The sequence below is a fragment of the Emys orbicularis genome, chromosome 2, assembly GCF_028017835.1.
Source record: "Emys orbicularis isolate rEmyOrb1 chromosome 2, rEmyOrb1.hap1, whole genome shotgun sequence".
Taxonomy (NCBI): domain Eukaryota; kingdom Metazoa; phylum Chordata; order Testudines; family Emydidae; genus Emys; species Emys orbicularis.
This window is the reverse complement of record NC_088684.1, coordinates 249,037,562-249,109,650: the sequence shown is the minus strand read 5'-3', so window position 1 is coordinate 249,109,650 and position 72,089 is coordinate 249,037,562. Positions and strand designations below refer to the sequence as shown.

General features: G+C 40.9%; 1 protein-coding gene across 2 annotated transcripts; it reads left to right on the top strand.

Moving 5' to 3' along the window:
* The first annotated feature begins 57,680 nt into the window (after positions 1-57,680).
* TAC1 (tachykinin precursor 1) lies at positions 57,681-66,129 on the top strand. Of its 2 annotated transcripts, XM_065399768.1 has the most exons (5): positions 57,681-57,803; positions 59,272-59,368; positions 60,449-60,472; positions 62,124-62,177; positions 66,080-66,129. In XM_065399768.1, exons 1-5 carry the CDS (start codon positions 57,681-57,683, stop codon positions 66,127-66,129), a joined length of 348 nt encoding a protein of 115 aa, XP_065255840.1. The 2 variants fall into 2 exon arrangements, with proteins under 2 accessions (XP_065255840.1, XP_065255841.1); XM_065399769.1 differs by lacking the exon at positions 62,124-62,177.
* The last annotated feature ends 5,960 nt before the right edge of the window (positions 66,130-72,089 follow it).

Here is a 72,089-nt window from a genome sequence, read left to right as displayed (position 1 = left end):
TGTTTTCTCAATATGGAACTAAAAATCAAATCAATTAAATAAAGTATTGGACATTATAAGCAGCACCATCAGGAAAGAAATATTGAGATAGTAACACATACATGTTAGTGCCTAAAACAACTAATGAAATTATTATAGCCACGTATTGTGTAAAGGGAAGACAAAGTGGGAGATGTAGCTACAACAACCCTATGGACATACATGTTAATACTTAAAATAACTAATGAATTCTTGGCTATGAGAGACCAGTGGGGTGTCTGATAAGCAATGTTTCCAAAATATTGTCACCTAAATATTACTTTTCAAAGTGAAGAGATTAAATATGGAAAATGTTAATGTTACCCTACTTGTTTTAAGCCCCAATCCTGTAACATACTTCATTGAGACAAACCCCTATACCTGCACAGAGTCCCAATGACATTAATTGGGGGTGGCCTATTCACAGATTACTTCAGCATTATGGCCTTAGGGAGATACAAGACTATCCTTAATACTAGCACTTACAGCTCCGCAAATAATGAATTTTTTGGTCCAAGAAGTTTAAAAAAAAATCCAGTCAGACAAAAACAAAAACGTTAACATTTTTGGGTGAATTGGAAAATAAAAAAAATGTTAATTTCAGGTCAAACAAAAAATTTTGTTTCAACAAAATAAAAAATATTTCATTTTGATTTAAAGCATTTTAAAATGGCTTTGATTTTTTTTTTAAATAAAATGAAAGGAAATGGAAATGCAAAGTCACTTCAAATGAAAAACGTTGATGCTTGATTTTTTTCCACATTTGGGAGGAGGGGTTCTAAACACTCAATCTAGTAAAACTGCCATGAATTTGCAAAACATTTTGGTGTTGCTGAATCTGCCTTTTTGCCTAGAAAAGTTTTGGATCAAACATTTTGCCCAACTCTACTAGCACCTCTGTCTTCTCGCTAACAAACCCCACACCTTACACTGGGAACATATTGGTGTTTGACATCAACGAGCCACAAGTGAATGCTTTATGCTGCGTTTTGTTTTTTAATCACTATCTTTTAACTGCCAAGGCAACGCAGTGACAGTCTCACTTTCTTCGCAACACTTTGCACTTCCAAAGTGCCTTTCACTGAAGATCTCAGAACACTTTTCATTTTCCAGACTGAAATTAATCAAGTCTCACAACACCCCAACAGTTCTCTCATTACAAATTGATAAATTATAACTCAGCACTTTAAATGAGCCTATTTGTGAAAAAGGAAAAGCAGCTCAGCACGCTGGAGCAGAAGGTTATTTTAAACAAAACTTCACCTCATGAAGTATTTACTAGGGAGAAAACATGCCTTTTCAGCAGACCTATAAGTCTGTTCTCTATTATGTTCCCACACAGTAAGAGACTCTTTTTTGCAGCCTTTGTTCCCTCTTAGGCCTAAGAGAACAAAGTACTTCAGCATTGGAGATCCCCAGCAGATGTTTAACAAGTTCAATCAGACTATAAAAGGTGCTTGAGCCTGGAGCACAGTGTTAATTATGAGCAGAGATCATTCTGGCAGGCCCTACCATTACATAACTGCAAAAGGTTTCTAGCAAAGAATAAAATGATCTGTGTGCAGGAAGGAAAGGAGGCAGCAGACAAATGATTCTTCATCTGATAGGTTCAGATTTTATTAAAAATCAGGATGAGCAGCTTTCCTCTGGCAGATTGCTGCTACGTTTAAGTTTTCTGCTTTGATACTACACTTCTCTAGCACAATAACATTTTCCTACGTGTTCTCGCTGTAACTAAGTGAGGATGTCCCTACCAAGGCTGCAAGGGTGAGTTAGAAACATTGTACTACAGTGCTTGTGTGGTCGAAGTAATTTCTAAATTACCTTTCTCTTATATTTATTATATAGTTCTCATGTGTATTATTTTTCTGAGTTACACAATGGATTTCAAATAGCAAAGTAGGAAATGGTACATTATCAATGTCTGATGGGGCTGGGAATCTTTCTTTGTGGCGCGCCTGCCTGTGTAGTTGGAACGAAAGAAAGAAACAAAAATCCCTGTAATTGCCAATAGCAATAAATACATTAAATCACAGTGACCTCATGTCAGACTGGTTGTAATGACACAGAAACATGGCTTTCAGAAGCATGTGTTGCTGCTTACCCGGGAATGTGATTTACCACCCGATTCTGCAGTCCTCATGTGCCCAAAACTCCCATCAGTCATTTGAGGCACTTGTACATACCCAGAATTTGAGGCGGGCTTGTGCAGCCTGCGCAGGGGCCCACGCTGCTTCAGTTTCACTGTTATTTTTGGCCACACTAGCTAGATTAAAGCTAGTATGGGTATACCTACACACCTCTAATTGCAGTGTAGCTATACCTTTTAAAGCTCTGCAGTATAGGGCATGGTTTTCACCTGTAGACATTGTAAGCTGTCTAGCAACCCCCCACAAGCTTAGAGTTTACAATGCCTATTGGCAGCATCTGGCGAGTGGAAGAGAAATAGCAGACAGCATGAAGCTTATGTAGTTTGCAATATGGCAGTCTGCATTTACAAGCCTTGCAAACTCTGTAGTAGTAAGCACAGGATTTATAAATATCACACAGTTTCCAAGATTAATGGTAAAATAACAGAATATATACAGCAGAGAATTAGAGATTCCAAAAAGATAAATGTAATTCTATGCCACAGCTTTCACTGGAGACAGAAGCAGTGACCTTTTGGCCAGTAAGTCTTCTTCCCTTCTCATGTATTGCCCCTAGAAGAAAGAAAAACTACAGGAAACCCCTCCGCCCTCCCCCCGATGGAACAGAAAATATAGTCCCAATAGGTCAATACTAAAGCCTGATTCTTATATTTGGTGCCCAGAGACAACTGTGATTGATGTATTGCAAACAGAGATGCAGACAGACTTCATGAAATTTTTAGCAAGATCCCTTTAGAGTTATGATTGGACCAAAGAATTTTAAAAATGGAAAATCCTTAAACGTCTCTAATCTCAAACTCCCCACTTTCCCAGAATTATCCTCTGATTTAAGACTAAACTTTCTGGCCAAACGGAACTGTTTTTTAAAAGAATTTTAGAGTAGGTAATCATCAAACTTGTGCTTCCTGGCATCTCTCTCTTTTTACCCCTCTGTCACCCAGGCTCTTTGTATTCTGCTCTAATGTTCTGATCTTTCCCCAGTGTTCACTCTAGGCTAGCCTCATTTACCAGGCCACTCAATTACACTTCATTATTCTTCTGTCAAAGAATCTCTTGGGATCTTTGTTGGAAGCTGATGCACAACTAGGTGATCGTCTTATCTTTATGTAACTGGGGGACATGCTTGCTTTCAAGGTAAGGCATTATTAGGCATATTTTAATGCCACCACCTTGATTTAACAGCATCATTATTATATTATTGTGACGTTGTGCAGTCTATATGGTTTTATAAAAACTTGATAATAAGTCAATATAATGTAACTGGGATAGTTTTAGAGAAAATACGGTAATAAGTGAATGTAACGTAACTGGGATATGCTTCATGCAAAAGGTCTCTTGTAAGGTATCATTACAAAGCTTATAATCTACTGAGTATGATCATCTGATTTGTATAAATGTACCACTCTTGTATCTAAAACTAGAAATATAAAATGTAACTCTGAGGGCCTATTGTAATTATGTAAAGTGTGGGCCATTAATGATGGTTTGGAATCTTGATGACTCCCATTGTCTACAGATGGCTGTTTACCTGTGAGTCTCCCTGTATATGTGTGTGCTGGCAAGTGAGTAATGAAGTCTTGCAGTGACATGTGATCATGTCACCTGAACTGGAATCCATCTTTAACCTGGTGCTTTTCCAGTGAGGGGGGGTGGGGGGTGGAAACCCAGAGGGACAAAGGGTTCCCGCCTTATGCAAAAGATATATAAAGGGGTGGAAGAGAACAGAGAGGGAGAGGAGCCACCATGAAGAATCCCCTAGCTATGACCTGAGCTGCAACAAGAGCTGTACCAGGGGAAAGAATTGTGCCCAGGCCTGGAAGGTGTCCAGTCTGAGAAAAACTTACTGAAGCATCTCTGAGGGTGAGATTATCTGTATTCAGTTTGATTAGGCATAGATTTGCGCATTTTATTTTATTTTGCTTGTGACTTACTTTGTTCTGTCTGTTACTACTTTGAACCACTTAAATCCTACTGTCTGTATTTAATAAAATCACTTTTTATTTAGTAATTTACTCAGAGTATGTATTAATACCTGGGGGAGCAAACAACTGTGCATATCTCTCTATCCGTGTTATAGAGGGCCCACTGTGACAGGTTGGATCACAGAAACCCCCTTGGGAGCTGCCACCTGATGTGCAAAGACTACCCCTGCTTCTGTTTTCCCTGCCAGCTCAGGACTCCAGCACCCTGTCTTGCTGAACCAGATACTCCCGTCTGGCTCCAGACACAAACCCAGGGTCTGAATCACTTGTCCCAAAGCTGCAAGTTTACCTGAAAACAGCTTACAGTAGTGTGCTTGTCTTTAGCACTCAGATGCTCAACTCCCAATGGGGTCTAAACCCAGATAAATCCATTTTACCCTGCATAAAGTTTATGCAGGGCAAACTCATAAATTGCTCATAAACTCATAAACTCATAAACTAGACTCATCAAGTTGCCTCTTAATTTTCTCTTTAATTAGCAAAACAGATTGAGCTTCATTAGTCTTTCATTTTAAGAAATGAGTAGACAGCATGATGATTTCAAAAATCACTTTTGATTAAATTAAAAGCAATGCCTTTATTGTCTGTCTGCGAAAGGAAAGTATTCCTAGGAAGTTATACTGGCAGGTGTAACTTCATAATATAGATTGTAACATACAACAGAGTCTTTCAATAGTTATTTCTGCATTAAAATATCCCTGGAAATGATATAGTGATCCGCTGGAAATCCTTAAGGACATTAACTTTAGAGACAGTCCAAGTGCTGTATGTTATTTGCATAATTTTACAGCAATGAAAATAAAATAAAACCAAAACTCTAAGAAAATGGGGAAGGGATGATATTCATTGGTGTGTTTGGGTTTTTTGTCCTCCACTCCCTCCAGGAATGTAGCCTTCCTGCTATGAAAGTTCTGAGTCCATTAAAGATCATGTAGTCCACCACTCTGTGCTTGTGGGCTGGTCCAAAACAAGCACTCAGCATTGAGAGATTCATCTGATATGAGAAACTGGATCCACTCTTCCTACTCCACATGCACCTTCCACACTCTACTTAAGACAATACACCACCATTGTCCTAGTGCAGCACAGAATTCTGAAGTGTGGACATCCTTCCAATTAGCTTCGGGGAGGGGAAGGGAGAGACAGTGTTTTTTTGGTATATGTGGACAGTTTCTACCACAATGGGGTCCTGATCTCAATTGTATCTGTGGTTTCAACCATAATTCAAATACATAATAAGAATGACTGTTTAAATGTCTAAATGTTTCTCTCAGAAATAAGGACCACACACCAACAGCAAAATATTTACTGAAGAGAATTGCTGAAACTTGATGTTAGCTAATTGTCCACGGTGTTCTCAGGTTCCCTTTTTGTGGATGCATTTGAATAATTTCCTCAAACTTCCAAAAGCCCAGTCATTAAATTTTAGCTTTACTGTCATATTCAGCCAGGCATAATCTTCCTTATACCCATTTCCATCCTAGTGCTGAGCAGCACTATTATTCAGCACTTTTTCCTTCTCTTCTTTTTTCAATGGAAGCAGGAAAAAAAAGTAGGAGATAACAGCTGGCATCAAACACCACTTTTCCACAGCACAGGGCAGGTTTCTCTAAACTAATGATGTTTCCATCTCAAACCCACTAACACTGTTACCTTTATTATTTTCAATAGTAATAAAATACTAAAATATCCCATTGAAAATACACTGATGGACCATAATTACAACATCTAGTTTTATCTATAGAGCTAGAAGACCACTCATGTTTTTCAAAATGGGAGCAGGATAAACTCCTTATAAACTCCCAAGGCTATGGCTAGTATAGTTTGGAGTGTTTATTTTATGAAAATGGTAAATCACCAATCAAGTAAAAACAGAACACACCTTGAAAACCCAACAAAAATATTATACTATAAATAAGTTCCTCTCTGCAGGACATAAGCAACTAGACAACAAGGGAAAATGTTCCTAGCAAATATCTCTCTCTAGAAAAAGACATCACAAGAGAAACTGCCTCCAGGGACTGTCTTGCTAGGCAAAACCCCTACTAGCATAAATAAAATGATTCTAGAAGATACCACTATATCCCCACTAAGCAAAAACAACTCAAGAAGCCCCTCTCTGGCCATATCAAAACCCTGTATCTGGCTGAATGCCAAGGCAAGGCTCTTATAAACACAGATGAAGCCCAGATGGCCCACAGGTGAATGAAAGCTCTTATTATTCCACCCCAGTTATGTCCAACAAGGTATTTATAAATCTGGGGCCATCATCATGTTTATTTTAGGCTCATAAAATAAATAATCTGCTGTGGTGGGGGATGACACTGTTAGGAGGCTTATTCATTCACCCTCTCACTTCCCTGGTCCTTCTCACGTGAACAGAGAGCAACAATTTTCTCTTTAATTTTCTCCGAAGTCCAAAGGTGCAAACAATTCAATGTTTTTTGGGGTGAACTTCCAGCAAGCATGATTCCAGTTTCCTTCCTTAGTGTCCCCCTTCCCAGTTCTGACACCACAGAGCCTTGCCTGTGTCCCTGTTCCTGTTCCCATTCCCTGTTCCCATTCCCCCCCTTAGCAAAACATGATCCCAATTCCCCCACCCCCAGTCCCTGTTTCCCTCCCCCCCCCCCTTACTTCCTGATTGACTACAGACTATATAGTAAAACTTGAGTTCTGCTTAGCTATACCTTAACCAATCATTTTACTGAAATTTTACTAACCAATCCTAACATACTATAACATGGTTATTTAAACAATTATATCCCACCACCTTAATTGGTTTACACCCAACAAAATTAATTATACAGCAGACAGAAACAGTTACAGAACCAGACAGAAATTATACAGACAAACAATAGGGAAGTGGAGACTACAGTGATAGAACAATACAGAAATGAGGCTTTCACATCCCAGCTATTGATAAGTGAGTTCTTGCCAGACAGGATGCTATTAAACTAAGGGCTGGTCCACACTAACTCCCCACTTCGAACTAAGATACGCAACTTCAGCTACGTTATTCACGTAGCTGAAGTCGAACTATCTTAGTTCGAACTTACTGGGGGTCCACACGCGGCAGGCAGGCTCCCCCGTCAACTCCGCGTACTCCTCTCGCGGAGCAGGAGTACCAGGTGTCGACGGCGAGCACTTCCGGGATTGATCCGGGATCGATTTATCGCATCTAGACAAGACGTGATAAATCGATCCCAGAAGATCGATTGCTTACCGCCGGACCCGGAGGTAAGTATAGACGTACCCTCAGTTTCCTTTTACATCTTCTAGGCTCTTACCTTTCTCTGGAGGTGATAGGAATATCAGGACAGGATTGTATTCCTAACAGCCCAATAGCACCTTATTTCAATGTGACTAGTTTGGAATGTGAGGATGTGACCATACACTTCCCAGTTTATGGCTGTCCTCTGCTGCTTAGCCGAAGGCCTTAGCCTAAGAACCAGGCCTCAGACTGTTATAGTAAGAGAAGGCCCTTACACAGACAGACAGTGATTTTGATTCTTTCTTTTATACCTCTATAACTAGCTAAGTGATAAGAATACACATAAATTCTTAAAGTATAGGCCTTTGCAGACAGGCCTGGATATCTATATCCTAACAGACACACTCACAACCACATGGCTGTTTGTAATATTTGTTTGTTAGTAAGATGGCCACTCTGACCAAAGCTGCATAACAGTTAATCCTTGGTTCTCAGTAACTCATTTTCTGTAACTTTCATCACTCATGTTAAAATATTTTAGGTTTGGTCATTTTCTTACGGTGACTATTTATTTATTTTTTTGGACATTTGAACAAAACCTGTTCAAGTCGTTCAGAAAGCGTATACTTATTCTTGTTGTAATTTGTTTGTTGACAATGGGAGTAGATTGTTATGATCCTTTGGAAAGCCCATATTCAGCATGTGCAATATGTTTTGCGTAAGTTATTGCTCAACTCATAAAGTGCAAGAATGGAGTAGAGAGGAAGGAAATAAATAGGAGGCTAACTATAATCCTATTAAAAACCAGCTTTGAAGAAAATTCTTAAGATGCTTTCTAAAAATGGAGAGAGATTAACTGAAATGGCATCTCTGTTTAGTGCAGCTATCAGACTTTGACTCCCTCAGGGAACAGATGGGCAGGAACCCCTGGGAGAATAACATGAAGGGCAAAGGGGTCCAGGAGAGCTGGCTGTATTTTAAAGAATCCTATTGCAGTTGCAGGAACAAACCATCCCGATGTGTAGAAAGAATAGTAAATATGGCAGGCGACCAGCTTGGCTAAACAGTGAAATCCTTGCTGATCTTAAATGCAAAAAAGAAGCTTACGAGAAGTGGAAGATTGGACAAATGACCAGGAAGGAGTATAAAAATATTGCTCGGGCATGCAGGAGTGAAATCAGGAAGGCCAAATCACACTTGGAGTTGCAGCTAGCAAGAGATGTTAAGAGTAACAAGAAGGGTTTCTTCAGGTATGTTAGCAACAAGAAGAAAGTCAAGGAAAGTGTGGCCCCTTACTGAATGAGGGAGGCAACCTAGCAACTGAGGATTTGGAAAAAGCTAATGTATTCAATGTTTTTTTGCCTCTGTCTTCACAAACAAGGTCAGCTCCCAGACTGCTGCACTGTGCAGCACAATATGGGGAGAAGGTGACCAGCCCTCTGTGGAGAAAGAAGTGGTTCGGGACTATTTAGAAAAACTGGACGTGCACAAGTCCATGGGGCCGGATGCGCTGCATCCGAGGGTGCTAAAGGAGTTGGCGGATGAGATTGCAGAGCCATTAGCCATTATTTTTGAAAACTCATGGCGATCGGGGGAGGTCCCGGATGACTGGAAAAAGGCTAATGTAGTGCCCATCTTTAAAAAAGGGAAGAAGGAGGATCCGGGGAACTACAGGCCAGTCAGCCTCACCTCAGTCCCTGGAAAAATCATGGAGCAGGTCCTCAAGGAATCAATTATGAAACACTTAGAGGAGAGGAAAGTGATCAGGAACAGTCAGCATGGATTCACCAAGGGGAAGTTGTGCCTGACTAACCTAATTGCCTTCTATGATGAGATAACTGGCTCTGTGGATGAGGGGAAAGCAGTGGATGTGTTATTCCTTGACTTTAGCAAAGCTTTTGATACGGTCTCCCACAGTATTCTCCGCCAAGTTAAAGAAGTATGGGCTGGATGAATGGACTGTAAGGTGGATAGAAAGCTGGCTAGATCGTCGGGCTCAACGGGTAGTGATCAATGGCTCCATGTCTAGTTGGCAGCCGGTTTCAAGCGGAGTGCCCCAAGGGTCGGTCCTGGGGCCAGTTTTGTTTAATATCTTTATTAATGATCTGGAGGATGGAGTGGACTGCACTCTCAGCGAGTTTGCCAATGACATTAAACTAGGAGGCGTGGTAGATACACTAGAGGGTAGGGATCGGATACAGAGGGACCTAGACAAATTAGAGGACTGGGCCAAAAGAAACCTGATGAGGTTCAACAAGGACAAGTGCAGAGTCCTGCACTTAGGACGGAAGAATCCCATGCACAGCTACAGACTAGGGACCGAATGGCTAGGTAGCAGTTCTGCAGAAAAGGACCTAGGGGGTCACAGTGGACAAGAAGCTGGATATGAGTCAACAGTGTGCTCTTGTTGCCAAGAAGGCTAACGGCATTTTGGGCTGTATAAGTAGGGGCATTGCCAGCAGATCGAGGGACGTGATCGTTCCCCTTTATTCGACATTGGTGAGGCCTCATCTGGAGTACTGTGTCCAGTTTTGGGCCCCACACTACAAGAAGGATGTGGAAAAATTGGAAAGAGTCCAGCGGAGGGCAACAAAAATGATTAGGGGTCTGGAGCGCATGACTTATGAGGAGAGGCTGAGGGAACTGGGATTGTTTAGTCTCCAGAAGAGAAGAATGAGGGGGGATTTGATAGCAGCCTACAACTACCTGAAGGGGGGTTCCAAAGAGGATGGAACTCGGCTGTTCTCAATGGTGGCAGATGACAGAACAAGGAACAATGGTCTCAGGTTGCAGTGGGGGAGGTCTAGGTTGGATATTAGGAAACACTATTTCACTAGGAGGGTGGTGAAGCACTGGAATGCGTTACCTAGGGAGGTGGTGGAGTCTCCTTCCTTGGAGGTTTTTAACGCCCGGCTTGACAAAGCCCTGGCTGGGATGATTTAGTTGGGAATTGGTCCTGCTTTGAGCAGGGGGTTGGACTAGATGACCTCCTGAGGTCCCCTATGATTCTATGATTACATAGAGTACCCGGTATATCAGCCACAGTGGAGGCATATTGCTCCCCAAGAGCTCAGTCTTTTGAAAGACAACTGCTTCAAATTACTTAAACAATTCTGTTTTGAAGTTGCTGGTATAGTCTGAACAGAAATAGTTTTTAGTGTGTTTCATCATCTAACCCTTTTAAAGCACTCTACTGTACATGACAAAGGCCATGCTGTTTAAGAGCATTTCTGTTGTGTTCTTTTTAGTGTTTTGATGAAGGAATCCGAAGCCAGTATATGAGACACACGATTCTTTATTGAAGTAAACACCCAATCTAACTAGGAGAGAGAGCTCCTAAAAACAAAACTAAAACCTCTCTGGATAAATGCATCCACTGATCAGAGTTGCTAAGGAGAGAGCGCGAGAGAGAGCTAAGTGACAGGCTAGCTCTTAAAGAGAAATGATCCTCACAATTTCCATCACTTTCAAAGCAGCATTATGATACCCAACAAAATATGTCCAGAAAACCAGAAAATGGTTTTTGAAGGACATACTCAGAGTTACTTAAATCCATTTGCCATAGTGAGTTTCTTTCTACTCTGTCCTCTGGACCTGGGCTGTTATGCCAGTATTCCCAATTCAGTTTATTCTTTAAGAGAAGCAGCTGAATTTAATTTATATGTTCAGACTAATTTCAGAGGCCTGATTCTGCTCTCCTACAGGTGAAGTACATGGGTGACTCCACTCAAGTCAGTGGAGTTACACCAGTGTAAAATTGGTAAATTAGAATGGAACTTGTTCCCTTATTTTATAAAGGTTGGTAAAATCAACTCTTGTAATATCAACAGCCACTAGCACTGGTATAGTTAATGAGGTATCATTGACTTAAAGTCTAGTCACTTTCCCAAGATCACACAACATCTCAGGGAACAGAGACAACGTCTCCTGAGTTCTACTATAGAAACCTTCATTCATTTCCCCAGTATTTTCTCCATTTATCTTTCATGGTGGTTTTGAAAGACTGAAAATAACACCCTTTCTTGGAACCCAAACAATATATTCCCTAGTGATCTCTGTGGATTCTGGGACAGATGTTTTCCCACATTAATTGAAAACCACCTCTGCAATGATTTGCTCCTAGGTGCTATTTCCAGGGCTACCACAATATCTATTACGCTGGCAATTTACAGCTGCCAGTGATAAGAAAAATATTCTGTCTAAAGAGGAAAAGAAACACATTTTTGCCTCATTTCAGTAATATAACTCTTATAATAATAAGTAAGCAAAACCCTCAGCTACAGCATTGAAGTGAGAAAAGAATACACTCGTCTGACCTCACATTTACTGAAACAGCTTTCCATAAAATAATAATAATAAAAAGCTTTTAAAAAGCACTCTAAAAAAGTCGCAGCAATCCTATAAATGAATAGATTTTCTTTCCCTGTGGAAAGGTGTAGAATGAAGGCTCTATAAGGCCAATATTTACTGGGTGCATACTATTTCTGGGATAGTGTGCATCTCGCAGAATGTGGCAATTATCTGAAGAAAGCAAGAAGGTTATGCATATCCTGTAAAGGGAGCATGGACGCTGTTGTGTGAAATGGAGAGTGCACAGTGAAGACCTTAATCATATTCTCTTCTTATAAACAGTGAGAGAAAGCCAAGAAATCAGGTTCATAAGCATTAATCCTGTGGCCTTAGGATCTTATCCTGAAAGACTTCTATTAATTTGAATGAGCTTTGGATCAGGCACTGTCATTGAGACAGGGTACTGAGACCGTACCTGAGCACCGACAGACAAAGAGTTAATTCCCAGCTGCAATCTCCTAGGATGCTACCACACTAGATACAATTAACTGAACCAGCAGGATTTCATTCATGTAAATAGCAATGGTTCAGTGTATCCACACTAGCCAGCATGTTTTGGGCACAAACTGGCCCATGTCCATAGTCAGCACTTACATCAAGAATGGAAGTTGCACTGCCTTCTGGATACCTATTCCACAACTCGCAGAAGCAGTGGCTTGTGGTAGATTTGGAAAAGTCTTCTGGGAGCCCAAGAGAATTGTGGGAGAAGCAGTTACAATTCCCGTAACTTATTTGGGAAACTGCTATTTCCACAAAATGTTCTCAAAAAGGAGGCTAGGCTGAACAGCTATAGTTTGCTATTTGCTCAGAGAGTCAAATTCCTGCTGGAGGTCCTGAAAATGAATTACCAAGCATCTCAAGACACCCAGTGGTGATATAGTGTGTTCTGGTAATCTATCCAGAGAGCAAGAGACTGAGTCCAGCAATCCATGGAATTCATGTTGCAAATCAAGGAGAGATGCTACATCTTCCAAAATCCTGGCCCAACCATCTCCTGGAAGCCCTTGGGTCCTTGTGTGTATGTCTAGACAAAAAACTGTGTGTATGTCTGAGAAGAAAAAGGTTGAAGTTAGATATGGGTTAGCTACAACATATTAGCTGACCTCAACCACTTTCCCTACTCTGGACATACCCAGAGCCACCACAGAATGAGCCCCTGCCATAATTCAGAGCACACTCCACAACCTGACCCTTATACGGAGACTCTGGTTCCTGAGAGATCTCCAACCTACTGCTGCTTTGTGCACCTTCTCTTCAACTCCACTACTGCAGTCCTTTTCCTGCAGCAATGAACCAGATACAAGCTCGCTAATATTTGTTCACCTAAGACTGAGATTTCTGCAACAGTGTACTAAGTAGTCCTAGCTAACATTTGTGTGCATTGCACTGGCTCCTTGCATTGCTCCCATTAGTGTAAGCGGGTACCCTGTGTTTCCTGGGGGATTAACGCCCACACACCAGGTGTGAAGAAAATTTCCTCACATAGAAGCACTGCACATTTTTCAATCTGCTCCCAGATTTAGCTGGTAGACCCATTGTCCTGCTGAAACTGTAAAGACTGTCCCCTAGAAGACAGCACACTTGCCCAAAGACAAGTGGGTTGTCCTGTGAGGGACACACTACATATATGACAGGCAAATACAAAGTCAGTGTTTGAATGGTGAGGTTGTAACTATTCCATGATCTTTTTCTCCACTTTGGGGTTACAATACCTTCCAAATTCTTATTTTCATAAAATGTGGGAAGAGAAAAGAACTACATTGAGAGGCGAGTCCAGGATAGGCTCTTGCATGTCCCATGTAATCAAATACTACTGTGTAGATTAAGAGTGTGATCCCCACTGGCTGCAAATGGGTATAGCTCCATTGACTTCAATGGAAGTATGTTGATTTACACCAGCTGAAGATCTGGCCCTCATAGTCTAGGTGTGGAAGATTCATGGAATCTAGAGAGGCCTAGCTACTTTAAATTAGTTCTTTTTCTTCTTCATAATGTGATGTTTGCAAGTATGTATCTGTCACTTCTGCACCCTACATTCCTGTCCGCAAAATGGAGAAGACAGAGAAAGAGACTAATGATACCATTATTGATTTTGCACACAACATTAGTATACAAGTTACAATTATTTGGACTTGAGGACTATGGTTGGAATAACGAAAGCACAAGGAGCCTAACAAGTATACTCTGTAAAACCTACTATAATCAATTATACTAGAGTTTATTCATGAAATGGCACTCCTGATCTCACCAGCCATATATTATCAAATATTGTCCCTTTTATCTTTTCTTCTGTGTATTGGTGGATGGATAAACCCTATTCATTAATTTGTGAGGCTACATAAAGGAAGGATGTTCTCTAGTTTATTTTCCTACTTTAATCCCATATGATTACGAAAGCCATTAGCTTCATTTAAGGAATAAGGCATAAAAGGAGAAAGTATAATGAAGGGATAAAATTGGGAGAAAAGTACCAGACTCCACCCTATTTCTCCTTAAGAAAAGGAATGAGGAGGTAGATAGAGCTTTTGAAAATGATTTTAATACTATCATTTGAAGGGGGTCTCTTTCTTCTATAGTTAGTAATTACTTTGGGCTCATTTGTGAACCCATCTGCACACAAAGGAAGGGGAATAAGAGGGCATAAGGAACCCCTTCATTCTCTAGGCAGCAGGCTACTTTCTGCAAGGATGAGAAGAGCAGCTGCCACTGGGTTGCTACTCCCCCTCTGTGAACTCTAAGGACTCTTTTGGAACTGCAAGCTATAATTTGAAGAGCAGGATGGGGGGTAAGAGTTGTGAAGGGCAGTCCTGGTTGCAGGGTAAGACACTCTGTAGCAAAACATGCAATAAAAGATATTCTGGAAAGAGATAGCTTAAAGCAAGGTGAGGTGAGCTGCCTTATGGAGCAGCCTGTTTTCTCTCTGTGTATTTTTGGGTTCTTGTGTGTCGTTGATCTGAATTCTAAAAAATAAAGCCATGCTATGTTCCAACCCTCCAGCAAAAGTGTCTGTGGTTTTTATATAATTCCTCTGTGTGTATGCTGTAAACTTTACACTGTCCTACACAGGTGGGTGGGAAAGAGCAAGAAGTGGGTGGAGATATGGAGATGTGATTCTGAGAGTCACAGTCAGGTTTCTGCCCTGATCCTGGGACACTAGAGCTGCATGTTACCCCTTACGCAAGCTGGAGTGCAAGGTACCAATCCAGCCCATAGGTTTTGAGTTATATTTTTCAATTGTTAAATATGGAGGGATATTATCCTTTATTTTTTATCATAATATGTTATTCCTAGGGTTTCTTGCATTAGTTATGGGAATGCCCTTTTGCAGATCATTGATGGAGTGATCTGGGATTGTTTTATGGATGGAATTCTAGGCTAAATAGATCCCAATTCCTACTTTTTTTTCCTATTGCCTTTTCTGCACATACTTGTATTTTTAAAATGAACACAAATAAAGTACGGGATATTCTGGGATTTTACTTTACATAACTTTATGATGGAATCAGAGAACAAATTTCTGCCTTCCTTTGCCAAATTTTCTAGGATAACATACAGTCTTAGGATGTGCTGGGTAATATTGTTCTGTAATGACACAATATATTTTCTTCATATGCAAACCAACTCAGCAGGTGATCAGAAGGAGAGGGGGAATTGGTGTTTATGAGTCAAGCAACCAAGGTCCCTAGCAAAGGGGTAGGAGATCATGACTGGCTCAATGAAGGATTCCTGCTCATTTAGGGTCTGATCCAAAGCCCACTGAAGTAAATTGAAAGACTCCCATTAACTGTAATGATCTTTGAACTAGGCTCTTGGAAATACCAGAAAAGAGTTGCAATAGGGATCTCCCTTCTCACCAGTAGGGTGACCAGACAGCAAATGTGAAAAATCGGGACAGGGGGTCAGGGTAATAGGAGCCTATATAAGAAAAAGACCCCAAAATCGGGACTGTCCCTATAAAATCGAGACATCTGGGCACCCTACTCACCAGTCGTCCTAGCTACTGTTCAAGTGGAGTGAAGGATTCAGGGCCACTGCCATTTTTGCTTTAATTTTACTGTTCTTCCTAAGTAGGAAAAAAACTCCCTGCTAAAGTCCACAAAGCCACTACTTTGTCCTTCCTCAAATCCCACCCAACTCATCTCTGCCATGATATCTACAAAACGCTACCAGCTAACAGTAGCAAGACAGCTAGTGATCTGAAACCTCTGATTATTGTCTGATAATGTACATGTCTTCCCATTACCTCATCAACTCCCATCCGTCTGTTACATCTTGTCATAACTTAGACTGTAAGCTCTTTGGACCAGTGACTGTTTTTTGTTTTGTTTTGAACTTCATATTTGTACAACGCCTAGCATAATGGAGCCTTGATCCTCGATTGATGCCTTTTAGATGCTACTCATAAAAATAACAACACATGGTGTGCAGTGTACTGATATGTCCTATGTGCTTTGATTTCATAACTCCTTTGTTATTTGTGATTAGTTTTATATATTGTCCTACCTGGACAGCTGAAAAATGAAGTCAGATGAATCATACGCTGTATTCCTCAAACTGAAGTGATCTTGACAGCCCTGATGCAATACAGTGGGCTGCCCCTCAAACAATTCATCCTGAGCTATCCCATCGGGTGGCTTGCTAAAAATTGTTGTTCCGTACTGAACACAAAGACCAAAACTAAAGAAATGTAGCTTCCAATAACAGGAGAATCCACTGTATTTGGGGGGGGGAGGGGAAGGAGGGTGGAATTATGTAACATAATCATCTGGCTGGCTTTGGACAACAAATGTTGCCGTTTTGGGAATCAAATAAATAAATAAATGAACAATCCTGAAAGTGTTCTCTTCTCTAAGTAGGGCCATTTAGACCATCTATCAGTTCACAGTCCATTTTATTTTACTTATTGATGTCATCCTTTAGTTACTTGTGAATTCAATGCACCCTAACATAGATATCCTTTTCAGAGTAAGAGCAATTCATTATCTGGTTACTGTAGAAAGAGGAAAAATAGATTAAAATCTTGATCAGGATTTCTGGGAACCACCAATCAGTTTGGGGGGAAGGGGACAAAATTGAAATGTGTGTTTCAAGGAATAGGAGATTTTATTGTTTAATGTGATTGTACCTCAAAGAAAAGCTGGCTTCATATGTGTATTATGATCAATAAGTTTGGTAGCCTCTGTCTGTGTCTGTATCGATTTCATCTAATTTATATTTACAGAGCAATAATCATTATCATCTGTAAATGCCAAATATAACATGGAAAATTAAAGATTATTTGAAATGGAATGGAAATTTTCTCTATTTTTGCCATCCTTGGCTTTCTTCTTTCTTCTTCAATACTTATTGTAGATAGAGAACTGTGGGGTTTGCATAGGGGCCCTAAAATCCTCACATCAGGGCCACTCTGATCTCTCCAGCACAGTGTTCCACTCTTTAATTTCCAGCCATAGGTTTTTGTTATGCTTTTCTCTACTAGATTAAGAGCCTCTGAGTACTCAGTTTTTTCACCACATGAAGGTTCTTACACAAGTCTCCTCTCAGCCTTCTTTTTGATAAGCTAAATGGATTGAGCTCTTTAAGTCCCACACTGGAAGGCATGTTCTTCAACTCTCAAATCATTGATGTGGCTCTTTTCTGCACCGTCTCAAATTTGTTAACATCCTTTTAAATATCTGTACACCAGAACGGTATGCGGTATTCTATATCGGTCTCACCAATTCCAGATACAGAGGTAAAATTACCTCCCTACTCCTACGCCCATATTTATACCACCAACTGTCACATTCACCCTTTTTGCCTTGGGAGCTCATGTTGATTTTTTTGCCCACTATGACTCCTAAATCCTTTTCAGAGTCACTGCTTTCCAGGATACAGTCCCCCATTCTGTAGGTATGGCCCTCATTCCTTGTTCCTAGAAGTATAACTGCATATGGCTGTATTAAAACACATTTTGTTTGGATGGTCCCAGCCTACCAACAGATCCAGATTGTTCTGTATGACTTCCCTGTCCTCATCATTATTTACCATGCCACTAATTTTTGTCTCACCCACTAATTTTATCAGCAGAGATTTTATATTTACTTCCAGATCACTGATAAAAATATTTAACAGTGTCAGGCCTAGTTCCGATCCCTGCACAAGCCCACTAGAAATATATCCATTTGATGATGATTCCCCATTGACAACTAGTTTTTGCGCTCTGTCAGCCAGTTCTTTATCCATTTAACATGTGCTATATTGATATTGTATAGTGCTATTTTTTTTAAGGAGGATGTCAAGGGGTATTAAGTCAAATGCCTTGCAAAAGTCTGTTTATCACTGGACATCAGATTTAACACTTCACTGAGTTGAATGAGCAGTTCACATCTATGAAAACTATAGTTCCAGGCTCTCTGCAAACTCAGGTAGACAATTCATAACAGACAGACACTTTTTTAATGAAAGCTGAGATTCTGACTGACAAGATAGTTGCTTCAGATGCATTCCAGTATGGTATGCACATGAGTACTGGCTTCTTCCAACTCCTGAATTGTGTAGAAAAGGCCTATATATCTAGAAACTAATTTATTTCCTTGTAATCTTAACTCCAGAATCCTTCAATAACCTGATTCCACTGGCTTGGATCAAAGACAAACCATGTATGCAGATTTCATCTCACATGTCTCACAAAATGCCACTGCCTCACTAAAATGTGGTACTAGAGAAAATATTCTTCCTCTCTGTAAATTAGAAGAGGTTTAATTTTGCTCTTCTTTGATTTGTTTGCTTTCACTTCAGCAATAATATATCTAGCTCTTACACTGTGCTTTTCATCCATAGATCTCAAAGCACTTTACAAACCAAGGTGAGTAATCATTCTCCTCAGTTTACAGTGTTATGACTAAGAAGAGGTTGGGTTTGTGGTGTGGAGAACTGCCTCAGAGCAGTCTGCTCACACAGCTCAATTGCTTCCACAGTCCATATTTTGCCACTTCCAAAACCCAAATCCAATATTTTTCTATGGGTGACACTATTTTAAGCATAGTTAGAAAATGAGGGAATGAGGATCATCTTCATTTCCTCCTGTGCATGGATTGATTATATAGCCAACAGCTAGAAATAAAGTGGTACTTGAAAGGAACACTACCAACAAATTATTCAAATCTGTAAGGAAGTGAATAAGTTACAACTGCCCAGCAGCCATGCTAACAGATGCATTATCTTTTTTCCACTGCTGATTTTTTCTGTGACTACACATATCTCACATTTGCCTCACTCTGCCCTTCAAGAGTTATATGCACATCTGTGGTGCATAAACAAAAGGTGCTTAGCTATTTATGGAGAAGACTATTTTGGCGAATAATAGAAAAGAGATCATTGCATTAGGATTGCTTAATTTCCACAAACTTATTGTTGCAAGGCAATGATTTTTTACCTCCCAGGTATAGGTCCTCAACATAAGTGCTATCATATCTCCATTGTCCTTGAGTTCCCATAGAATGACAAGGTGAGGTGGAGCCCAAGCATAGAAAATCAATCTCAGCAGCCTACAATTTAATTTACGCTGCTTCACTAGAAGAGCAGAGACAAAGCAGAGATTTCTATTCATTTTATTCAGAGAAGTAATATTCGGTTTATTGTGAGCAAGAAAACATGAGCATGGCATTGGCGTAGCTGAGTTTTCTCTCAAGTGAGTTTCAAGAAGGCAAAACATACCAGATCATTAGTTGAAAAGTAAATAGGGGAAATTAAGCCAACCACTGAAAGTTAGAGAGAGACAAATGAAGCATTAATTGAGAGACAAGTAGGAGAAAAGCAATTAGGATATCATTTGGAAGTAAACAGGAGATGAGACAGAAGATAAATTATCCATCAAGCAAATCTCTACATTTCATTAGATGCTTCATTACTAATTATTATGAGCCGAGTTTTTTCTCATATCATCTGCAATGTGCTCACAGCAGTTAAAAGCAGTAGGATGACTCAAAAGCACTGAAAGGTTGGTCACTTTTCATCTGACCACAAGAGATAGTGACATGCCAAAGCAGTTATATACTGCTGTGCTTTTGTAGATTATAGCAAACATATAAACAGACAAATCCCCTGTCCTGTAAACACTTATGTACACACTTAACTTTACTCATGTGACCAGTCCCTTTGCAGAACAGAAGCCTAAGTTTGCAATATATTTACATGTCATTCTAGATTGGTAGGGTCAGCTGAAAAAAAGAATTACTCAACTTTATCACTGTTGGTGAAATCCTCCCGCCCCATAGAAGCTAGACAAATTCATACTATGAATAAGGTGCAAATTTTTAACAGTGAGGACCATTGGAACAATTTATCAAGGAGGATGGGGTGGATTATCCATCACTGGAAATTTTTAAATCCAGATTGAATGTTTTTTAAAAGATATGCTCTAGTTCAAAATGAATTAAGTCAAAGAAGTCCTATGGCCTGTGTTACGCAGATGGTCAGACTAGATCAGGGATCGACAACCTTTGGCACGCGGCTCGCCAGGGTAAGCACCCTGGCGGGCCGGGCTGGTTTGTTTACCTGCCGCATCCACAGGTTCGGCCGATCGCAGCTCCAACTGCCCGCGGTTCGCCACTCCAGGCCAATGGGGGCTGCGGGAAGCGGCGCGGGCCGAAGTATGTGCTGGACTGATCCATATGTACCAATGATGTGCACATAGGTAGAGAGTGGTGAGAGGGTTGTGCTGGGGTATGGCCAGATCATATAGCATTCTAGTCAGTAAAATGGAGCCTATTAAACCACTCTAGCCAGCATAACGTAGACCCACCCATAGTACAGGAACTGCATTTTTCCTCCTAGTGCCTATATCACTCCTGGGGGTTCAGTTACACCAACAGCTTGAAATTTTAAGGTTGCAAACTCACAGATTCAGATTCTCCACCATCAGCTAAGTTTTGCATGTGCAAAATCATTGGCACCAGGAAGTGGCTGAAAAACTTAGATTTCAATAAGTTAGTGCACAAAAGTGTAAACAAACTGAATTGGAGGATATTTCTGAGAAGCTGGTCCAAAAGGCATAGGCGTCATTATTATTTCTCTAGGGGATTGCACCAAATGTAGGAGAATAAGACAAATATCATTGTAAAGGCTTTGTGTATCCTATTAATAGTCTAAAAGAGCTTACTTACACATGGTTGTGTGCTCCTTTCAAACAGGACTGATGGAAAATTGCAGAAATACAAAACTATGTTGAGTAGCCGTCTCAGGAGGCACAGAACTAAATTGGTATCATTTTTTTCCTAAACAATGCGAAAGGAAAATGACTATCTCCTGAAAACTGAAAAAAACATTGAAATGTTAAAGCTTAAGAATACAACACGCTGCTTTTACAGTAATGCTGTACTAAAGCATAACTCTGCTTTTCTGCTGCATTTGTTTTATGTTTCTGATTTCTTTGTTTTAAAGTAATCAAAATTATTTTGTATTATATATTATGTTGTATTTTCAGACCTCACTAAATCTTTTAATGGATTAAAATGTGGATGACAAAGATGCTTATGCCAATTTCTCCAGTTTTTCATAGTCTGCAAACTATTTTGTAATGGTTTGGCTGTTCCGTTTTCTAAATAAATGAGATTTTCAGTGGTCCTGGGTTGACATCTCCAGGAACCTAAGTCCTGTGTTTATGTGCAGAAGAGGGAGAACTCAGGCCTCAACCTTGGGTGTATTTTGGAGGTTGTGAAAATTAAATGTAGTCTCATTGCCCATTCCCTCCATTAGGCCCTGTGCTGCTGCTAAACATTTTGCTTATTAGTGCCAGATAGTTGTTGTGATGGTGTTTGTTTTTAATCATCTATTTCTACAGTGACATGACAGTGATACGATATAGACAAATAAAAGGCAGGGCCCTGTCTTGAGGAGCTTACCCCCTTAGGGTCTGATCCAGCACCCACTGAACGCACTGGAAGTCCTTGCATTGTCTTAGTTAGCCCTGGATCAGACCCTGAGACCCAGCACAGCTAGGGATAACAAAGGTAGGGAGGATAGTATGGGAAGAATGAGGCTGACAGTATCATGACTCTTATTGCTGCAAGGAACCATCAGAGTAGCTAATGTAACAGAACCAAAAAGAGATGCAGAAACAGAATGTATGTACTTACCAGATTAAAAATAGCCTAAGAACACCGCTAACAGATAATAACAACCATTCTGGAATAGTGGCACCCTTGTCCAGCAACACTGAGCTCTATACCCTCTATCTTTATGAGCTAGGGTGTCATACATGACCCATGATGGACATTTGTGAATAGTGAGGCCCAAACAATACATAGATACAGTTTGTGACCCACCATCAATATGATGTCGAAGCAGAGATAAAGAACTACTAGTTTGTACAGTTTGTCTCTGTGTTGGAAAATCATTTTAGCCTAACTCAGAACCATTGTAGCTTAGAGCCTGGTCACTGATGCCATGCTGCCATTTGCAAAGCCACATCTTTGCTGATTGAGGAAGGATTTGGTCAATATAAATACCTCATTGTGATTTACTGTTGGTGCTTGACGTGGCCTACTGTGTATCTCCAGCAAAGAGGCTTATGTCAAAGATAGAGAGGATACTGGAAACCTCTTTGCCAGGGGTATCAAAAGATTTAACAGGATTTTGAGGAGAGGTCTTTATTTAAGAATGTATTTTAAAATGTCTTCCGTTTGCTTCTTTGAGACATATAAAGGACTGTGAAGGCTTTTTCCACAAAAAGGGGGGTGAGCATGGGGTTTCTGTTTGTATTTTACCACAAAAATATCAAGAATGTCAAGTCTAGTTTTCCATAGCTTTGGTAGGGACCCTCTGCGGTGGGAAGCAGGGGCCTCAGCATGTGTGTACAGTGAGATCCAATTCATTAACTGAAGATGCAGGGGGGTTGAATCTTTAACAAAGATGTTCTTTATCCAGAATGTTAGACAAAGAATTTTAAACAGTCTGACTAAACCTACCAATTGCTTAATTTTCATTCTCTTGATGTCATCATCTCTCTATTTTGCTGGTCTTCACAGCAATCTCCAGGGAAGATAAGACCTGAATTTCTAATATATATTCAAAATAACAACAATATATATAATCAGGCCTTTATATATTTTAAAGAAATTAAAAAGTATGAAATAATCTTTTTCTCTTTGCAAGTCACCTTTACAATTCATTTTGCCGGGGGCACACTTCTGAGGTAATTCTATGGCAGACGAGTGTTACACATACAAATGATTTACACACACCACTGCTGATGCTTCACTACTTTTCTGTATGATTAGTAGGGAGCTAAAATTACTTTTATATCAGCTAAAACCAAAGTGAGAAAGCGAACATCACAGGTAATGTACAAGTACCACAAAGAGGAAGGAAAGCAGTCATTCAATACTGACAGGAGAGAAAATTCCAGGAGGGAGACTAGGTCCACATCCTACAGCCCCAGAGAAGATGACAACATAGTTGCTGAAGTCAAACTCGAAATGATTAGCAAGAAAATAGCCCCTGCAATAGTTCTGCTGGCAGATACATCATGTTGATGTGCCAGATACTTGGCAGAGGTGCTTTGAGTCTGAGCCTACTGCTCCAGCACTAGAAGAAGACCTCAAGAGACATGTTAGACTCTATGTTGACCAAGCCACTTCCAAGATTTCTAGAACTCATACATGATGTTCAGAAGCGGGTGGGTGAGTTAAATGTTGTGTTGCAAATTGTTGTTTCAATCTGTTCCTTTAGTCAGAAACGAGTGAAAATCAGGCTCAGTGTAATTAGGAATAATCTATTTATAGAGATATAGACCTTATTTATGCAAGACCAACAGTCTGGATATCACTTGCATTAACTATCAAGCCTGAGAACTGTTTTCTCATATGTGTATTTGTAATAAACTGTGGTACTTACATTGAATGGCAATTGTATCATTTGATTTAGGATCTATACATGTAATATGTCATTTATATATGTATTAAATATTAAGTAACCGAAAGAATAACTTTTCATACATTGATTTAAACTAGAGAAGTCCAATCTGCATTATTTAATGTATAGTCCATTGTTATACAGTGAAGTTGTTGATGAACCTGAGAAAGAAACTATATAGACCTTTTCCAAAGCCCACTGAAATTAATGGAAAGTCTCCCACTGACTTCAATGGGCACTGGATCAGGCTCTATTTCCATTATTTTGCAAAATGTCAGCGATAGGAGCCTTTAAATTATAAATAAAACCTATTATCTTAATGTTTGAAAATGCAATACATTCTTATTACAAAAGCTAACGCTATAATGGTGAAAGCTATTACAGATAATAATAAATATTAACGTATTTCTTTATTTAAAAAAACCTGATTTCTTCCTTAAAGGTCCTATTATACGTTAACTTCACCACACTCATATATCATTGTGAACTTATGCATGTGATCCATATTATGTATATAACTATAAATATTACTGAAGTGTTAGGAAAAGACTTTGGTTGTGAGTTGTGTTATTTAGATGTACAGTTATAAATATTTAGGGCATGTTGAAGCAATCTATTTGGATATGATTTGTGAATTAGGTGTATGACTATAAATATAAATGAAATGTTAAGAAAAATCCATTTGGTGGTGGGTTGAGTTCTTTTCTAAACAGGTATATATTTCTATCTGTGACATTTTTATGAGAGTTTTAAATGACCGTCTCTACTACTGATATAACAAAACAGGCCTTTTATTTTGGTAAACATGTCTATCCAATAACCAAATAGCGGTGTGAATGCACTTACTTATGATTCAGTTTGTGAACAGTGTTTACTTATCATTTACTTCACTGTATGAATATGGCTTTATTTTCAAAAAGTTATTTCTATTTCAGTATCAGCGCTGTATTTCAGGATGTTTGGAAGAGCATAAATCCTCTAAATCTTTGACAATCACAAGTGTAAGTTTTGTAATATGTTATAAGTAGTGCAGGTGACAACAACATCTACAGCTAAGGTTGCCTGAGACTTCCCATTATAAGACCCTTCCCATTATAAGCAAATTTCAACTGTTTGGGCTGAAATTTTCCATGCCAAGTGGAATTTTTTTTAAAGTTTCTGCAAAAATGGTTCAGCCATTTCCAGAATGAGGTTAGAGAAACATGTTGTTTTGCCCATGTTAGCCATTCCATTGAGAAGCTCTAGATTGCATAGCATACCCGAAGTATGAGAGAACCATATTCTACTGATATTAGAGTGATGGGCACATTAAAATCCACCTAAGCATGAACACAATAATGATAATATCATTATACTGAGACAGTTCACATGCTAGATTGCTTAATCTTGTCTTCATGTGTTCTGTGCAGTGTTACCCTGTGATATCTCAGTGACACTATGATGCCATTATTTATAGTATGCAAATATTAAAACGTGAAAGACACTAAAGATAAAAGGTATTATTAATATATGTAGTATATGTATTATGTATTTTCTTTTATAATGCCATTGTGCATGCATATATCTTTTTTCAGGCAAAAATAGAACCACAAGGTCCCTGAGACAAAGAGCTTTCCATTAAAATTGAGGCCAAAGACAAAGCAATCTGATTACAAGCATAGGGTATGTCTACACTACGGGATTAATCCGAATTTATATAATTCAAATTTAGGAAACCGATTTTATAAATTCGAATGTATTCGGCCACACTAGGCACCATTAATTCGGTGGTGTGCGTCCAAGCTACCGTAGTAGCATCGATTTCCAGAGCGTTGCATTGTGGGTAGCCAATAACATTGAATTGCCAATAACATCGAATTGCGGCCACACTAACCTTAATTCGGATTAACAATACCGATTTTGACGCTACTCCTCTCGTCGAGGAGGAGTACAGAAATCGAATTAAAGGGCTCTTTAATTCGAATTAAATGGCTTCGTTGTGTGGACGGGTCAAGCGTTAATTCGAATTAAAGCAGCTAAATCCGAATTAAAGTCGTAGTGTAGACCAGGCCATAGAGTAGTGCAAACATAAGACGGGGGATAATAGTGCATATCCTGGTTACTAAGGGGGTACTAAGGCCTGTCTCTCTTCCCATGTGATATTGCCACAGTTGCAGTCTGTGAAAGTAATCAAGCTAATAGACACCCTGGTTTAAGAGAGAGTGGGTTGGTGGTAGGGCATTTTCTATTAAGGGTCATGGACTCTGGAATTCTCTTCCTTCCTCAGTCTATCAGCCCGGACTTGTTAACTTTTATGGTACACTACAAGGCTCCTCTGTTATCTCACATTTTTGGAGCGAGGGCAGGTTGGTGGTTCGGAGGTGGTCAGAAGAAGGTAATTTTTAGTTTATTATGGGTACATAATAGGGTTTTTTTCAAGATTGATTAATAAAGCAAGTTAACTGCATTGAGATTTCCCCCTTAATCTGTCTGTTTTAAATACCTTTTGTACAAGCACCTCTAGTTGAAGGCACAAGTGCTTCCCACATATTTGAAGAAATAAAAATGCCTATATAAATATAGGCCTCTTGGCAGTGTTATTTTAAGAAAGCAAGAGATAGAAGCTGGCTGAGCTTGGCTTTCATGTTTGTTACATTTTTAATGTATGATGGGAATGAGTTTTTAACAATGAAAGAAGAAATGAGTTGTGGAAAAAATGAAAATGAAGAGAAGATGGTTATATGATGCAGAAAATTACAGAAAAAGACATTAAAAGCAAAGATCTGAAACTCTATTGCTATAAGCCAATTGTTTTAAATGGACAATAACCTCCTTAGATATGGGTTAGATGCTTTCTATAGTCTAATTTTTCTTTGGTAAAGGCTATATACTAGATACTTTGTTAAGGAACAGAAATCAGACAGCAGGGTTCTTCTCCAATTCATTACTCTACTTTAAACCTTTATTCTGCAAAATAGATGGATGTAGACAATTCTAAATCTCTCAGAGAAAAATCTATCTATATTCAATTGGATCAATCTGAAATTTCTTATAATTGGTTCATTTCTTCTTGACAGTGTTCATATCTTTACTTTGATCCTGATAATGTTCACCTTTCCATAACAAATAATCCCATAACTGTCCTACTCTGATTCTGAAGGCTTCATTTTCAATGTTCTGCTTCCCATTTGGAATTTATTCACGTAACGATTTTGACCCATGAGCTCCAAGTTTGTTTTATCAGAGGTCATTTCTTTCTTCTCTGGATTAGTACCTGCTAGTGACTGCAGAATGACAAATTCACCAATCAAAAGTCTCTTAACAGAAATTATTTCTATGAGGTAAAAAATGTCAGCCATTAAAATCATGATTGTACTTAATACATAAAAACTTCTGGTTAGTAGGCACAGAGTCTCCTTTTCTCAATCTATGACTTCTACAAGCATTAAAGCCTGCTAAGCAGTATACTTTTTTCATTTATTTCAATGGTAGCTGAGTCTTGACTCATATGGGAGTAGGATAGGACTCTGTGACCCTGATTTTTATCAGCCCCCCAAAATTACATGTAGCCTTAAGAGAAGAACTCAAGTCTTTTATTCATCTTTTTGTTAATTGTTGAAGGGTATGTCTACACAGCAAAAACAAAAAACAAAAAAAACACGGCGTCAAATTGCAAAGCCTGGGTCAACTAACTTGGGCTCATGGGGCTTGCAGTGCAGGACTAAAAATAGCAGTGTAGAAGTTCGGGCTCAGGCTGGACCCTGGGTCCGAGACCCTCCCCACAAGTATCAAGGGGATTCAGAGCCTGGGTTCTAGCCCAAGACTAAATGTCTACATTGCTATTTTTAGCCCCGAGAACAAGCCCCGTGAGCCCCAGTTAGCTAACCCAGGCTCTGAGACGAGCTGCTGCGGCTCTGTTTTTGCTGTGCAGATGTACCCTAAGAGTTGCATTGACCAATAAGAAGGCAAGTGTTATTCACTAGAGCTGTCCAAAACTCAGAATTCCATTCTACAGGAAATTCCAATTTTCTGAAATGTGTTTCTGTTCCAAATCAGAGCAGAAACAAAAAAATTCAAAATTTCCAACAAAGCGAACATTTCTAAAAAGAATTCATTTTGGTTCAATTGAAACATTCCATTTCAATAAAATCAAAAAGTTTTGTTCCAACTGTAACTTTTTGTGTTTTATATGATAATTTATAATATAACATACAATATTTTAAAACAAAACGTTGTTTAGAAACAAAAAAATTGAAATATTGCATTCTGATGTTGGAACATTCTGACCTTTTGAAAATTCTATTTTTCATTTTTTTTAAATAATATAATCAGAATAGAAATGTTCCCATAGAAAGTTTAGATTTCAATGAAATGGCAGTTTTCAGGGGGAAAATGTTTTCTTGGCTTTCTCTATTATTTATCTATAAGCTGGCAATGTTCCAGAAGTATGAGGTTAATGTCAAAAAATGTGACCCAGTTCGTAAGCTTTACCACAGCTACCATAATATAGATATAGATAATACAGCTGTAAATACAGATACATTTTGTTTGTTTTTTGTTTTTATTTTTAAGATTCTTAGGCTAGGTCTACACTACCTGCCTGAATCGGCGGGTAGAAATCGATCTCTTGGGGATCGACTTATCGCGTCTCGTCAGGACGCGACAATCGATCCCCGAATCGACGCACTTACTCCACCAGCGGAGGTGGGAGTAAGCGCCGTCGACTGGGAGCCGCGGCAGTCGATTTTGCCGCCGTCCTCACAACAGGGTAAGTCGGATCTGATACGTCGAATTCAGCTACGCTATTCACGTAGCTGAATTTGCGTATATTAAATCGACCCCCCCCCTGTAGTGTAGATGTAGCCCTAGACTCTTGCTCTTTAAGGTATTGCCCTATTGTGAAGCTTAAACTCAGAAAACCACCACTTTCTATCAGGATACTAGTGCATGGATCTACATTCCCAATAGTGTTGCCAATTTTGGCTGGATGTATTGCTGGAGTTTTCATCACATGACATAATCTTTAATTAAAGATTATTTTTTAATTCCTGAAGATTAACCCTAATTCCTAAAGCAACATACTTGTCTCACTTGGTTCTCAATCCAACTTCAATTATTACTGCTGGGCCCTATCTCTTGACTTGTCTTTCCACTCTTAGTGTTACCAGTCCTGTTCTTTCCCACCTTTACACTTGGTCTGTGGATGACTGCCACCACTCCAGTAGCTTCAGCCACAATGTTTATGCTGAGGACTCACAAATCCATCTCTCTACACTCACTCTATTCCCTTCCGTCCAGTGTAATAGCTAATAATGGGAAATATGCTTCCTCACATTTACAGATACACTGCCCTGATTAAAGCCATGTCCTGTGGATGTTAATATGATTTATACTCTTTCATTTTCAAGTGTTAAAAATGCTTCCTGGACTTTGTTTCACCTTTATTACAATGGGACTGTTAACATGGCCTAGAAGATAGGTGAGAAGCAGTAGATGTGATATATTTTGATTTTTGTAAGTTTTTTGACACAGTCCCATATGGCATTCTCATTAGAAAACTAGAAAAATGTGGTCTACGTGAAATTACTATAATGTGGGTGAACAACTGGTTGAAAGACTGTTCTCAATATTTTCATAATTGACTTAGATGGAGAGTATACTTATAAAATGTGAAGAAGATTACACCAAGCTGGGAGGAGGGGAAGGGCTGCTAGCACTTTGGAGGACAGGATTAAAATCTAAAACAACCTTGACAAATTAGAGAATTGGTCTGAAATCAATAAGATAAAATTCAATAAAGACAAGTGCAAAGTGCTTCACTTAGGAAGGAAAAATCAAATGCACAACTACAAGATGGGGAAAACTGGGTAGAGGTGACAGTACTGCTGAAAAGAATCTTAGGGTGAATCACAAATTTATATGAGTCAACAATGTGATGCAGTTGTGAAAAAGGCTAATATCATTCTGGGGTGCATAAACAGGATGTGTGTAATACACGAAGGTCATTGTCCCACTCTACTCAGCACTGGTGAGGTCTGAGCTGGAGTACTGTGTCCAGTTCTGGGTGCCACACTTTAGGAAAGATGGGGACAAATTGAAGAGAGTCCAGAGGAGAGCAATAAAATGATAAATGGTTTAAAAAACAGACCTCTGAGGAAAGGTTAAAAAAACTGGACATTTATAGTCTTGAGAAAAGAAGACTGAGGGTAGAACCTGGTAACAGTCTTAGAATATGTAAAGGGCTGTTATAAAGAGGATCAATTGTTTTCCACATCCACTTAAGCAGACAATTAGTAAGGGGCTTATCTTCAGCAACGTTAAGGTTCCACAGTATTCTTGCCAGCAAGTTAAAAAAGTACGGATTGGATGAATGGACTATAAGGAGGGTAGAAAGCTGGCTAGATCTGGCTCAACAGGTAATGATCAACGGCTTGATGTCTAATTGGCAGCTGGTATCAAGTGGAATGCCCCAAGGGTCGGTCCTGGGGCTGGTTTGTTCAATATCTTCATTAATGATCTGGATGATGGGATGGATTGCACCCTCAGCAAGTTCGCAGATGACACTAAACTGGGGGGGAGGAAGATACTCTGGAGAGTAGAGATAGGGTCCAGAGTGACCTAGACAAATTGGAGGATTGGGCTAAAAGAAATCTGATGAGGTTCAGAGTCCTGCACTTAGGACGGAAGAATCCCATGCACTGCTACAGGCTGGGGACCGACAGGCTAAGCAGCAGTTTTGCAGAAAAGGACCTGGGGATTACAGTGGACGAGAAGCTGGATATGAGTCAGCAGTGTGCCCTTGTTGCCAAGAAGGCTAATGGCATATTGGGCTGCATTAGTAGGAGCATTGCCATCAGATCAAGGGAAATGATTATTCCCCTCTATTTGGCACTGGTGAGGCCACATCTGGAGTATTGTGCCCAGTTTTGGGCCCCCCCACTACAGAAAGGATATGGACAAATTGGAGATAGTCCAGCGGACAGCAACGGAAATTATTAGAGGGCTGGGGCACGTGACTTACGAGGAGAGGCTGAGGAACTGAGCTTATTAGTCTGCGGAAGAGAAGAGTGAGGGGGATTTGATAGCAGCCTTCAACTACCTGAAGGGGGATTCCAAAGAGGATGGAGCTAGGCTGTTCTCAGTGGTGGCAAATTACAGAACAAGGAGCAATGGTCTCAAGTTGCAGTGGGGGAGGTCTAGATTGGATATTAAGAAAAAACTATTTCACTAGGAGGGTGGTGAAGCACTGGAATGGGTTATCTAAGGAGGTGGTGGAATCTCCATCCTTAGAGGTTTTTAAGGTCCAGCTTGACAAAGCCCAGGCTGGGATGATTTAGTTGGGGTTGGTCCTGCTTTGAGCAGGGGGTTGGACTAGATGACCTCCTGAAGTCTCTTCCAGCCCTAATCTTCTATGATTCTAAGGGAGATTTAGGTTAGATATAGGAAAATCTTTCTGATTATAAAGGTAGTTAAATTCTGGAATAGGCTTCCAAGGGAGGTTATGGAATCCCCATCATGGGAGGTTTTCAAGAACAGGTTGGACAAACACCTGACAGGGATGATCTAGGTTTAGTTGATCCTTCCTCAGCATAGGGAGCTGGAATTCATGAGATTTCAAGGTCCCTCCAAGCCCTATATTTCTGTGATTCTATGATTCCATAACATAATGATGACTAAGATAATTGTTGCTATATTATTACATTAATCATTATTTTAAGCGACTCTTTTCTATTATGTTAGAATTATGCACATGAGAGCAATAAGATACCAAGATGGAATATTTCCCTCCATTTTTATAGTCCTTTGCCAATGAGAGAGAGAGGTTTTTGCTGTTACTGACAAGCATAATAGCTCATGGAAAGTGCACTTTCTGTTAGCATTAGGAAATTCCTTATCTTAGTGTCTCTAGGTTAATTTACGTAAAGTGAAACCTGGCCTAGATAACTTTTGCATCATTTATCTCAATGAACCACATGAATCTGAATAGTAAATAATGAATATTCTTATTCATAAGCATATCTTCTTTTCCACAGGCAAAAATGAGTATTTTCTGTGAAAAAGCCCCATCCCCAAATATACCTGTGATCAGAAACCTGTTTGCACAAATGTTTGACCTAACATTCACAAACACTGTCTTGTGCAGGATACTAAAGACTTAATTCTCTAAACATATAGTATAGAGCTAGTTGCTTACTCCCTAACCGGCAGGGTAGCTGCTTTACACAGAGGAAATATATAGACTAGGATGATATTCAGTGATCCTGTTTAAACAGCCAGGTTTGAGCTTTCTGATATTTTATCACATTATGAATTAAAGAAAAAGTCCATAGAAAATGCACCAGTTCCTTCTGATGGTTTGACTTCCTCTTGCTTCTTGATGCACAAAGAACATACTCAGTTACCAGTTAAGTATCAGGGGGTAGCCGTGTTAGTCTGTATCTACAAAAACAAGAAGGAGTCTGGTGGCACCTTAAAGATTATTGACACCTCCTCATCTATTATTGGGAGTGGACTACATCCACCCTGATTGAATTGGCCCTGTCAACACTGGTTCTCCACTTGCAAAGTAACTCCCTTCTCTCCATGTGTCAGTATATAATGCCTTCATCTGTAACTTTCACTCTATGCATCCGAAGAAGTGAGGTTTTTACCCACGAAAGTTTATGCCCAAATAAATCTGTTAGTCTTTAAGGTGCCACCAGACTCCTTGTTGTTTCAGTTACCAGTTGTTAGGCTAGTCTGGCAACACCGTAATAACAGAACAAAAAAATGCCTTGAAAAATCCAGAACTTACTAATAAGCAGAAGCTGCAACCCCATATGCAGCCACAGGGATAAATCCTACACTCAGTGCACAGTAACGAGGCACACGGGGACAGTCCGCTGCATCCAGAGCAAAATAATCATTCATTTCTTCACTTCTGCATGGTGACTATAAAGCCCTTGCTGGCCACCGCTGCACCCTTAGGGCGGTAGTAGGCCCCACTGCCACATCTCACACCCCACAGGGGAAAATGTCCAGTGGGCCAATGTTCTCAGTGATCCACCAGCTCTGGCCCCTGCTTCTCCACACACTGAAACATAGGAAGTCCCAAACATGCCAGGTTTCATGGCATGTTGCACAGCTTCAAATCAACCAGCCGGGACTCCACACATCCTGCCTCCTGCCCACCAATGGTACTGTTGTGCTAATGGCTGCCTGCAGATGAGTTTTGGAACCAAAGATAATCACAGTCCTTGCTAAAAGCAGTGGCTGTGCCATGTACTCTTTTAGACAGAATAATCAAGCCCCATTAGGTAGTAAAAATAAAAAAAACAGCAGATGTTATGATGACTGCCCAAGGCCTAGATAACTTTTGCATCATTTATCTGGATGAACCACATAAATCCGAATAGCAAATAATGAATATTCTTATTCACAAGCAAATCCCCACTGCCATGTGGGCTGGAGCTAGTATGTCAGTTGCAGGCTGTGTGTGTTGGAGGCGGAAAGCCAGGTGAACGAGTTGTGAGTGTGACCATGAGAGGAAGCAGAGGGCAGAGCTCCTTGGGCACAGAGCTCACTGGAGTGCTAGACTTGGGGATTTTCCGAGCAGGGAAACTGCCTGTTGTTTATTTTTATTGTGTTCAAGGAAACAGACCTTGTATTCTTCCTTATATATCAATAAGATTACACCAACAATGTACTGATGTCTTTTCTTCACAGAAACAATCCCATAAGGCTGCAAATATTGGCTAACTGCTTGGGCCAAAGGGGTAGCAGTTCTGTATTGGCCTATCCATCTATGGTTTGCCACTCCTACAGGATGTAAAGACAGGATTGCTATGATGGGTGTGGTCTGAGTATCCGAAGAGAGTATTTGCTTAATATTGGGTATGTGCAAATAGCTAAGGCTTGAGACCCTGGACAGCAAATTCCCATGTATTTCTATTAGGGCTGTCAAGCCATTAAAAACATTAATTGCATTGTTAAACAATAACAGAATACCATTTATTTAAATATTTTTGGATGTTTTCTACATTTTCAAATATATTGATTTCAATTACAACACAGAATACAAAGTGTACAGTGCTCATTTTATATTTATTTTTTATTACAAGTATTTGCACTGTAAAAAAACTAAAGAAATAGTATTTTTCAATTCACCTAATACACATACTGTTGTGCAAGCTCTTTATCATGAAAGTTGAACTTACACATGTAGAATTATGAGGGCTTGCTTGGGGGGGATAGCTCAGTGGTTTGAGCATTGGCCTGCTAAACTCAGGGCTGTGAGTTCAATCCTTTAGGGGGCCACTTAGGGAGTTGGGGCAAAAAATCAGTACTTGGTCCTGCTAGTGAAGGCAGGGGGCTGGACTCAATGACCTTTCAAGATCCCTTCCAGTTCTAGGAGATAGGATATCTCCATTATTTTATTTATGTACAGAAAATAACTGCATTCAAAAATAAAACAATGTAAAACTTTAGAGCCTGCAAGTCTTATTTCTTGTTCAGCCAATCACTCAGACAAACAAATTTGGTTACATTTACAGGAGATAATGCTGCCCCTTCTTGTTTACAATGTCACCTGAAAATGAGAACAGGCGTTCTCATGGCACTATTGTAACCGGCATCACAAGATATTTACGTGTCAGATGCGCTAAAAATTCATGTCTCTTCATCTTCAATCGCCATTCCAGTGGACATACGTCCATGTTGATGATGGGTTCTGATCAATAACAATCCAAAGCAGTGTAGACCGACGCATGTTCATTTTCATGGTCTACAATTTTTGAGAAGTCGTCTGCTTCAGAGATAAAATGTGCTATTTATTATGTATTTTGATGTGCTGAATTCAAATATGACATTAAAACAACTGATTGGCTACTGTTTCTAAGATATTTAAGTTTTTACATTTTATGTCTATGTATATTGTGTAGATAGTAGAATTTTAATCATAAATTGTAAACCTAGGTCTTTTCATGTGTTTATGGTTGCTTTACATGATAATATTTCACCTGTCCTGTTTATGTAACACTTTAAAAATCAGCAAAAGGGTTATATAAATAAAATTTATTATGAAACAAAAGGCAAAAAACTATTCTGTACATAGTTTAGTCCTATTCAGTGTCTACTCGGTGCTTCTTGGCTTGTCTCTTGTATTCATTAAATGGAGCATCTCTTGTCACTGTCCAGCAATAGTCTGCAAGCATTGATGGGCTCCATTTGCCCTGATAGCGTTTCTCCATTGTTGCAATGTCCTGGTGAAATCGCTCGCCGTGCTCGTCGCTCACTGCTCCGCAGTTCGGTGGAAAAAAATCTAGATGAGAGTGCAAAAAATGTATCTTTAGTGACATGTTGCAACCAAGGCTTTTGTATGCCTTGAGGAGATTTTCCACCAACAACCTGTAGTTGTCTGCCTTGTTGTTTCCGAGAAAATTTATTGCCACTAACTGGAAGGCTTTCCATGCCGCCTTTTCCTTGCCACGCAGTGCATGGTCAAATGCATCATCTCGAAGAAGTTCACGAATCTGAGGACCAACAAAGACACCTTCCTTTATCTTAGCTTCACTTAACCTTGGAAATTTTCCACGGAGGTACTTGAAAGCTGCTTGTGTTTTGTCAATGGCCTTGACAAAGTTCTTCATCAGACCCAGCTTGATGTGTAAGGGTGGTAACAAAATCTTCCTTGATTCAACAAGTGGTGGATGCTGAACACTTTTCCTCCCAGGCTCCAATGACTGTCAGAGTGGCCAATCTTTCTTGATGTAGTGGGAATCTCTTGTACGACTATCCCATTCACAGAGAAAACAGCAGTACTTTGTGTATCCAGTCTGCAGAACAAGCAAGAGAGCAACAACCTTCAAATCGCCACAAAGCTGCCACTGATGTTGGTCATAGTTTATGTACCTCAAAAGTTGTTTCATGTTGTCATAGGTTTCCTTCATATGGACTGCATGACCAACTGGAATTGATGGCAAAACATTGCCATTATGCAGTAAAACAGCTTTAAGACTCGTCTTCGATGAATCAATGAACAGTCTCCACTCATCTGGATCGTGAACGATGTTGAGGGCTGCCATCACACCATCGATGTTGTTGCAGGCTACAAGATCACCTTCCATGAAGAAGAATGGGACAAGATCCTTTTGATGGTCACGAAACATGGAAACCCTAACATCACCTGCCAGGAGATTCCACTGCTGTAGTCTGGAGCCCAACAGCTCTGCCTTACTCTTGGATAGTTCCAAATCCCTGACAAGGTCATTCAGTTCACCTTGTGTTATGAGGTGTGGTTCAGAGGAGGAGGATGGGAGAAAATGTGGGTCCTGTGACATTGATGGTTCAGGACCAGAAGTTTCATCCTCTTCCTCGTCTGACTCAAGTGAGAATGATTCTGGTGCATCAGGAACCGGCAGTCCTTCTCTGTGGAGTACTGGGCGTATAGCTGATGGAATGTTTGGATAATGCACAGTCCACTTTTTCTTCTTTGACACACCTTTCCCAACTGGAGGCACCATGCAGAAGTAACAATTGCTGGTATGGTCTGTTGGCTTTCTCCAAATCATTGGCACTGCAAAAGGCATAGATTTCCTTTTCCTGTTCAACCACTGGCGAAGATTTGTTGCACAAGTGTTGCAGCATATGTGTGGGACCCACCTCTTGTCCTGATCTCCAATTTTGCAGCCAAAATAAAGGTGATAGGCTTTCTTAACCATAGTGGTTATACTGCGCTTTTGTGATGCAAAAGTCACTTCACCACAAACATAGCAGAAGTTATCTGCACTGTTCACACAAGTACGAGGCATCTCTGCTCACTTTGGATAAACAGAAATGTGTCCCTTTGCAAAATCAAACACTGACAAATAAGAGAGCACGACACTGTATGATTTCTAGAGCTGATATAGGGCAATTTGTTCAGCAGAGTGATGTAAGCTTCGTTATGATTGCATCATCCATGACTTCTAGGAATAACATGATGCAATTCATATCATGTATGATGCAATACCAGCTTCAGATTGCATCATTCATTGTTTTGCCTAAAAAGCAAGTACTGTCCAAACTCAGTCATAGATTTATTCATAGATCCAGTCAAAGACGTATTTTAGTCATTTCAGGTTTAAATTGAGATCCCTTCTCTTTATAACTCACTTATCCTCCGCCATTCCCAAGTCAAGGGTCGAATATACTGACCCAATAGCATATCTTGAAAACTAGAGCCAATCAACAATTTTAAGCATCATTTTCGTTCTCAGTGTCCCAGAATTAGTAAAGTTTGACTACATTTATTTCAGAAGCATTTTGGCTGTAGAGCAGTGTTATCTGAGTCAGATGCCACCAGCAGAAGGTTGATTTTCTTTTTTGGTGATTTAGGTTCTGTAGTTTCCTCATCGGAGTGTTGCTCTTTTAAAAGCATGCTCCATACCTCGTCCCTCTCAGATTTTGGAAGGCACTTCAGATTCTTAAACCTTGGGTCAAGTGCTGTAGCTATCTTTACAAATCTCACATTGGTACCTGCTTTGTGTTTTGTCAAATCTGCAGTGAAAGTGTTCTTAAAATGAACATGTGCTGGATCACCATCCGAGATGGCTATAATATGAAATACATGGCAGAATGCAGGTAAAACAGAGCAGGAGACATAAAATTCTCCTCAAGGAGTTCAGTCACAAATGTAATTAACGCATTCTTCTTTTAACAAGCTTCATCAGCATGGGAGCATGTCCTCTGGAATGGTGGCCGAAGCATGAAGGGGCATACGAATGTTTAGCATATCTGGCACGTAAATACCTTGCAATGCCGGCTACAGAAGTGCCATGCAAATGCCTATTCTCACTTTCTGTTGACATTGTAAATAAGAAGAGGGCAGCATTATCTCCTGTAAATGTAAACAAACTTGTTTGTCTTAACGATTGGCTGAACAAGAAGTAGGACTGAGTGGATTTGAAGGCTCTGAAGTTTTACATTGTTTTGTTTTTGAGTGCAGTTATGTAACAAAAAAAGTCTACATTTGTAAGTTGCACTTTCACGACATAGAGATTGCACTACAGTACTTGTGTGAGGTGAATTGAAAAATACTATTTCTTTAGTTTATCTTTCACAGTGCAAATCTTTGTAATCAAGAATAATATGCACTTTGATTTCAATTACACCACAGAATACAATATATAAAAAAATGTAGAAAAACATCCAAAATATGTAATAAATTGCAATTGGTATTCTATTGTTTAACAGTGCAATTAATTTTTTTAATCACAGTTAATTTTTTTTAGTTAATCATGTGAGTTAACTGCAATTAATTGACAGCCCTAATTTCTATGGCCCCTTTCTCTAATCAAAGATGGTACTGTAACTGACTACGGTCTGGTCCACACTTAAAATTTAGGTGACAAAAGCTACATTGGTCAGGGTTGTGAAAAATCCTCACCCCCAAGTGCCATAGCTTTGCTAAACTACCCATTTGTGAAGATACGGCTAGGACAATGGAAGAATGCTTCCATCTATCATTGCTTGGGGAGGTGGTGTTCCTACACCAATGGAAAAACCCCTTCCATCAGTGTAGGCTGCATCTACACTGCAGGGTTATGCCAGCATAGCTAAGGTGCCATAGCAATGCCAATATAAAATCTCTGTAGTGTAGACATACCCTGAGCATCCCTACTGAAGCAAAATTTGGGAACAAAAGGCCAACTCTTCAGACTGCAACATAAAACAAGTTAGTGACTGACAGATATGTAACCATATTGAGTGTGGATGCATGCAAACCATATTTAAACAATTTCAAAAGATTGCAAGCACTACTGTGAACAGTGTTTTGTGTTTTATATAACTAGAGTTGGTGTGCAGTACACAGAATTCAGGAAGTCTTATATACTAATCTCTTGCTATGAGAGCTGAATTCAAGGTGGCCATGTTGCATGATGCATTGTCCTCCAAGAGGGGTAAAACCACTGTACAAAATCTGGATAGAATCAAGTGAAAAATTACCTCAGACTAGGGATATTACATGGTTCCAAAGATCTAGAGAGAATTTTATGTTCCCAGTAAGGGGATCTATTCTCTTATGAACAGATTGGGGGCATTAGTCACATAAATCCTTCATTCATTCATGGGATACTAGAGCTTCCTGTGTGAAATATGTTTTTTTTTAAATTTTATATATCAAAGAAATGTCTTTTAACCAACTTACGAGGAAAATTAAGCTTCTGAATTTTTACTTTTTTCTGTTGTGTCTTTAGTGATTTAACTGATTGGAAATTCTGAATTAATTTAAATAATGCACTAATTATAAAATTAAGTTCTATGCATATTACATTTATTTTAAAATTTTGATGCTGCTCCAAAATTAGCAATGTAAAGAAAACTCATCAGCAACATATAAAGATGTACAGAATAACTTAAGACAAAGAGAATGATTATTTTGGGGAAAGAAAGACCCTTCCGACCCCAAATCTAAGTAATTATAAAACGAAGCTGACAATCACCTTTAACAAAGACAAACTTATTCCATTGTATGTCAGTATATTGCATATAATGATAAGACCTGGTTGGGAATCTTCTGACAAAAGAGAATGCCAATTCATCGAAGCTGAAGTGTTTCATGGAAACATCTCAGGTTCAATGAATTTTTGTCACATTTTAGGTAGGATTCTGACAGTACCCTGTCTGCCAGATTTCCCTGCCTGGTTTCCTAGCAGGCTGTTAGGAGGTCTGGACTTCCAGGGTCCAGAGCTCCAAGGCAGCCCCACCATATAGACTCTATAGAGTAACCATAAAACTGACACAAATCATGTCAATTTCAGTCAGCAGCTGCTGGTTTCCTAGGCAACACAATGTGGTAGGGTTTCTGAAATAAAACTTTTTCAGAATTTCCGGTGAGCAGGAAATTTTTTTGTGTGGGGGGGGAATTATTTCATTTTGAATTGGAACAATCACACATGTTGATATATAGACATTTCCTGCAAACTGGAAATCTTGAGTTTCGGCCAATGCTAATGATGGTGTGAGACATGCTGTGTACATTTTCATTTCCAGACACATTTTAATAGCTTTGATCTGACAACATTATTCCATACTGCTTTTATGTGCCTTTTTTGTTATGCAGATACTCACTACACTTTTTTTAAATATAAATTTCCACTCCTTTCTTATTACTCCAGTGACAGTAAACTAGTCTTTGAAGCATTATTCCTCTGTACCCTACCACCATGGATGCTGTCCATTGTTCTTGTCTCACTTAATGACTATCACAGTCTGCTGAGCCCCTGATCATGTCTGTGAAATGTTCACATTCATGTTGCTTTGAAACATTTCTTTCAGAGACTGTTATTCCTCTTTACCCTTCATCTTTTTCAACAATATGTTGAACAATTTGAGTTAGCTGGGATATGACTATGACAATGGCATCTTGTGGTAAATTGTACACGACTGATCATTGAGGAAAGAAGCTGCATTATTCCCCTCTGCTGAAATGTGCAGCTTTGAAACTCAGTCTCAGATACCGAACTGGATTATTCTTTTCAAAGATGGAATGTCTCAGCCAGATAACAAACTTCAGCCAACTTTTTGTTTATAGTAGGAAATATTATACATTGATGGTTCTCCATGCCACATCATGTAAAGCAACACACAATTAGGATAAGATGGTATGCTGTTTAAAACTTAAAGAGCTCTCTTATTTTTGGATCAGTTACCCACTCTCTGTTCAAATGAAAACTTTTTCAATTAGAATATTCACCGCCTGGAGCAGATTCTGTATGAATGAATGATTGAATGAATGAATGAATGAATGATGACATTTTGGCAATGTGTTAGCTATCAGGATGAGTCAAAGATATACCCACAGAGTAGTCTGGCATATTTTTAAGCAAGAGACACTTGTTGAGCTGAAGAAAAAATAGCCTCATTATTTAGATAACTTTTCCATCATTTTAATATCTCAGCAGTTTTGGGATTCTGCTCAAATGCATACAAACCCCTTTAGCACAAGTACCGCTAACTATATACCAGATAAAGTCAATATGCAAGGGATACTATTTTCACATAAAAACCAGATCAGCTGACAAAGTAATATAAAGTGTGAATATAAATGTTTATTGCAAATTATTCCTCTCTACCTATAATAAATGCAGTGCATGGAAGCAGGAGGTTTGGAAACTTACAGAACCTTCAGCTTTCTACTCACCCTGCTTTTAGATGCAATACTGACTTCCTCTCTCTCTCTCTCTCTCCAGAAATCTCCACTGAAAATATGATGTTTTACATGTTCTAACTATAAATAGGCAAGACACCACACTGATCAATTCAAACAGAAATTCTTAGTTAGACAGTTAGGATGCACACATTTCTTCCTAAAAATCAAGATGCACTTATAAACTAAAATAATCTTTTCCCAGTCTTTTTATATGACATAGGTAAAGGCATTATTCAGTGTGAAATCTGAGTAATACAAGACAATTGCTAAATATGAGCCTGATCCTGCAGGCAAAATTCCCATCAATGTCCTATATCATCTGTGTTTGGGGTTTGTCCAGCTAGAAAACAGAATCGTTTGAATTCTCATTATATGCTCAAAAAACAAAAATAGTTCTGACTCAGTGGCTGCACACAAAACATCACTATTATGAAGAGGAACATGGGAATGTAGAGGTATCTTTGGTATCACTGATAATAATGCCTCTCTGTGGAAACCAGGAAAATGCTCTGAACGTTTATAAAGAGAATAGCCCTTCTTTGAAAGGAGGAGGTAATCATATATTTGCTTTTCTATTGTCTTGCTGCCAGGTCTTAAAAATGTTAATTGACTCCCTGAATTATTATTTGTAAGTAAAACTGCAGGGTTTTTTCCCCTAGTGGATAAGGTCTACTGTGAAGTTATGCACTGTGACATTTTTTCAAAAAGGAGAAAAACCTGATGGGAGCCTGACAGGTCAAATTTGAGCAGGTTGTCATGGCTGCAGTGAGAGAACAGAAGCTTTTTGTTCTTTCCTACTTTTAGCTGAGTTGAACTGAGGCAGAGGTATGATGCAGAAAAATAAACTGCTTCCTTTTTTAAATGTTGTTAGTCGTCTTACTTGGATACTTACCACAACCTCAATCAAATATAGAGGGTAAAGAGTCTATAAATTGCTCTGTAATTTGGGTTTGGCTGATTACCGGTTGTTCAATGAAGTTTGGGCTCAGTCCCGCAAGCCCTCTGCGACTGGAACTGCCACTGAAGTCAAGTTCTGCACTTAGAGGTATGAATACCTCAGTCATTAGACCCTGTACCTTTTCTGTGTGGACTTCTGTGCACAGATGGAGCCCCCACTGAAGTTAGTGGGGCTGCAGATGGTGTCCAGAACAGCTTGCAAGATTGGGAACTCAGGACCAGATTCTGTGGCCCTTACCCTTACCTTCTGCACCCTAGCACTTAAGGCCGTGACTATGTGGGACAGCACTTAAGCACATTCTTAACTTTAAGCTTCAATGAGACTTAAAGCATGTGCTTAAGTGCTCTCTGGCATGGAGATATTTTCCTAAATCATTGTCTTACTTCATAAGCTGTCCAACTGAAATCACTTCTGCCCATAAAAAAGGAGCAGCAGAGGGGAATAAGATTTCTGTAAGGTAGAAATAACGATGGTAACTGGTAAGGTTACAATCTAGCCCTTAGCTAATTAATCAGTTGAAAGAGTAAAGTGAGGAAGATATTAATGCAGTGTGATTTTTTTTTATCTGTGGACATAATTCTGCCCTTGGATATACATGCGGAATTTGTAATATGTTATTAAAAGTAATTGTACCAACTCATAGACTGTCAGAAACAAGGCTTTCCTGTTACACATTAGTGTTAGAAGGACAGTGCACAAGCATCAGATGCAATAATCACATACTTTCATATCTGGTGAATTATCTTAAACTCAATATTATTACCTAGGGAAAAATATTAAAGGTAGAAGAAACTACCTACATTTAATGAAATACTCCAGAACATTGGGAAAACAGAATATATGATGTTTTCTGAGGTAATAGACCTAAGATCTATGAGTAATAATTCCCTCTTTGATGTGGCCCAATATATTTCACACACTTCTCTTCATTTGCTTCATTTGATGGGAGTTACTCAAATCATGAAAAATCATAATGTTGCATTGTAGTATTTTTATAAATTATCCATCAGGACATTAACAAGGAAAGATGTGAACATGAAATATCTTATTTCAATTTGAGAGAAGAAATGTCTATAATTCCAATTCAACTGTGTAGTGTTTAATATTCTCCATTACAATAGGTATTGTGTGTGTGTGTATGTATGTATATAAAAATTAAATTAACTAAATTAATAATTGCATTTAAATATGAAGTATCAAAGGGGTAGCCGTGTTAGTCTGGATCTGTAAAAGCAGCAAAGAGTCCTGTGGCACTTTATAGACTAACAGACGTATAGGAGAATGAGCTTTCGTGGGTGAATACCCACTTCGTCGGATGCATGCATTTAGATATGAAGTGATACATTGTTGGGCTTCATATTGACATTGCAACAAAGCAGGCAGTTAAAATCATGCATGTAGCTCCATGCAGGATTTGATGCTTGGCATTAGAGTATAAAGCCACTGTTAGAGAGCTGCCGATTCTCCTTGTGTTAGTTTAAAGAGAATTGTACAACACCTAGTACAAAGGAGTTCTTTGAATCCCTGATTGGGGCCCCTCTAGCCACTTCCATAATAATCACCAAGAGATTATATAAAATGAATTTCCTAAAATGAGAATGACCTCATAGACTTTGGCATCTAAAGAATTGGGCAAATAATGTATTTATCTTACTTTATGTGGTAATCTGCCAAGCACCTAGGCCAACGTTTTCAGTACGTCATCTGATAATAAGAAAAAGCTACACTTTGTGAATTTTACCAAAGGTATTCTAGAGCTTATGGTACACCTCTACCCTGATATAACGCGACCCGATATAACACGAATTCGGATATAAAACGGTAAAGCAGCGCTCTGGGGGGGGGGCGGGGCTGTGCACTCCGGCGGATCAAAGCAAGTTCAATATAACGCGGTTTCACCTATAACACGGTAAGATTTTTTGGCTCCCGAGGACAGCATTATATCGGGGTAGAGGTGTAATATAGTCAATAGAGTTCAGGAGTGGATTTACCATGAAACAAACCGTGAGGTGGCACAGGGCCCCCAATGACGGGGGCCCCCAAAATGCAGGACAAATATCTGACAACCTGCCCCTGAGTCCCGGCCAGCAGTGCAGCAGGGCTTAGGCAGGCAGCCTGCCTGCATGCCGTGGCTGGTGGCCCCACACCAGTCCCAGAAGTGGCCAGCTGCTGGCACGTTTCTGCGTACCCCGGCGGGGGTTGGGGTGGGGGGCACCAGCAGCAGTGTAGCAGAGCTAAGATGGTTCCCTGCCCGCTCTGCCTCCCTCCCTCCGCACCACTTTGCTCCCGGAAGCAGACGGCATCTCCCTGCGGCCCCTGGGTATGTGTGTGTGTGTGTCTCCGCACACTGTCCCCGCCCCGAACACCGACTCTGCAGCTCCCATTGACCATGAACTACAGCCAATGGGAGCTGCAGGGGCGGCGCCTAGGGGCAGCAGCACACAGAGACCTCCTCCCCCCCCCCCGCCTAGGAGCTGCTGCCAGAGGGGTGTGTGTGCCGGTTGCTTTAGGAGCTGCACTGCCCGAGGTAAGCACCAGCCCCCTGCTCCCCTCCTGCACCCCAACCCCCTGCCCCAGCCCAGCACCCGCACCCAGCACCCAAACTTCGTCCCCCCCTGCACCTCAACCCCCTGCCCCAATCAAGGTACCACACTTTATTTTCATTTACTTCCCATTACTTATAATATAGGGGGAGGATGAAGAAAAAAAGAATGAAAAACAGGTGGGAGATAAGAGAGAATGTTCTTTTTCTTGGCTGGGTCCCGAGGGTGGCCCCCAAAAATGAAGCTGTGCACAGGGCCCCACTAACTCTAAATCCGCCACTGCTAGAGATTAAAGTTTGTTCTTCAGTGCTAGCTCACAGTATACAGATAACATATATGTGACAGTGCTATGTACTGGATGTATTATTTATACGTTTATATTAACTGTATAAGCCTTTCTGATTTTTTTCATCTATAGAGGACCAGATTTGCCTAACTGCAAATGCAAGAAATATGTGCATAATTTGTGTGCACAATTACATGTGTAATTGTACATGTTGATGTTGTCAGACTTTTAAGCTGGTCTCTTACATACACAGTTAGAACAACTGCATGCTCAATCATAAAAACTTGGCCCGTAATTTTTATCTGAATAAACAGTACTGTAAGCCTTGGGAAATCATCTATCCAGGCCCATCTCAAGAGTGCTCTGTGGGAGTCAATAGGATCAACAAACAAATGTTTAAATATGCGAGCTGAACTTGGGCTGGCAGGGAGTTAGAATTGGGGTAGAAACACAGCACTTTGTGGACATTCCTTAATGACCAAGAAGAAGTATAATTAAGCTTGTTGCTGAATTAAAAATTGAATGTGTTTGCTGCATATGTATTAACTGGAGAGTGATGCAAAATTAAATTAGACTCAACACTTGATACTTACTCATCCAAACCAAACTGCAAGAAGAAATTTATCATAGAGACATATACCCACACCTTTCTGATATGTGACCTAGTCTCTGAACTGGAAGAAGAAAGACAGCTTTGACTTGGGGATCAAACAACCGTCTGCTAATATGAGTTTTTAAAGTATCTAAAACTATACTTTCTAACGTAAGTTAAGTGCCAGCGTAGTGATGCTTTCTGTAGTATTTTCCTAGAAGTGTTTATTTTTGTACCTTCTTATTTTGCTATTTTGTTCTTTATTTTTTCCTACCTACATTTTTAGCTGGGGCAGTCACATCAGATAGATGCAATGAACTTCAGGTGAAGCAGAGGCAAGAGGGATAATAACTTGAGTACAGGTTTCTAGGAAAGGGTGTCTATCTAGGTACGTATATGGCCATAGTATCTGAGCACCTCACATTTATTAATGGATTTTATCCTTGTTCTTTAGGTGGGGATCTATGGCACAGGGTAGAATAAATGACTTCCCCAAGATCACACAGAAAGTCTGTGGCTGAGCAAGGAACTGAGCTCAGCTCCCCTGAGTCCAAATCCAAGTCCAGTGCCTTATTCACTAGACCAGTGGTTCTCAACTCGCAAGCTGTCTGCAGCCCAATCAGCACATAGCTGCAACCCATGCGACATCCTCAGGGCCATACAGGTAGTATATATATTGTGCGGATGCAGCACACATAACACATAAAGAGTTGCATATGTGGCCCACAATGGTAAAAAGGTTGAGGACCGCTGCACTAGATAATCCTTCCTTCCAGAAAACTGCACTCTTCTGTTCCCAGTAGTGGTACAGAAGAGCTATGGAGGCTAGTTTGTGTATGAACAGAGTGAATACCCTGAAAAGCACAAGGACCGCCAGTATTAAAGACACTGTTATGACTGAAATTTCTGGCACTCACAAGTGAAGGAAATTCCAAAAGTTAAGGCAGCTCCCAGATTCACCTGACAACATGATACATTCCCCTAATACACTGAAGAGCAGAATGTAAATCCGCGAATGAAATCACTGTGACTGACATGCTGTAAATGCAAGGAAAGGAATGGCAAAGAAAACAAAGAACTCTTTAGGGTGACAGTATTCAAGGTGATGGGTAGTTTCTAGATTCATAGATTTTAAGACCAGAACGGACCATTATATCATCTGTTCTTACCTTCTGTACAACACAGTCCATCGAATCTCACCCAGTTGCACCAGCACTGGTCCTACTAACTGGTGTTTGACCAAAGCATATCAAACAACCAAAGGCCTGGAAAAAGCCTCACTACAAAATAAAAAAGAGATTGCAGCATGATCCTTGAGTGTTGTGTAATGTGGTGGTTTCTCATACAAAGGAGCTTTTTCTGGTTCCCAGGTATAGACCATTTCCTGTGTTGTTCAGTGTAGTCCCTCTTTACTGGCAGTCATGTGCTCCAGAACTCAGAGTTGATTTATCTGCTAGAGTCTTCTATTAGTTCTCCAAAGAGAAATCAAAACAGTGACAATGTGAAATAATCCTTCCCTGAAGACTGCTAGCCTCCGGTTTTCTGAATAGATAATTCTAACAATGTTTTATCATGATGGTACTTTGAATAGATGCATGTGTATCTCAACATTGCTAACACCATCTTTTCATTATTGTAATCAGTCATTGGCTATAATAGAGAGATTAACATTGCATGTTCAGACAGAAGGACTATAATTTTCCCATGTTTCAGTTTGATGCTTTTATCAGATCTTTATAGTATAACAAAATAAGATTCAATAGGACACACAGTATTTGCTTCTACAGCCCTAGTATATCTACAGACCTCAGACCTTACAAGTGCAACATTATTACGAAAGGAAACATAATTTTAGTTAACTCTAATTTATTCGTTATTTTTCTCTCCCTCCAAACCCTGAACAACCTCTCTGCCATTAATCTCTCTATGCAATGCCTTATTCTGCCATGTCATAGACATATTTGTGTTTCCCCCTTTCCTAATGAATGGAGCTCTACAGCTGTTTGGAACAACTGTATGGAGAGAACAGATCATGTGCCAAGAAATTAAGACACACAATGCAGTTGAAGAGGTTACCTATAAGGGAGACACATTTAGAGGCCAAGACACAACTCTAAACTGTGATTGATGATTGCATCTTCTTTTGGGCTGAACCTTAGTCTCTTCCTCTTTCCTCCCTTCTGGACCTATGCTCAGTGAGCACTTACAGTGCCAGCAGCACTCCTGAACATTTGCATCCTACTGCCAGCAGGATTTGGAGTGTGGACATTGGATGTGCTGCCAGAACCTGCTTGCACTACTCACTTCTTCCTAGTCTATGTAACAACCCTGTGGGATTCCCTCCCATTTCCCAAATCCTTCAAAAACATTGCAGATCCTTTCATCATAGACATCAAAAAGAATTCTAGAAGAAACAAATGCAAAGTTTTAAACATAAATCTCACCATATCCGGGACTCTATATCAAACAGTGGGAGAGTGGAGGCGGAGGGATGGATTCTCAGATTTCCTCAGGCGTCATGGTGGCCCCCTAAGAATTACTGAGAGTCAGTTCCTCCTCCTTCTTCCGCTGATGAAATGTAGATCCCTAGCCCTTTGAAGAATCTACATCAGAGTTGTGACAAGCTTTTAAAGTTGCTTGGACACAGCTGGCAACTTTCACATGGTAAATAAGCACCCCAACTTTCACAATAAGCCAAAAATCAAGCTAATCCCATTTCAAAACAAGGCCAAAACAAGCCAATCCCTAAGAACCCCCACACTGTATGTGACTAGATCCCCCCAGCATGCAGTCTGGGACTGTGGTGGGCCCGCTGTGCACCCCTGACTCTCTCCCACCCCCTTGCCCCTGCTTGCTGGGAGCCAATAAAAAAAAAGAAGCAACAAGTTACAACAAGCAACAAGCTACAAGCCAAACAAGCAACAAGCTACAAGCCAAAAACTAGCCAACAAGCAACTTATAAGCCAAATAAGCCAAAAACAAGCCCAGTTTCTGTGTTTTTTCCCCGCGGATTTGGCACGTCTGACCATGGAGTGAGTGGGAAGGAATCACAGCAATGCAACAAAACAAAATAAACAAAACATCCTTGTAAACAATGTGATGAAAATCCTCAGGTTACCATGACACCCATTAGCAACTATATCTCTGTCACTTTCTCCATAAAACACACTTTCCAGTACGACTAGCTTCTCCATTTATTTAGTTATTGTCATAAACGTCATTATATCCCATCCTCATAGACCCATTTTACACATTCTTCCTTGTTCCTTCCAGCCCAATTACTTAGTACATAATTTTTACCTGACCCACTTAGAACTTGTATGCAGTATAGTTGTAGCTGTGTCAGTCCCTGGATATTAGAGAGACAAGGTGGATGAGGCAGTATCTTTTATTGGACCAATTGCTATCTCTCTCACCAACAGAAGTTGGTCCAATAAAAGATATTACCTCCCCTACCTTGATGTGATTATTGTACTCAAGATGTTTTAAATATTTTAAATATATTGTCAGATTCAGAAATGGTGCAATAGGTAGCCACAACATACAGAGATGTTTTACTGTGATTACCAGAGTTGCTTGAGATCTTGCAACTTTGTCCCTTTTTCTATTTTTTCTGCTTCGTCCAAGTCTTTCTCCTTCTCACCTGTCCCACTTACACTCTCTCTCCTCCCGGTTCTTTTCATCACCTACTTTTTATCACACATACAAATGCTAAGTTCATTGCTAAGTTCAATGTTTGCAGCAGAAATTCCAACCCACTTTTATGCAGTGCGGAAAAACACTTCATGCTGGGGTCAAAGATTTAGAAGAAAGACTGGAGAAGAATTGTGAAGAGGAATGAATGAGAGGCAGAGAAATCATAAACAACATACACAAGATCGTAAAAGACTTCTGGGACTTGTGAAGAGATGATGAACTTCACAACAATGCACTATTCAAGATGTGCTGAGAGGGAGAGGGAAAGAGAGCAAAGCAAAACAAAGCAGAAAATGCATTTGGATTAAAAAACAAGGTTTGTCTTCTCCTTTGCCCAGCCACCAATAAAACTGGTGGCGTTAATTTTCTATATTAAGATCAGAATTCAATTAAACTTCTGCTGAGGCTACAGTTCTCTCTCCTGCAAAATTCAGACTATGTGGCCCTCCCTCTACTGATATTTTTTTTTTAGAACATAGGGACAGCCATACTGGATCAGACCAATGGTCCATCTAGCCCAGTATCCTGTCTTCCGACAGTGGCCAGTGCCAGATGCTTCAGAGTGAATGAACAGAAAAGGGCAAACATTGAATGATCCATCCCCTGTCATCCAGCCCCAGCATCTGGCAATCAGAGTATGAGGTTGCCTCTCTCACCATCTTAGCTAATAAACATTGATGGACCTCCATGAACTTATCGAATTCTTTTCTGAAGCCAGTTATACTTTTGGCCTTCACAACATCCTCTGCCAACAACTTCTATGGGCTGACTGTGCATTGTGTGAAGAAATACTTCCTTTTGTTTGTTTTAAACCTGCTGCCTATTAATTTCATTGGGTGACCCTTGGATCTTGTGTTATGTAAAGGGGTGAATAAATCTTTCTTTTTCACTTTCTCCACACCATTCATGATTTTATAGACCTCTATCATATCCTCCCTTAGTCATCTCTTTTCTAAGATGAACAGTCCTCGTCTTTTTAAGCTCTCCCCATATGGAAGCTGTTCTGTATCCCTAATCATTTTTGTTGCCCTTCTCTGTACCTTTTCCAATTCTAATATACCTTTTTTTCAGAAGTGGGGAGCAGAACTGCACACAGTATTCAAGGTGTGGGTGTACCATGGATTTATATAGTGGCATTATGATATATACTGTCTTAATATCTATCTTTTTCCTAGTGATTGCTAATATTCTGTTAGCTTTGTTTACTTTTCTCTCTTGTTATATTATTGTATGCAATACCTCATCAGAGATTATATCCATAGAATACTATACCGTATACATTTTTTTCTAAAGTAAATTTTGGAATATAGAGGCTTATCTGTAAAGGGCTTTAATTTGTGTCTTTCATCATTATATGACAAACTTTGGATGTAAGGCATCCAGCAGAATATAGGGGCATGTAGAGAAGGCAGATGAAAAAGTAACCTTTTTTCATTTGCGGACCCTTAAAAAATTTTGAATGGAGGTGCAGACCGTTTTGTAAATCTTAGACATAGTCTGCGGACCCCCAGGTTGAAAAACACTGTTCTAGACTTTCCATATCATTTATCAAATATTAAGTTGTTTGAAGCCTAGGGAGTTAAGAAATTATTTATATTAATTGTAGGTTGTACTGTACAATAATATCATTAATGTGTTGCTGCTGTTAGGGTGAAACTACCGGGGCCATGGAGAAGCTTGAGAAGGCCCATGATGCAGCAGAACACTCATGGTTTCCCTATACAAGAAGTCAGGATGTGGAGGAGCTAGGCAAGGCCTACCCATCCCCTTCTCGGTTGTGGAACTGAGCTCTGCTGTGGTCCACTCCATGGGAGTGTAAAAAAGGACAGGGGTGTAGTGGAGTGCCCAGTGGCCCCATAATTGATAGGCCCCCAACAAGAGAAAGGACAATCTTGTAGTTAGGCATGGGATTGGGAGTTGGGACATCTTAGTTCTATCCCTGATCCTGCCACAAATATCTTGTGTGACTTCAGGCAGCAAGCATTCATCAATGATAATGAATTAGCATAGAAATTTTGATAGATAATCACTCAGGTCAAACTTTTCAAACTTGGGTGTCTATGTCAGGACAAGGGACCTATTTTATAGTCAACCCACAGAGATGTAATAAAACCTGAGCAGTTCTGGAGGGCTCTGTGGGGTAATATATTTACTTTGACAGGAGAGACGATTTGGTAGGCCTGCAGAAAAAATCATCTTTTGTCCTCTACTGTTGATGAAGTGGCCTTAGCCATAACTTTGTCCTTACAGGTCACCATAGTTTTCAGATGACCTAAAACAACTGAAGCAAGAAACAAAATGACTAGAGAGCTAGTCTCTGAAGTCTCAGCCTGAATCAAATCAACTAAGTCATAAACATTTTTTGTAATCTTATGTCATGACTGTACAGGAGGCAGTCTTTGCATCATACTATTTGCAAAGTGAGTATCAGTCAGCAGATTTTGTTAATCCAAGATGTTTTTGCTCAGTGGCTGATATGACACCCTCCCACTATGAGGAAATTTCATGTTGCTATTTCTCCGGTTAAGTTTAGGTCAGTGGTGCTCACAAAAGTACTACAGATTTTGAGAATAATTTGTACTACAAACTGTGCCTTAGCCCTTAGTTCTTCCTGGATGTTGAAGGCAGTGAGGAAAAACAGGAATCATTGTTTACAGAGATTGCTAGCATGTCCCTTAAACATGGCAGTGTGCTTATCTGTGTATAGATCTACATATGACAGAGGTTTCGGTAGATGATCAGCTCCTGAGGATGGATAAAAATCAGGTGTCCATGCTTATATTGTTAGATCTAGCAGCCATCTTGCATGCGGTTGGTCATAAAATGTTGTTAACTTGCCACAGACCCTGGAGGGAATAGCTAGAGTTGGTCTTAGGTGACTTTGTTCCTATCTCAAAGATCTCAGTGTAGTTTGGGGGAATTGTTCTTCAGCCCCACGCACTCTCTCAGAGACTTCTGCAGGATTCTCACTTTTGTTCAGTATGTCCATTGGGCCACTAAAGTAGCAGGGAGGTGCTGAGATGCAGTAAATATTTTCTGTATGTTGATGAGACCCAGCTCTATAACCCCACCAACACATCATATGCCTTACACAGTATTGATAAAAATTGGGCCCCAAATGAGGGCAAACTGGCAAACTCAATCCGGATCAGATGAAAATGATGTTGATAGGATTGGGGAAGCAACTGGAAAATATTACGAGGACTATATCTCCCTGTGTAATTGGGGAAGTGTGCTCACCATGTGTGGCTCATGCTGAGAATCTGGGGGTACTGTTGAATCTCCAACTGATGTTAGATGACCATATAAGTGGCAAGATTGGCTTTTTCTGTCCGAATCTGGCCAAGACACTGAAAACATTTCTTTGGGATGTGGCCCTTGCTACTTTGAGATTCTTGCCTCCCTGTGAGCCTTGTACAACTGAATTTATGGCACCTGCCTTTACAGGCAGAAAATACAGTGATTCCCTGTCTCCCCCACCCTCTCCATAAGCATAATTAGACGACATCACACTAGCATATATTCTTTATACACACATTCATATTCAGATACATGTGTATTCTAGAACTATAAATCCTCATTACAAGAATAATTTAAAATCTGATACATTTGCATTATAGAATTAAAAAACTTAGGTTGCACAGTAGTTCAGCAACCTGGCCACGCTAAATTATAAAATCTGTCTACTATCTGAGTTCTGCTAATTTATTCCATGTCTCATAAGTGTAATGCAAATTGGATTCTTCACCAATAAATAATTTTAAGATGTCAAAATCAATCACCATGGTACCATGACGCCTGATCTGTAATCAATCTCATTCTACTTTCTCTTTAGGCATATATGTGTGAGAAATTTAAGAGGTAATCAATCACAGATTCTCTTACTTATGAATAAACTGAGACACCTCCTGACTAGAACATTTCAAATGATCTTGCAAAGCTCAAAATCAGAAGTGAAGTCTGTGGATGTGTGGATGTTTATATATACACAGAGAGGTGAATTAAGATTTATTGGGGCCCTGGGCACAAAGAACATTTGGGCCTCCCACACCACAGCAGCCATGCCCACCCACTTTTCAACACGGGCATAGTAGCCTCGGGCAGGAACAGAGTGGCAGTGGCAGAGGCCGCACTTTGCAGCAGAGGGAGCTCCTAAGGTGATCAGCTCTCCCACTGCAAAGTGCAGCCCTTGCTAGTGGTGCCAGCCTCTTCCTGGTGGGGGGCTGAGGTGGGCCTTAGCCCCTCCCTCATCATGGGGCCGTGCCCCCTGCTCCTCCTCTTCCCCCCAAAGCCCTGCCTCCTGGCCAGGCCGGAAGCTAGAGCCAGGCTATGGTAAGAGCCACTCATGGAGCCCGGCCACTGTGGGGAGCCCCGGACCCTCCACCTATCCTGGGTGATGCACCCGGGGGGGTGGGGATACTGGCCAAGGGCTGCTCTTGGACTCCCTGACTCCCCACCTGGGGCTCCCTGGGCGGCTCTTACCATGGCCCTTCCTGCCTGGCCAGGGGACGGAGCCTCAGGGGAAGAGGAAGAGCAGGGGATGAGACCACAGTTCCTGCACTGGTGTCCCCCACCCCACTTCTACACAGGTTCCAGCGCTGAATTGGACGGGGCCCCTGGGCATGGGCCTACTGGGCCCAGGCATTAATCCACCATTGTATACACACACATTATTAGTCTGTATAAGCTGGTATTGCTAATAGCTGGTACACCTCTACCCCGATATAACGCTGTCCTCGGGAGCCAAAAAACTCTGTGTAGTTTTTCAGACACAATTGCTTCACAGTTTTCCATTTGAGTTGGGATTCATGCCATGACAGGTTTCTTTAATCCAACTCCTAAATATGAGACTAGAAGAATGCCTGATTAATAATACTGAAGTCTTCTTCCCTTATTATAATTTGCATGAGAAATTCTGAACATTTGGAAGACCTTTGATCCCATTATCTCTGGATTTGTGAGACAAAATTTCTATATCTGTTGTTTGAAATTATAGGGCCTAATATTGTAATCTCTCATGCTCATTTGCAAACAAATTGATAGTATGATGTAAAACTTACTAATATCCTGTAATTCTTTTTTACAGTCATATAAGATGTTACAACTGCATGTGTCCAGTGGCTAGGGACCAAATCCTGCAGTCCCTTTAATTGATACTGGCCAGTGGTGCAGGTATCTCAAGTATTAAAAAGAACCTGGTGACAGAATTGTGCTAAAAAATTATAACTTTTTTCAAGAGAAGAAAACTTTTGAAAGGCTGATTTTAAGTCCTAATTAAGACACTAATAATTCATATGATTATCTTGGCCTCAGAGTAATAACAATAATGCTTTAGCACTTTTGAGACCTAGATTTCAAAGTGTTTGACAAAGGTAGGTAGGTCATTTCCCCTTTCACAGATGGGCAAACTGAAGAGCCAATGGGAAAAAAAATCACATTGACTACAATGGGAGCAGTATGGAGCCCCAACATGACTCATTTAAGATAATATCATGAATTACTGACAGAATTACAAATAGAGTCATGTGTCCCCTGACTCCTATTCTTGTGCTCTATGCACTGAATTGCACTTCTGTCCCCATCCTTTTATGCCCTCTCTCTCTCTCGTGTTAAAGATGGGCACTTTTGCTAGAGGCCCCACTTTTGTCAATTAGCCCTGAGATGGGCTTCTCACTTTCTGAAAAGTCCATAGTGCAATTTTTGTGTGTAAGGTTCGAAAGGACAGGAAAATATCGAGCAATCAGCTCATTGTATGACTGGGAAGAAAAAAGTGAGCTTGCCCTTTTAGTCAATGTTCACTCTCATCCAGAATACTAGATAAGTCGGCGATAAAATGCTTGAAGTCATTGATACCTATAAAAAAGAGAAAGGGCTGGACTATATCCATTTTAATTTTGTGGTCTCTCTCTTTCGTTCTGTTTAAACGAAAATCTTTCTTGTCTAGAAGATCATAGGGCACACTGTCATTGTTGTGGCCATTTTGATGACAATTTAATATTGCTGGAAAACTAGGACTTGATCATGTCAGTTAATCATGGCTAAAATATTGAAGCTTGAGTGCGTAGAATTGTCTTCAGTGGGCGCTGTGGATAGTCAGCACCTCTGCAAATCAGGATCTTTACTGTGGTGCCTACGTATGGATCTAGGTGTTACATTTTAGGTACTCAAGATTGTACATTTTGGCCCATATGTCCACAGATGCCCACTGAAGACTGACATGGGATAACCACACAGCAAAATCAGTAAGGGCTGGATCTTCAAAGCTCATGTGCAAAATGGGACGTTGCACAAAAGCACAGCAAGGAAAAGAGATGGCTGAATTCCCCAATGCTGCTCAACAATGCCATTTCCACCAATGTGTCTATAGGTGTAACGAGTATGAAAGGGACTCATGTTGGGACAGATCTTTATGGAACAAAAGGAGTCAGAAGAGTGATTATCACTTTATGGTTAACCTTTTCTTTACCAGTCTAACCTGAAACCAGCGGTGTCTTTCACCTAGCAACTGGATGGCAGTGCCGCAGGATTAACCAACTAAATGGCAATGGGCCATTCTGGGAGGGAGGCTTAACATTGTGTTGGAAGGGCCATTTCAGTAACAGCATTCTGAAACAATAGGAATAATGGAGTCAGAAAACAAATTGCCATTTCCTGGAAAATGTCTTCCTTTCTAAAAATATTTATAGTTACTGCCAAGCCTTGAATTAAGTGGTTTATCTAGACAGCATTACTGCACATTCTGGCAATACAGGTGCTGGTGTACAACTAAGGTTAAATGAACATCATCATGCATATAAGTAACCTTAAATAAGACAGACCAGCGATGTGAACTGCAAGGGAAGCTAAATGGTTATCTGAATTGAATGTCATAAGTCACACAAAACTGTCATATGGAAAAGGATAAAGGTCCAAATTCTCTGCTGAAGTAGATTGGCACCACTCCAGTAAAGTCATTTGTACCATCAGAGAGTTTGACCCCAAATCTTTATCATTCAGCTGCCTTATATTAGAAGATTTGGTAGTGGGATATATCGATGTCTAGACATAAATGTTCTGGAGTTTAATGTAATTATGTCTCAGAACTCATTTCTGTTTACATGCTAAACTGCCGTGAGCAGGACAAGACCATCTAAAGAAATAATATTACAGGGAGAATATATAGTTTAAACATAAAGGTAAGATAATGTATTTCCATAACATGCACAAAAATAAGCAATGTTTCAATTAGGAGAGAGAGAAAGAGATGGTAAGAGCTGCAGTGAAAGCTCCCAGCAAAAGCAAATTTTTTTCCGTAGGGATTGATGTTTCTCATCAGTGCAATTTTATTGTTGGTATAATCATCTCTTACCATAAATCACACCCAACACGGTAAAGTGCAAATTACTGTCAAAAACCACATCTTTTATAACCACAAGAGAAAAAGAAAAGAGGGAGAGGGAGAATCTGGAAAATGAAGAACTGTAGCCCAAAGAAGCTTCTGTTGTATTGCTTTCACCTGCCAGCAAATCTTTCAGTGGGTACCACATCTGACATCCTTTTCAGAAGTTAATGCAATCTATTATCAGATCCGTGTCCATTCAAGAAAGAGAAACAAAAAACAAAGCAAACATTTTTTTTTCAAGAGATGTGTTATACAAAAATGCATCTGGTGTTGTAAAGATGTAAAAGGACCTGATCCAAATATCACTGGAGTCAATGGAAAGGTTCCCATTGATTTCAGAGGGCTTTTGGATCCGGCCCTTAATGCAAACTAAACCTTCATCCTTTCCATTCCATGTCTGGTTTTCCAAAGTACCAATAGAAAGAGATCCTGCAACTGTATTGAGCGTTTGAGGACTATGTAATAACCCCCTGATAAATTAATGCGGATTGAGCTATCCAAGCTGACAAGAAGCCAGGATTCATTCCTTTGAATTTGCATTAGGTGATCAATACTGAAAGAATGTTCTACAGAGGAGTCCCACTGTTGTGTAATAGCTTCCTAATTAATTGTAGCTTTCATTAAGGAATGCCGGGGCATGGGCGTTATTTTCAAGTGTTCAAAGTGATTCTTCGGTTCTCTTGTAGCAATATTTGGAGGTCCCTTCAGATCATCTTCAGTGCACCTGCCCTGACGTCTGAAATATTATCATGAAGTTGCTTTGAGTGCCTGGAATGCGTCACTTGCTCTGCTTTGATGACTAATCTTTGGTGTCAGGGGACAGTGGATCAAAATCCCTCTCTGGGCGGATGGCAGGAGTTGCGGGTTGGAAATGGGCTCCTTCTGCGCAGACTTCCCTAACATTGCGTCATTTGCAACCCTAAAGGAATATACTATAGTTTGTGGTGGACACGGACACCCAAGGGGTCACCTCCAAGGAAAGGCTCCTTCCGAGGGTCAGAGGGGAAGAAGAAGGAAGGGATACTCAGGGTAATTGACTACTGATCGCAAAGTACCGCTGGGGGCCTGTCACGTGTTTCACATAACTACAAGGAAGTAATTAGATTTAGGCAAATGAAGCTCCCTTGGCCCTCCCCATCTCCAGGTATATAAACTGGAGAGCTCTCGAGCGTGCATTTAGACACACTGCGAGAGAGCAGCGGAGAGCATCGCGCTTTCCCATTGCAGTAAGTGCGCTCAGCCCCAGGACTCGCCCATTGCTTTGCTCCTTAGATCTTGTCTATGCTGAGATGCGCGATTCCTCTTGGGACGGATGCTGAGGGGGGGAGGAGTTGTATGCAGTACTCATGCCTTTCTTTTCTTTGTTACAGTAGACAGCAACTTCGAGCAACTGGCCGGAGGGCTCGGGACACTTGTCCGCCACCCACCCACCGCACTAGGGGTACTGCCTAGCAGGAGGAGAGGCGAATATGAAAATCCTCGTCGCTTTTGCAGTGCTTTTCCTAATTTCAGCGCAAGTGTTTGCAGAAGAAATCGGAGCCAATGATGATCTGAATTACTGGTCTGACTGGTCCGACAGTGACCAACTCAAGGTGAGCTAGGGAGCCTGGAGATGCTCAGCTCATGCACGTAAGTAGGGGGACAGCTTTTATAAGTAAATGCATGAGATTGGGGCGCCCGTCAGGTGAGAGAATTCTGAGCTTTGTCTTGCAGTGTATCTTATTGTTACATTTCCTAATTTATATACGATACAACCTATTTCCATTTAAGACCGAGCGGTGACTACTGCCAATGAATTGCTAGGTAACTGCCAGCATTTAGCCCTCTAATAGGTGGGTCAAGTGCTTTAAACGGTTACTTTCTTTGGGTGGCTCCCAAATCCGCGTCTGTTCCAGACAGCGTGTCGATTTCACACCAAGTTTAACAGAGGTTCCACCTCTCCCATAGCGCGGGCAACTTGCGAGTTGTTGCTTTAAGGAAGAACAAGTGAAGGGAGTAACCGCGGAGAAAGATGTTACGCAGTAAAACAGGTCGCTCCCAAGAAAGTTTGCTTGCGTCTAGGAAGACGTAGCGGGTGGATGGGGAGCTCGGAGCAGGGAGGGAGCCGCAGTGAGAAGGGGATGAGGGAGCGTGTGCTGGGGGAACTTTACTCCCAGGGCTCTCCGAGTCGGGTGGAGCTGTATGGAGCGGGCTTGGCGGCGAGGCGTGAGACACCGCTGGGCAATGCCGGCGTAACGTACTCTTGCCTATACGCGCAATAACATAACGGAGCCGCTTTAGCCGACCCGCTTTCCCCGGGATGTAGGAGTGGGTTCGGTTTACTTAACAATAACCCGAGTAGCGAACTCGCGCACCACGTGCAGGACGTCCTGCCCGCTCCCCCGCCAGCCCCACCCAGCGGGGGCGCCACAGCCCAGCGAGCCGGGGCGGGCGAAAGGAGAGTGAAAATGCCCATCCCCCTGCGCTGTGTCTCTTTCCTCTAGGGCGTGGCCGTGGGTGCGCCGCGGTTAGTGCCGCTAGATTTCCCCCAGCTCTCCGTGTGTCTCTTGGCCCGTCTCCTTTCCTCTGCAGATACCTGTTGCTAGACGGCTGCCGGGTAGTCACGGGCTTACTGCAAAGCATATGGCCTGCAGACAGTCCATACACACAGGCACGTGGCTGGCGGGTGGTGGTTCACCTGGGAAGGGCCAGCCCGGCGTAAGATGACCAACCCTGATCGGACCTGCACGCACAAAAGAGTTTTCCTCCAGGCTAGACATTAGAATCCAAACGGATCGAAATTCCCCCTTTGGAAAGAAAGCAGCAGCTCCCTCCGGCTCGATGGCAGCTTCCCGGTTCAGATTGCTCTTGCCGCTTCTTCTCAAGCAGTCTCAGTGCAGAGCCTACAGGCAGGCATGCCCGGTGCAGCAGGGACAGGCAGCCAGAAGTTTGTAATGGGGCAGGCTGCTGGGGCGTAGTTTAATTTGTTGGATGCAATTCCAGGGAGACTCCGGGTTTTTTCCTTCCCGGATCTCCAGGGCTGTGCTGGGTAAAATGCTGACACTCTCCTCTACATTTCAGGAGGAGCTGCCCTTACCCTTGGAACACTTTCTGCAGAGAATTGCCAGGAGACCCAGACCACAGCAGTTCTACGGGTTAATGGGCAAACGAGATGCTGGTGAGATTGCATTCTGTTTCTGTGCTGGAGGAATGATTTACACATATCAGAGCCTAGGGGTCCTTTAGCCTCCTGCCTTTTAAACTAATTCACAGTTCACAATTCTCTCTTTGCAGTTGAGGAGGCACTATAGGCATTTCGGTTCATGTAGTGTCTTTGAACTAGGGTGACCAGATGTCCCGATTTTATAGGGACAGTCCTGATAATTTGGGGCTTTTTCTTATATTGGTACCTATTACCCCCCACCCCCATCCCGATTTTTCACACTTTCTATCTGTCACCCTACTTTGAACTGGACTGCGCCCTGTTTATGACAACTCATTTTGAAGAAGAGGTAATGCGGATAAAATGGGAATTTCACTCTCATGACAGGAAAAAAAATTGGAACAGACTTACACTCACCCATGGTAAGTATACACAAAAATGTAAATCTGACCCTAAATGCTTTAAGAGAAAGCAAACACAAAGATGTGGAAACCTATTTCATTTTGTTCCTCAGGGTACAATCAGAATAAATTATTTTCAGGACCATCTCAAAGATACATCATTGTAGACCTCTTTTCAGCATAACTATCCGTGCCTTTATATAACTGTATAATTTGTTTTTAAAATATAAATTAAATTCACTCCAGCTACTGAAAGTGTTTTCTGTTTAATAGAAAATTAATCCATAATTTGGAAAAACAGTGGACATATGATTTGGTCTTTATAGTAAACAATTCTTAAGTGCGCACACATTTTGTAAACACAATTAAGAAAATAATGATATCTTGTGGGCTGATATGTATGCCTTTAATTAAATTAGTCATGATTTCTAGTTCAAAAGGTTTACTAGATTAAGAACAGGGGAAAATACCTATTTTGAGTCTTAATGAAAGTTAACTAATTGTGTCTTGATTTATAGAAGATATTATATTTTATTGATTAATATAATATATAGCTCGATTGATATGGCGGTAAATTATTGCACTAATTCTCCAAGACTGGGAATATACAGATTGTTTCTATTCCTTCATAGACCTCACATAGAGATCACTTTTATTTCATCACTATTAAAACTACTTTTTTTCCTTCCTCTAGGTTATGGCCAAATCTCTCAGAAAAGTAAGTTTTTGTTTGTTTGTTTGTGTTTTTGTTTTTTCTAAATAATTATCTAAACAAAATGAGAAACTGAATTGTTCTAATTTTGAGGTTTCTAGTGTGTCACTGTAGCCTAGAACGTTAGTGTACTTACCAAAGACTGAAAGCAAGAGTGGAGGAGAAATATTTCTAGCTCTGGGTTTACAAAATAATATAGCTAGAGATAGGCTTGATCATGGTTATCTACTCTGAACAGCCCCTCTTTGGGGCTTTCTCAGTCAGCATGGGATTACTCCCAAAGTCAAGACCAATGAATTTAGGTGGCAGAAGCAAGCAAACCAGAACTTCAAATCCCTGGTTTGATTCCAGATCCAAAGTTTACACTTGAGATATATCAATGTTCTAAGTTAAGTTATATCTAACTGACGAATGAGTTGTCACATAAGCAAGTGCACCTGCCAACATGAATCAGTGGCAACATGAATCAGTGTGGACTCCTTTATTCCTGTATGTCACCCAGGATAAATTGTATCATTCACACTGAGATGTATTTTTTCCCCCTCTGGAACTGTCAGAAGATACTAAAATGAAATCCAAAAGCATGGCTTTTAATAAAGATTGATATACATTTTGTGAGACCTTAGCTATCCAAGAAGGTTAATAAGCATACCAGAGTTCTGTGCTAACGGCTAGACTTTATCACTGGGATTACTTATCTGAATGACAATTTTAAAAACTCTTACCCAAAGCTCAAGCCAGATAACCAGTAGCTACATCTGGTTAAGTCAAAATTATAGCCTTCAAATGTCTCCTCTCTGAAGATCAGAGAGATTGACCTCTGAGAGGTTTTATGGTAATTTATCCTGTATTATGAACACACAATCAAGGAAAACTCTTTCCAAAGAGGAATTTGCACACTCTGTTCACATCAGAATAGTAATATAGAAGTAGATACTTTTCAAAATGTTTCTCTGGTTATTTGAAATCAGGCTAGCTACTGCTACATGTGCAGCATACATTATGGGCTAAATCCTGCAACTCTAAACAAGCCTCAGTCAGTGCTTCCAGGGTCACAAATGGAATAAGGACTGCAAAATATGGCCTCACGAGAAGTTAAAAATCCCGTATAGGCCAGGTTGTGGAGCCCTAACACATACTGGTAGGTAATCAGCATTTACTTCCGTGTAGTCCTTTGACTAACCAGCATGACTAAGGACTCCATAATTTGGCCTATAGAGTCCTCTGTTCCATATGACAGCAGGAAACATTTATGTGAAATAATTCATGGAACAGATGAATCCAACAGACCCAAGATATAGGAAGGGGAAGTCTGTCAAGCTATAGGGCCTGATCATGCTTCTATTGAAGTCACTGGAAGTTCTACCACTGACTACAATGAGGTCAAAATTGCCATCAATTATCTGGTCATTGTCTGTTTAGCCACAATGGAAAGGCACTTACTAGCCTGACCGGACTTTGAATCAGACCCTATGAGATAGGTGAGGGTGATGTGCATTCTCCATTTATACTAACATTTCAAGTGGTATCAACTTTAGTAAGTAGGAAGAATATTTGTGGAGTCTACATCTTCCTTGTATTTCTCATGAAAACAAATTACCTCAGAAAAACTGCATATTGAAAATGTATTAAAACACCCCCAAATATATTTTTTCAGGGCATAAAACAGACTCCTTTGTTGGACTTATGGGCAAAAGATCTTTAAATTCTGGTATGTATAAACAATGGTTAAGACTAAAACTACCTCTTAATTCTACTATTACCTTTTCATTCTCTCCAATAAATTGAAGCAGTCTTGACATGAGACAATTCATAAATGACAGATGAGTTCTTATGACGGGGGAAAAAAGTTGCTTAATCAAAATATTTTAATCTGAAGCTCATTTCAGTGAGGGAGGATGGGCAATAGGTTGAGCCAGGCACAGTGCAGCTGGTGCCATATACATTTTCCTAAAGAACTCTGCTTATGCCCCTCAATCCTGACCTGTAGCCTCCATGTTATTCCAGTTCTCCACTTCTTCTGAGCAGAGACCGAAAACCACACTAAATTCTGGTGACATGAGAAAATGTTCAAGGATAAAAGTATCCAATCCATTTTAACTGGTGGATTTGAACCTAGATCACCTCGGGTAGAAGGTGCACTACCTCCTGCACCAACTGACTTTTGGAGGTTTAAAGGGAAACTGTTTTTATCTTGTACACTACTGACTGTGAGCTTAAAGTCCTCCCATCAAAAGTGGCCCCATCTTTTGCCACAAGGTGTAAAGGTTTTATTTGTTAAACATCCGCAACTTTTGTGAACTTTTTAATTTTACATTCAAATAATGACTCAATAAACAAAGTTAAGCAGCACTTTAAACTACTGAAGTATTGCAGACAAGTGCTCACCACGACTTTCCCTCCCCTTCCCCATATCTGCATTTCCCCTAATCTTGCCCACCTTTGTTAATATTGCATATGGATAACTCCAGTCTTCCATTAGGTGTAACTTGTCTTATCCACAAAGCATTAGTTAGCTATCCAGAAAAGGAATTTTTATTTTTATTTTTGAAGTGATCTAATGCCTGTTTAAAGCTACTGAAATAATTCTCACTGTTTTGTTAAATGGATTTTAAGTTAAATGACCAGACAGCATTTTGATATTACACAAGTGCACATTGTAATCTATTTTCTGTAATTACAGTTGTCAGTGATTTTATTTTTAACTAGACTGTAGTCAAAGAAGTAATATAGGTCTCTATATCCTAACTAGTCTTGCAAATTTCCCTGAATCAGGAGCAATCTAGTATAGTTCTTCTCACTGTGAGGATAATAATGATTAAATGTACATATATTTGTAAATACACATTTGCTATTATAGCAGCAAATGGCATCAAGTGATAAATCTGGTTCAGTTTACTTTGGGATTAAATTTACCTTATTATAAGTATGAAAATCTGAGATGCAGTGAGTATAAAATGTTGTTTGATTACTTTCAAATTTGCTGGCATAGTTGGAATACAACTATGGTTAGTTAACTATAACCAGGATGAATAATGAAGTTGTAGACAGTCAGGATTTCTAATAGTAACGTACCAGCCTGATAGGTAAACCAGTTTTAGAATTTAGCATTCATACTCCTCTGCCTAGTTGGGAGATGAGGGTGGAATAGTATAGGTTTGATTCCACTCCTATTAAAAGTATGCAACAACCACAACTGCAACATTGTTTGCCCCTATACAGACTGGGAAAAGCTTCCTGGGGAAGCTTTTCTTCATTTAAGAGTAAAGTTACGTGTTGGAAATGGGCTGGATTTCTCCCCTTGATGCCTAATGCAATTTATCCAGAAAATTACTAAGTCTTCTGGTGGATGGAAATTGAAATTAGAGGTCCCATGGTACCATAATCCTGTTGATTTGCCCAACATTTCCTGTCTCAGTAAAGCAGGTTCCAATATGTAATGCCCTGATCTGCAACAAGTTCATGCAGGCAGAGCCATGCACCCACTCATTGCAATCAATGGCCTGCAAATAGCCGTAATAACTAAATAACCATAAATGCAGGGGTAATCTATACTGATAAGAGGTACAGGAATTACAGGTACTGAGGGCATGGCAGCATCCCCGGCTTGAAGTGCTTTCCATCATATACAGGGTTTACAGTTTTGGTCAATGGTTTTCAGCAGCCCACTATAAAAATTGTTCCCAGACTACTGTAGATCATGATTTGGGTATAGTCCAGAATACTTGTTCAGTGAATTCAATAGTAATACCTTACTTTCTGCTAAAGAAAGTAAGATATTATCAAAACTTAAGCAGAATGTATTGTTTTAGTGTTTAATCAGACACACCCTGAAAGCTGTTTATCTTTAATTTGGGCCCTTGCTTGTTTTTTCCTTAAGCCCTATGGCGTAGAGTCATAATTCAAGCCTTGCAAGATCAACAGCGCTAGATCCCTCAAAATTAGCAGGGCATTTGCATGTAATAGTTATGCATCTTCATGCTTTACTGAGCATGGCCAGGAATATTCTTGATGTCAGAAGGGGGGGGGGGGGAGAAAGGTCTCCCTCATGATCCGTGCCACAGGCTTCTGGCTTAGAGGCAGATATGATTATACTTAAAAAGGGGGGAAAGCAATGAATCCACTAAAACAGACTTTTGGAAGATGCAGAGGGTGTGGTTCAATGGCTGCTTGAAGAATTCCTCTAGAACAGTGCTTCTCAACCTTATTTGATCAGGCCCCCCTTCTTTGTGTCTGCAGCTGTTTACTTACACACACGCACACCAGAAGTACACATACCGCCACCCAGCTCTAAAGGCAGTATCACTTTTCACAGCAGACTTAATGCCCCATTGTCACTTACTTCTGAGCTGCTGCTGACAGCCGGAGCCCCGCCACCTCCAGGTGAGGGATCCGGAGGCGGGAGAGCCTGAGCATGAGCTGCCTCCCTGTGAGGGATTGCTGGGGAGGGAGGAGAGCCCAAGCAGCAGGGCTCTGACTGTCCCTTGTAGTCCCACCTCCTATGTGTGCATGGCCCTTCTGCACAAGCCCCAGCCACCCAGGACTGACAGCCAAAGCTCTTAACACACACACACACACACACACACACACACACACACACACACACACACACCCACCCCCTACCTCGTGTCTGCCTTGGGAGGCCCACTCCATAGTTTGAGAACTGCTGCTCTAGAACAGAGGCAGACTGCACAGCTGAGACCTCCCACCTTCTGTGGGGCACTATGTGAAGAAATTAATGCCATTGGCAAGACAGGAAAGGAATCCTAAAAGACCCTGTTGGTTTGTGCTTTTGTTTAAAAAAACAAAACTAGTATGGGAGATGCAAAAGGCTAGACCAGGACCCTCCTCACACACAACTCTAACCTTATGGTGGAAGGGGAGGTCCGCTGCCTTCACAGCGGCATCCACCTCTCCCACTGCAAACGGTTTGTTAATAAATGTGAGGCAGGAGTGAGCTGGGGCAGGCAGTGGGTGGGAGGTCTCTTAGGAGAAAGAACATTGTTCCTTCAGCTGGCCTTCTGGAGAGTATCGGGGAGAGGTGTACCTGGGGGTATTTAACATTTTTCCACCTGTCCCGTTGAGAAGGTCCTCCTTTTAGAGGGATCCTGGGGCCAGCTGTGATCAGTGGAATTCCTGGTAGCAAGGCACCATTAGAGCCATCCGGCAAGAAAGCCACGGTGGCCATACAGAGCTAGCACAGAGGTTTGAGGCCTCCATGCAGATGGATATGACCTATTACAGATCCCAGGAGATCTGCAGTGGGTTGTGGGTGGGCCCCATAGCTCACCCCTAGTCTGGAAGTGACCTCTGGTCTCTCACTGGGATTGGGACTACTGGGGAGCTAGCATACACACACAGCTTCCAGGAGCAAACTGCATTGAGGAAACAAAGCATATAGGCCCAATCTTGAAAGGAGCTGAAAGCCCTCAACTTTTATTGAAGTCATTGGGAGTTGAGTACTGACAATCTCTTTGGCTCAGGCCCTTAATATATTGCTCAGAACTGAATGGCGCAACACAATGAAATGTGGTGATACATAAAACTTGCTATGTTTTATATGACTCCTGGTGCTTATTATATTTATACAACACTTTACACTTATTTTTTCAGGGTCCTCTGAAAAGAACACAGCACAGAATTACGAACGAAGGCGTAAATAAGACATTCCCGTGTATTTATTAAACTTCATTTGTTTAAATGGCCAATGCAGTGTAATATAAACTATCCACTGTAAGGAATAATTATTTATTTAATAACTGTTGGGTTTTTTGAGTTGTAAATTCAATAAAATGATTATTTTTCATAGTGTGGCAGTGATACATGTTGTATAAGTGTGGTGTAGGTCTAAAACGAAGACTCCCCATGGAACCGAAATCAGTGACATTTCACAACAAAGCACATTCTTTGAAATGACCTATAACGATATGTTCACCAAATAACCAAAAAAGGAAATAAAATTTTGTTAATGTAAAGCAATCATATCAGCTTCACTACCAGTGCAGAACAGAACTGATGTACAGTCTAGTGCCTCAATTTCTTTTCATGGTTTAAAATGTACTGTAATTTTCGTATCAAAAATATATTTGTATCATTGCAGCATGTTTTATGTTTCGTGACTGTGTGTGTGTGTATATATATCTATTTAAACAAAAGAGGTTTGAATGTGAAGCCAAGGTCTTCAGTTCATAGTCTGAAATTTTATGATAGTAACATTTTAAATAAAAAATACTTTTGGGATTTTGCAACATACCTTCCTTGGGTAGAGTGATGGAATTATTTCAAACCCAGAATCATCTGAAATAAGATGCAAACTGAAGAAAAGATATTGGGCTCTAGGAGCAGAAGAAAGCCAGTTATAATTACAGTACTTCATTTTGCAGGGCAAAATATAAGCTTTCTAATACTGGGGGGGGGGGTTTAAAACTTTGAGGATTCTTTCTAATTCTGTTTTTAGCAGTAGGGCCAGCCAGCTGCCCCTGAGTTAATCTATTATGGGCTCAGTCATACAAGGTGCTGAGACCCTTCCAGGGCCGGCTCTGGCTTTATTGCCGCCCCAAGCAAAACAAAAATAAACAAAAAAAACCACCACAACCCACGGGCGGCAAAAAACGGCAAAGCAAAAAACAAAAAAACAAAAAAAAAAAACCCTGCTGTGCGGCCAGAGCCAGGGTGCAGGGGGACTCCCTGCGCTGCAGATGTGGGGGGGGGGGGAGGGATCGGGGGGAGAGAGAGAAGGGGGGCGGCCAGGGATTCAGCGGGACACTGCCACTCGGCCGCGCCGCCTGCCGGGAGGGCTCTGCGGCGCTCCCGTGGGCTGGGAGGGAAGGACGCAGGCTGCCCTGCCGGGCTTGCTGCAGGGTGCTCCCGTCCTCCGTGCCACCGCCTCCACCGCCCCCTACAGGGCAGCCGGAGCGGAACACACACTAAAAGAAAAAAGCGGCCATGCAGCTGGCCCTAGGATTGGGCGGAATGCCGCCTTGAACAATCTGCTGCCCCAAGCACCAGCTTGCTCGGCTGGTGCCTGGAGCCGGCCCTGGACCCTTCAATTTCTATTGAAGTAAAGCTCAGTACTGTGTAGGATTGGGCCCTATGACCAAACTCCCCTGGATTCTGCAACTATGGGGCCACAGAATTGTTCTGTCCCGAGGGCCTAACCAAATCAGAAACTGTAAAATTGTGAATTATACAGAGGAAAAATGGCTATTTGGCTCTCTCAAGTGTTCCTCTTCTACATAGCACTCACCTTCCTCTCCACAAAAGCAAATGCTGAAAAGCCACTCACATCAGGGAAAACAATACACAGCATTTTAGTTAGTGTTCTACATGTTCAAAGTATTGTACAGCCAATAACTAATGTCACCTTCTAGAGCTGGTCAATAATTTTCTAACTAAAGGTTTTTGTGTTGGAACATTATTGAAATGGAAACATTGCACAGGAATGTGTCAATTTTGACAAAATTTGAGTTTGAAAAAAATTGAAACAAAGCATTTTTGATTTTTTACTTTGAAAAGAAACTTCACCTTCTGAAATATTTTGTTCTTTTTCTATTAAAATAGAATATTAAAATGGAAGGAAAATGTTAAGTCAAAATCAAAATGAAACATTTCAATTCTGTCGATTCAATGTTTCTATTGATCTGAAACAAACTCTCTTTTTTAAAGTTTAATTTATTAGGAAATTTTTAAAAATTGACATTTTTTTCTGATGCCGAATTTTGAAATAATGGAATTTAGGATAGATGGAAATGCCATTTCCCGATGACCCCTGTCACTAGAGAGGTAGGTAAGTAATATTTGCCCCATTTTACACATAGCAATTTGCCCCAGGCGCCACAGTGAGTCAGTGGGGGCAGTAGGAGATCCTGCTTCCCAAACCTGTGCATATTCCTCTAGCCCAACGTGCTTCTATCACATAGCCTGGAATCTGGTGTCTTGATATGCCATTCAAACATAGTGCTGTTGTAACAAACACTGTCTCCTGGATTTTTGTTTACTCAAGCAGGTATATACAATGATCATTTTGCTTCTCTACCACCAGCATCATCTAACTTATTCATTAGTAGTAGTAAGTGAAACAATGGGACTATACATTATCTGAAGCTTAATCTAAAGGAGAAGGGAGTTTTAAGTTTAAACCACATACTACCTGCTAGGCTAAACTGCCTATTGTCTTCACTCACCTTTACTGGGCAGCTTTCCATGTTGCTTTTAAACATAATTTGACTCTGGACAGAACTACTTATTGCTGCTGTGACTCTGTATGATGTCAGCTAGTCAGAGCAACTAGAGAGCTGTGCCTGTATTGCAGCGTGCCTTGCTTTATAATTAATTTCCTGCTTTCTGCAAGACTCATTGCAATATACATAAAGCTACACAACTGTTTTGGGGGTGACAGGCTGCCATCGCCCAGGCAGAATTGGACAGTCAATAAAGCTTCAGCAAAGGCATTACCCAATAAAATGGAAACAAGCTAAGGAAACTAAAGAAAACTGTACAGGAAGGCAGCACTAAAAGAAGTCACTGAGTGAGAGTCAAAGTCATCCCCATTTTATCTTCTCATTCAACTTTGTGCAGTAAAATAAAAAGAAGAATTAGGAAGTTCACCCTTGTAAAAAGACAAGTTGAGATTGGAACAGAAATTGAGGCCTGATCATAGCATGTACAACTCACAATTTCTAAATATTCGGAGTATTGAAGTCAAACTCTTAGGATTAGAGTGTCCCTGACCTAGCATGGATAGATGTGGGGAATGCAAGAGTCTTTCTTCTCATCTTGAGCACCCTACACAAGGATCAGGAATAATCAGTCCCTGTAATTGGGGAACTGCAGGGACTGGTCCTTCTTTGCACTCCTCAGGCAAAAATCACTCTAAGGGGTCATAGCCACCGAAAGATACACTTTGCACATTCTCCCTGCACACTGGGGAATTGGGAGCGGGAGTCGCTCTCTTGAGCAGGAGTGGCTCTGCAGAGCCCCCCTACCCAAGACTGTAGCTAACTGCCACACTTGAGCCTTTTCTGTTTACCTGTTGAGTTTGTGTTTAATATCAGGTCTAATAAAAGGAGGGAAACAACACGGAAATGCCTGAGAGCTGAGGCAATTTAAAAAATTTTAATTACAAGAGTGATTAAAAAAAAAAACGCTTGTTATTCAGAATACACATTGAATGGCTCAATCTGAGCTGTTGAGGGCTATTGTACATTTGCATGCTCTATTTAAATCCTTTTTAAAAACATTTGTTTATACACTTGGTGTAGCATAAAGAAATATTGTGTAAATCCTAAACATCTTAAAGACCAAATTTTGTCTTGATGGGCTTTAATAGCTCCCTTAACAGCAATATTGGCCACTGAGTTAACGAGCACTAGCTCACATTTTAAGCTGAGCATTACTGACAATAGGTCATAGCAGCTCCTTCATAATTGTATTTCTCTGTTATGTATGTGCAGATATTAGAAATGCATTGTTTGGATAAAGCTATCCATTTGGTTATTAATGAATCACTCATACTCTTATTCAAAATAGGTGCTACTGGAGTAGAGATTGCTAGGGTAGGATCTTGCTCCTGTCAGCAGCAGCACTGATGTCCTTGAACCAGTCTACTTCTTCTAACAATATTGAGCAAACCTCCTCAAACTGTTTCCAGAATGTTTTTGAAAAGAGTGAACTGATGTGTTTGTCCAGAGAGTCTTACAAAACTATTCATTATGACATTCAATAAATATTATCATTTATGCATAACAAATTTGGCTAATGTATTTCTATTTGATAAGAAGATTAAAGGAGTACAGGCTCAAAAACTTTTTTTAACCAGATACTAGGTTACAGGTTCAAAATCAGGAATCCAGAGAGGGACAGCGAGAAGAGAACCCTGGACAGTGCCCACTACTCCTCGAAGGCATCCAGGGAGCCAGTGGACATGGCCCAGAGGAACTGTGCCCAGAAACGTGACTGCAGAAGGGATTGGAAATAGGCCCTGTAACCACAGAGCACTCCCCATCCAGCTTCCTCCTCCTGGTATGCTGGAAGGCCCCCTGGGCCATTGCCAGGAAGAAGTTGACAAGGAGGCTTCATGACTTTGTAGGGCCACAGATGAGGTATGCATAAATGAGGAGGTGAGGGGAAAAATGCAGTCAGAACTGGAGGAGTTTTGGAGGAGCCGGAAGAGGGGCTGCAACCTCATGCACTCAATATTAAATGTGTACCATGGTCTCCCTCTCCCAGCAGAAGGAGCAGGTGTCAGGAGAGATCTTGTACCACGCCAGGTACATGCTGATGCTCACAGCCCCATTCTCTTAGAGTGGCAGCTGAGTGAGTAGCCCTGGTTTTGCTGCAGGTTTGCCTCACAAGACCTTAGGAATATAATTTTCAGTGTATATATATAATTTCTTACACAATATCTGCCTATACATTTTGCAGTGATTATGTTGACCAGTGTGACATGGGCATTCATTAGAGACCTTACATGACATTCTTGGGGTGAACCCAGGGGATCCCTGTACCTCTGTCTAACCCTGGGCCCTCTACAAGTTGGCATCCAAAGGTCCTTGGGTCACTGTACCGTACATCTACGTACAACAAGATAGTTCCTGCCTTTGTTACCTAGTGGTCAGGGCTTATGCCGTTTGACCTGCAGAGGGTGTTTTGGTAGGGAAGCCTGGGCGCACCAACTCCACCAGGCTCCAGCCCAGGGCCCTGTGAGGGCGACAAAAACACAATCTTCTAAGTTAAATAAAAGCAGAAACAATAAAAACATAAACATAACTATCAGACATTCTTTATAAATCATAACGCTCTGAAAAAAGGGCATAATCCTAATCCAAATAAAATTCTGTGCAAGTTGCCTTTAAGTCTTATTTCTTTTTTACCTGAGAAATATCTGCAATGCTATGACTGATTTTTCCTGGTTTTGTTGGGCCTGTTGTCAGTCTCAGATTTAGAGCATCAGGGCCGGCTCTAACTTTTTTGCTGCCCCAAGCAGCAAAAAAAAGTGCCGCCCCCCCCAGCCCCTCCCCCGCCGAGCGCCGCGCCGCCGGAGCGCCCCCACCCCCCCGCGGAATGCCGCGCCGCACTGCCCCCCCGCCGAGCGCCGCGCTGCCGGAGCGCCCCCCCATGGAATGCCGCGCCGCGCCCCCCCCCCCGGCCGAGCGCCGCACCGCCGGAGCCCCCCCCCCCGCCGAGCCGCGCCGCCGGAACCCCCCCCCCGAGCGCCGCGGCCCCCGCCGCCCCCCCCCCGCCGAGTGCCACGCCGCCGGAGCGCCCCCCGCCAAGCGCCGCGCCCCCGGAGCGCCCCCACCCCCCCGCGGAATGCCACGCCGTGCTGCCCCCCTAAGATTGGCCGCCCCTTACCAGGTGCCGCCCCAAGCATGTGCTTGGTTGCCTGGTGCCTGGAGCCGGCCCTGTAGAGCATGTTCATTGTGGGCTCTAATATCTGAAGGGTTGAATTTTTAACAAAAATAGCCCTTATCCAAAATGTTATTTAGCAATTAAAGTTTTGTGATGGGAGGTGAACAAATTCAGGGAAGGGTTGATGAGCTGCTGTGGGCTCAATCTGTCCTGCTGCCCTTGCCCTGCAAGAGCCATCATGCTTCAAGGGGGTGTTCAAAAGGAGAGAGCCAGT

Excerpts from the sequence above, each read along its gene's own strand:
- TAC1 (XM_065399768.1), top strand. The coding sequence starts at position 57,681 with ATGAAAATCCTCGTCGCTTTTGCAGTGCTTTTCCTAATTTCAGCGCAA. Across the intron at positions 57,804-59,271 it reads CCGACAGTGACCAACTCAAG|GAGGAGCTGCCCTTACCCTT; the intron begins GTGAGCTAGGGA and ends TCTACATTTCAG. Across the intron at positions 62,178-66,079 it reads CAAAAGATCTTTAAATTCTG|GGTCCTCTGAAAAGAACACA; the intron begins GTATGTATAAAC and ends TTATTTTTTCAG.